We start from the raw sequence: 72,089 nt of genomic DNA, 5'->3' as shown, positions 1-72,089 counted from the left end.
TAATCTTCCAAGTAGTACACAGACATCCTGAGAAGATCTTTCAGAAATCAGTATTCTGCCCACCCTATTCTTTTTTCATTTTATTCATTGTATATTCATCAAAGCCTAAGTTCTCCATTCAAATTTGGAATCTCTTCCAACTTACATAGTAATTCTTATTTACTTTTTAGTTCTAACATTCCTTTTAGTCTCTTTCTAAATATTCATTGTCTTATATCCATATTAAATACACTACCTTTCCATCCCAACAGTTTCCTGTTCCCTCTCACTTCCCTTAGAGAATGATATCATTACCCACAAAGTCTCCACTGCTAGAAGCTTTGGCAGTATCTTCATTCTCTCCTTTGTTATTCCTCACCTGATAAGTACCATCCTCATTGACAGCCTTACCTCACACATTCTCATCTTCTTTTAGATCCTACTGTCACTTCTGGAGATATAGTATTTATAAAGTAAAGCTATGTGAGGGGAGTTCCAAAAGATTGAGGATGCTTGCAAAAAAAGGAGATTAGCATCTTGTTTCTTAGCTGGTCATGGCTGGGCAGCTGGCTTATTCATTTTCCCCGCATCTATATGGGCACAACAAAAGGACTACAGAGAAAGAGATGACAGAGAGTGGGCCCCTCTGTCACACAAAGTTGTGTGCATTCCCTGTAGACCAGTGGGCATCACAGAGGCCTGTGTCTCTCTGTCTAAGAACTCAAAAAGAGGCTCTGGGGGATTTTAATAGGAGCAGGATCTGGGAGATTTGGAAGAAATTGAGCTGGAGCTGCTTGATGCCTACATACACAGATCCGTAACAGGCAGAAGAACAGAGATAGGCAGCCCAAGCTGAAGCCTATAGAATTTGGCCTGGAAGATGGAGTGTTGCAGGGATATGTTTCAGGGTGGAGCATGTGTCTTGGAGCAGATCATGAACATCCTGCAGTCCCACAACAAGGTCAAGAAGGGAGAAGAAGAAGAAGAAAGAAAAACTTGCTCCTTCTTTCTTCACGTCCCTGCAGTCACAAACCCAGGTGAAGTAGGTAAATGAATATTTTTAAGTGTGGTGGAAAAGAAGTCTTAAAGTGAATAATAAATGGAAATTAAAAATTCAAATTTTAATAATTGGAAGTGCTCAAAAGATTTTGAAATCTGCCCAATATGTGATTTAACATTTATCCATCAGATAAGACTTGACATAGTGCAAAGGGTAGCAGTTTGAGAAAAAAATTATATAATGTCTTCACTCCATCAATCTGAGACAATAAACTTCTTAGTTATCACTTATGAAACGGCATGGTAATTTACATATCTATTTTCCCTTCCTAGGGCATCTGTACACTTACCACACCACACTTTATACATGCTCAAAGGTCTTTGTTAATGAGTGAAGGAATGCATGCATGAACAAAGCAGTGTACAAAGGCAGATGTGAGGTATTGAAAAAGAAAACGAATTAGGCAAAAACAAGAATCTGCTTTCCTAAGGTAACAGGTGCTTTATAAGTACTGAAACATGTATATTCATCACTAAAAATGAAATTCATAACAAGCTGCCTGTTTGTATTCCATCCTACTCTTCTCTCCATCTTGGCCTGTCTTTCTTTTAATTTAAATTCTCCAACCCCACAAAATGTATATGATTGCTTTTGTGCTTTATATTGCCCTTTAGAATGCCTCTTGTGTTTCTTGGTCATAGTCTATTGATTGGCTAGTTCTATATGTTAACTACTATTTAGATATTGTGAAGATAATTATGTAAAAACTTTGAATTAAAGGAGGCCATTGTTTTTTCTAGGTTGTCGTGTTTCCTCTCCACATTTCTTAATGCAAAACTCTGAAACCATCTGACATTAGTTGCCTTAATAGGCTTTGAAACTGCAAACACAAACTTTTCCTGGTGTTAGACCCATGTCCATGTGAGGCTCTTTCAGAAGATTGAGTATATGCTCCTTTTCTTTGTTAAAAAATAGTACTCTCTACTGCTTTCTGCTTTAGAGATGCAAACCAATACTGCCATCCACTGTTCCTTTGAATAATCTTTTTCCCACAGTTCTCACCAACACATTTTGAAGAAAAGCCTGACATCAAAATTAAGTTCTTTGAAAGGATGGGCAGTTTGTTACTTTCGAGCAAGTGTTGCACTGAAGATCATGAAAGAATCAAACATCATGACTTATCTTCTTTTTCCAAATGCCTTGATGGAGAAAACACTCTCTCAAAATGTGACCAAGTGAATGAGCAATCTATAGAGTCTACTTCTCCTGGACATCACAGGAAGGGAAAAATCACCTAGTTCTTCTGTGATCACTGTTCAACTTTGCTTCATTCAGCACCCCAGGCTCAGAGCCATTTCTCATCCCAGTCACATTCTAGTGTTTCAGAAGGAAAGCCAGTCTTCTGCTCTAAGCCAGTAACAGGGTATCTCTGTTTGTCTTATACTACCATCAGAGAAGTCCTCCAACTCACTGATTAAGGAGCACACATTCCTAATGTCTGACAGTAATGTTATTGTGTTCCTTTTTCTGTTCCACACTTACCTCACCTAAAATCTCCTTTTAGCCTTACTTTTCTGTTTTCAGTTTCCAACTAATAAGTTTGTAACTAAGATTATGAGGAATTCCTTATTTTTCCCTTGCATGAAAGGCCTTATGGTGAGCTGGTCTAATTTCCTGAGCCCGTGAGTGAAGAAACAGAGATTCAGAGAGAAGTAAACACCTAGAGGTGCGGAGTCAGTAAACGGCAAAACCAGTAGCTGAGCCCAGGTCTCTCCCCTGGTCAGAAACTTTTTCCTGAAAAATGCTCCTCCCAGAAGCACAATTCATCATTCTGTCCTCAGGTTATAGGACATCATAAATGGCTTAAAAAATCAAACAAACCATAAACTTCTTTGAAGGTTCCTCTGTATCTTTGTTCCTCTGTACCTTCATACTCTTGACTCCCACCTCCCGGAGAAGTAGCAGGATGTCTAGATTAAGAAAAAATTTGCGACAGTATTATCCTTCTTCACTTCAGCCAGGAAAAAAGAAGGTAAGTGAGTATGAAGGCCTGGAAAGGGGAACAGACAGGACATGGTCTCTCCTTTAGTCCTGTTCGGTAGAGGACAACTGAATGTTATTTTACTTATCTAGATTTATAGCTCTTATATTAGGAGATCACAGTTCCTTCTTTCTTTCAGGCACCATTTGTGTTTGAACTGTTCTTTGGATTTATGCAGGTCATATTTCCTTATCTCTTAAAATAGCCCTAAAGTAGGCCACATGATAATATTAGGAAGCTGAGTAGCTCTCTCAATGTTTGTTCAATACTATTCATTCAACAACCACAACCTGCTTGAGAAAACACCAATATGTTGTCCCTATTCTCATCAGATTCCAACCCAGCGGAGTGCTGACACTTTTTACTTTGTGGATTGACATTGTGTGGGTGTGAGGTTGAGCTGTACAGTTTTACTACAGAAGAAGATGGTGCTAGAATCCTATAAGGAAAATCATTCCTTACTCTAATATATATATTTTTCTGAATAAATGACTATGAAAGATAAAAGTAGTTTAGAGAAGTTATTGGGGGCTGGTAGGTATAAAGTACACTGTGAAAGGACCACAATAGACACAAAAGGACAGTAATTAGTTTGGTTACGAAGTGCAAGGTAGTGAGAAAATGGCTGTTCCCCAAATCATATCATGTACCAGGCATTGTGTTAGTAATTTTGCTTATATTACCTAATTCCTCAAAAGCTCTGGAAGTAATTGTGACTATACCAACTTCTCAGATGAATAAACTACAGGGAGAATGAGGACTTCCTTGAGATCACTTAGCAGAAAGGGCCACCATGAGGAATGAGTCCAGGTGTGTGTGAAGAGAGAGCTTAGAGAAGCAAATAATCTTAAGGCATACACTGGCAGCAGGAAGTTGATTTACTTGTCTGGAGTAGAAAATTTATAAGGAATATTGAGGCAGAGACCTAGAAAGATAGGAACTCTGAATGCTAGATGAAGTTACTTAGTTCTATTCTGTAGACAATGAGGACTCACTGGTGCTTTCAGAAATAGTAATAGTCATCAAATTATATCTTAGTAAAAGAAAGCTGGTGGTCATGTGCAAAGTGGACATTGCAAACAATAAAATCAATTTGAGACCTAGTCCAATTGCCCAGAAATGATGCCAATAGGAAGATGAGAAGAAATCGTTTTTATAGGATGACCTTAAAGCATAACACAAAATGATCTGACAATGTAATAACTAATTAATTTATTCACTCTATTAATATTTATCACTGTACTAAGTATTGGCATCTTATATCTCAATCAAGAGCCTATATTTTTTAATTGAACATTTTACTTGGAAATAATTATGGATTAATATACAATTATAAGAAATAATGTAGATATACCCAGTGTACCCTTTACCCAGTTCCCCCATTGGTATCATCTTGCAAATTGCTAGTATAATATCAGCACCAGGACATTGACATGCAATCCACTGATCTTATTCTGATTTCCCAAGGTTTCCTTACTCCATGGGTTTTTAAAAAATAATGATTTAAAATAATAATGAACACTGTTACTCTGTTCAGCTAATCAATCTATAGCATAAATACTCGCCAGTTCCCCAGTTCACCACAAGGAGAATCTAAGAACCTCGTTAAATACAGCACAGACTAACCCTTCCTTCACACAGGTTCCCAACTAACAGTTCTGCAACTGTGTTTAAATCTTGCTTCTTGCAGTCAAAACCTGCCTATGCTTTCTTTAGCTGGCTTTCATCCATTCTGCAAGTTACTAGGAACTCGTTAGGTATTTGTCTTCTATCATTGAAGTAAACACAGTCCATTAATATACTGCATGGTCCTCATTCTTAGAAAGCTGAGTATTGTGCTGCCCTCAGGATTCATATTCTTTAACCTGCATGGATCTACTTGGACACCACACATGGAACATACTAAACCCGGAGATGTTACTTCTGACTCAACACGAGTCCTGTGACTTTGGATGATGATCTTAACTTTTCTGGGCCTCAATATTCTTGTTCTTTCCTCTTCAAACTGTCCTGATGCTGTGGGAAGCTGGCACTGCACTTTCTGCACTTTAACCCTTGTTTTTTTTTTGGTTTTTTTTTGTTTTTTTGTAGATAATTATTTTTTTATTGAAGGGTAGTTGACACACAGTATTACATTACATTAGTTTCAGGTGTACAACATAGTGATTCAACATTTATATACATGACACTTCTAGGTACCAGCTATCACCGTACCAAGCTGTTACAATATCTTAACTATATTCATTACATCCTGGTTACTTATTATTTTACCATTGGAAGTGTATACTTTTTTTTTTTTTTTTGTGAGGGCATCTCTCATATTTATTGATCAAATGGTTGTTAACGACAATAAAATTCTGTATAGGGGAGTCAATGCTCAATGCACAATCATTAATCCACCCCAAGCCTAATTTTCGTCAGTCTCCAATCTTCTGAGGCATAACAAACAAGTTCTCACATGGTGAACAAATTCTTACATAATGAATAAGTTACATAGTGAACAGTACAAGGGCAGTCATCACAGAAACCTTTGGTTTTGCTCATGCATTATGAACTCTAAACAGTCAGTTCAAATATGAATACTCATTTGGTTTTTATACTTGATTTATATGTGGATACCACATTTCTCTATTTATTATTATTATTTTTAATAAAATGCTGAAGTGGGAGGTAGATACAAGATAAAGGTAGAAAACATAGTTTAGTGTTGTAAGAGAGCAAATGTAGATGATCAGGTGTGTGCCTGTAGACTATGTGTTAATCCAAGCTAGACAAGGGCAATAAAACATCCACGTATGCAGAAGATTTCTCTCAGAACAGGGGGGGTGAGGTTCTAAGCCTCATAACCCTTGTTTTGTACTTGTGTTTTATCCTCTCAGGCTCCTGGGCTCTTATTTTGCCTGCTGAATCCCCTGAAACCTTCCCTTAGGAGAGAATCTGAGAACTTGTTGCACACCATGTACATGGCTCGTGTAGCAAACAGAGGAAGAAATGTGTGGGTGTCAGCCAGTGCTTTGCGGGTGGCATTTGGGGAGATCAGGGTTTCCTGTCCATGGAAACAGGATAATGTTAAAAGCACTAGACCCTGAAAGACTGGATTCAAACCCAGGTTCTTCCACTTACTGCTTATGTAACCTTGGAAATTACCTACTACCTCTGAGCTTCAGTTTCTTCATTTATAGTATGTACTTTCTTCACATCATTGATTTAAGTATTAGATGAACTAATATAACTAAAACATATAACATAGTGCTTTGCACACAGTAAGAATTTAACTATTAGTGTTATAATTTCAAAAGTCGTAGATATGAAAGGCATACGGCATTCATGTACTACCTGTAGATCTCCTGAGAGCTAGGTTATTTTTCAAAACTGCCTATTCTTATTTCTCAGATCTCTTCTTCTCTCCCTTGTAGTGTTGTATTGCTAGATAATATTCCAAAATTTTTAAAGCATATGAATTTTCTAAAGATATCTAAAGAGAAATAAAACACATTTCTCATGGGGGCTTTCTTGTATCTATGCTGTGCTACAAAGTTATCTGAGTGTGTTTTTGGGATAGGGGAAGGAACAAGTATAATTGACATGTATTATGTGTAGTCTTGTACTAACACTTTAGGCTTGTTTAACTCAAATAATCTTTAAAATAACCCTTTGGAGTAGGAATCAAATTCTGCCTTATTGATAAAAGAATACTAAGACTCAGAGAGATTAAATAACTTGGCCAAGATCTGATATCTAATCCCTGGCAGGTCAACACAGTGATCTCTCCACTATAATATATCTCCTCCTCTGTTTATTTTGTGTGTTCTTGAAGAAGTTATAGAAAAAAAAATGATGGGTTAACAAATAATATAATAAAAAACATTAAGAATTTGGTGACCATTTTACAGGTAAATAGGTTTTGAAGGTCCATTTTGAAGTGAGACTTCCAAACCTATATTTGCATTGCCAATTCCAGAAAAAGCTCATTAAGGGCATTAAATGCAATCAACTTTACAAACACACTAAAAACATTTCTAAGGTTGAGCCATGGAATAGTGGACTGATGTTTTGTAGTTTATTTTCCTCCGGTTATTGTCGCAAACGGTGGGTATGAATAAGAAGCTGAGTCCCTGGGCTCTGCCCAGGCAGAGTAGCTGCTGCCAGTTAGAAGTCAATGCAGCATCTGGCACTCTTGCAGGGTTGCATCGACAAAATTGGAAACTTGAGAGACCTCAGATTCATGGTCGGTTTTCCCCTTAAGACATTTGCTGAATTCTGAAATTTTGGGTGTGAGAAGATAAATAGCTAAGCAGAAAATAGAAAAGCAGAACAGTGTTTTCTCTAATTGTATAGTAAGGAGATAAAGACTTTATATCCTTCCAGGGAAAGAAAGGGACTCTGGTAACACACCAAGTTCTTTCTGAAAGCCCTGGTGAGCTATGCCGTATAAAGAAGTGAACCAAAATTAGACTGAATTCGGTTCACTCCCTAACTGGACTGTGTTGATAAGCTTTCATATTGCCTAGCTGAGGAAAGGGTTAAATACCTCTGGAGAATGAGCTGATCCATAGCCTCTACAATGTCTTATGCAAATTTATGGCATTAAATCTAAAGTTATTAACCCTGCTGAAAGGCATAACCATGAGACAGAAACTCAAGAGATTAATTAGAATATAAGAGTGTAAGAAACAGACCCATAGCTAATCCATATATTGGAGTTAGCACACATCAACTTTAAAGTTGGCAAAGATAAATAGTATTTAGGACTAGATAAAAATGGAGAATTTTACCAAATAATTTAGAATCTATAAAACAAAATAAATGGACGTTATAAATCTGAAATCACAATATATGAAATCAATTGCTACATTTATCCACATATTCAACACAACAGAAGACAGAATTTGTAAACTGGAAGTCACCTTAATGAAAATATTCAAATTGAAGCACACAGAGAAAAATGAGAATTCAGAAAAGAGCATAAGAGATATGTAGGACAATTTCCAAAGCTACACACACATGTAACTGGAGTTTGTTAAGTAGAGAAATAATGAGGTAGAAGATGTATTTTAAGAGCTAATGATGGAGAATTTTCCAAAACTGATAAAAGATAATGACCCACAAATTCAAGAAGTTCAGTGAACTCGAAGTGAGACAACACAAAGAAAGCAGGACTTAGGAATATTATACTTAGATTGTTAAAAAACAAAAATAAAGAGAAAAATCTTAAAAGAATTCCAGAGGAAAAAGGCCCTACATGTAAATAACAAGCCTACAACTGACTTAATACAAACTATGACAGCTGATAGGAAATCGGAAATGCTGAAGGAAAAAAAGTGTCAAATTATCCAACAATAAATGTAAATTAAGTACTGAAAATTAAGTTAATAAAACCCCTTCTGGTCCTTAGTGAAAATGTTTTCTCAGGAAAACAAAAGCTGAAAGATTTTGTCACAGCAAACTTGCACCGAACAAATACTTAAAGAAGTTCTTCTGTCAGAACAAAACTATGCCCAGCATTATTGGAGAAGGGAAAAAAATAATTTTAGTAGTTGTCCTGGGTGAAGGACATATATTGTAATCTCTTCCATCACAAAAAGGACAATAAAAGAATGCATAACTAAGAAATCAATAGGGTGGGATAAGTGCTACAAATACTTTATTAATCCAAAGAAAGACAAAAGGAAAAAATAAGCAGAATAGGTAGGTTAAATAGAAAACATAGGATTGTGGAAATAAATATAAATATATCAGTGATTGCATGACACACAAAGAATATCCATAGAACTCACAGAAAAGGAAGACAACCCGGTAGAAAAATGGACAAAATATTTGACTGGACACTCACAAAAGAGGATTCTTGAATGACCAATAGATCTGAGAAGTTCTCAGTTTCATTAGGTGCCATGAAAATGTAAATTATATTGAGATACCATTACAATACATACTCTGGAATGGCTAAAACTTAAAAAAAGACAGGTAACATTAAGGATTGGTGACAATGTGGAGAAATTCCATTCTTATGCATTGCTGGTGTGAGTATAAATTGGCAAAAGCAATTTGAAAACCTAGTTTGGCAATGTCTTGTAAAGCTAAGCCTACTGAATTACATTACTTAGTAAATATGAATATAATAATTCAACAATTCCCCTCCTATTTTTATACTTAGTAAAAATGTATACCAAAGTTCACCACAGACAAGTCAATGATACTCAAAACAGTATGAGTCATAACAATCCACTTACTATAGAGTGAATAAATAAATTGTAGTATATTCATTGAGTAGAATAATGCAGTACTATAAGTGGAAAAAAAACCCAGCTACATGCAGTGGTATACATTGATCTCATAAGCACTAAGGTGAGTGAAAGAAGTCAGCCATGAAAAAATACATATTGTATGACTCCATTTATATAAAATTCAAAAACAGGCAAAATTCATCAATGCTATAATCAGGATGCAGGTTATACCTGATGGGGTACTGGGTAAACATGTAAGGGGTGCATGAGAGCAGCTTTTGGGGTGCTGAGGATGTGCTATTGCCTGAACTTTTTTCTGGTTTCACAGGTGTGTTCATTTTGGGAACATTCCTTTGGGCTGTGCACTGAAAGTGCTCGCGTGTTTCTGTATGTTCTTATTTTTCAATAGTTTACCTCTAAGTTATTAAGCATTTATTGAATGCATGGGACTGAGCTATGTGAATCTCCCATATAAATTGCTCTTTTAAATTCTCTGCTCATATTGTTACATGCCCTGAAAATTTGTAGAGTGGCAAATTAATAATGGTGATGATACAGTGTTTATTATGTGTCACCATGCCATGAAAATGTACATATATTTCTCCTAACCTCACAAAAATCCTGCTTTAATATTACATAAAAAGCAATTTGTTTCTTCCTGACATCACAATGATCCTTATTTCATAATTCTACACAAAAGCCAGTTTGTTTCTTCAGAAAATTAATGGCAATGAAAAAGACAAAACGTTTCATGACAAAATAATAAACCATACCATCAACACATACGTGATTTTCCAAAAAATTGAAATCTGCTAAACCAAGTAGCCCAGCATCTAAAAATCTGTGAATTGCATCTGTATGCTTGGCAAGTAAACAAGTCAATTAGTACATATTGAAAATTTACTATGTGCTTAACATTGCTAAGTACTGTGGAAGTTCTACAAGAACCATATATCATGGTTCCATTCCTTGAGAATCCAATGATCTATTCAGGGACACAGGAGTTAAATATGCAAAACAATGAAAAGAACACAAAAAGAAATGTAATTTTAACTATTGAATTGTGTCAGGTATTCCATGGGTAGTCTAAAAATGAAAGATGGATGTAGGATAGAGTGACTGGAAGGCTTAATGGAGGAGAGGAAGCCAGAGCTGGGCTTTAAGAAGGTGATTGACTAGCAAAGTTTCTTGGAGATCTAATTAACACATGTTGTGTTGGACAGTTGAAGATTACCTGTTTTATAATAGTATGAATTGATATCATGAATGGTTCTGCTGCCATTATGATGTATCATGTGTGAATAATTCATGCATAGACTAATGGAGCCATACAATGCAGCTGCAGGGGTGTTACAAATTAGAATTTATGTACATTGACATAGCAGTGGGTACAAACTGGTTTAGTGTTTGCCCCCCTCATGATTCACTATGCCTCACTCTTACCAGGGCTTGTGTATGTATGTATATGTATGTGTGTGTGTGTGTGTGTGTGTGTGTGTGTGTATGCATGCACACATGTTTGATTGTTGGGGAAACAAAATCCAGCTGTGCATTGAATTCACAAAAATCTTTCTAAAATCATTTGTACAAAAAAGTCTTACAATGTATGTCCAGAGGAAAACTGGAGGAAAGAGGCAAAATCACTGGAGGAATAGTTTTGTAAGGGGCCCAATCTTCTGAACATTAATTTAAACTGCTCTTCAGTTGGAATTTTAGTTGAAAATAAAATGTGGTTAAATTATCTTGAAAGGCTGTGTTTTTAGAAAATTTCCTGGGTAAGCCCAAGGGTCATCCATATTGCCATTCTAGTTTTCTTTTTGCCTCTGAAATTATCAAGACTAGCGTATTAGTTTACTAAGCCTTTTCTGGGGGTAGGGATTGAGAAGCATAATTTAACCTGTAACAAATAGTTAGTGTGTACTATTATTTATCAACTTAAGTGTTTTGTATTTTAGTTTCATTACCACAGGGATAGCAAGACACACTTTTAAAAGCTATGCTTTGTTCATGATGTAGCATGTTGCCACTTGTGTGTATGTAAATGAAGTCATTTGGAATAATAAGGTCACCAGGCAGAGCATTTGGGGGTAACCTTTATCTTTGTTAAAGTACTACTATGTGCCTGGAAGAAGGACTCAACTCATACTTTAGCATTGTCAAGTACACTCAAAAGTCCAGAGTCTCAGAATTGGAGGGGACATTAAAGGTTCAGTAATTCCCAGATGATGGTCAAGGAAGTCATACCAATCCATGGCAAGGGTTTTGCTTTTCTCTACGAAAGCGAGGAAGAGAAACCCATCATCTCTTCAGCTAGCTAAATTTTTATCTGATGAAATTAGAAACAATCCTTATAAAAATTTTGGTTCATTTATTTCAGTCTGCTTTTAATTTTAATCAGTTTTCTTATATTTTGCTTAAAACATAGTTAATTTTATGCAGTGATACTGGTTATTGGTTTGTGTTTGAAAGTCCTTACTTGGCATTATAGTTAGTAAGCATTTTTTTTTCAGTTTCCCCTTTAAAAAAAAGATCCCCAGTCTGTGAAATTTATGTCTGAGAATCATTGACATAATCAAATGACACACCTGATTTTTATATTCCTTCTGTAATTTTCCCACCGCACTATGTAAACACCTCTAAAAAGAAGAAATTCCACCACTTTCAACATAGTGCTTTCCCTCCTCAGTTTTCTTTCAGTTACAAAACTCAAAAATTTAACTGCATTTCTTTCTGGTTTGGTTTTTACTTCTGAAATCATACTGAGGAAATGTACTCTCTATTCTAAATGCAACCCTCAAAATAAATGAGGAGAAGTATTATTTTCTCTCCATCTTCTCTTCTCTTGAGTGAGAAACCCCATTTTGTTGTTGTTGTTGTTGCTGTTCCTCATGCAACATGATTGCAAGTTACTCAACTTTTACTCTCTTCCAAACCTGTTTTAGTTTGGCAATAATACTCCAACTCTTGACACCCAGGACTGAATTAAGACTGAATAGATATAATGGACAGTAATCAGACGACAGGGACAAGATGAAAGGGGCTACTGCTTCCCAGTCTCTGGATCCTATATTTTAGTGCCATTTGCTATTTTAGTAGCCATCTTGTCACTTGCAATTCAACTCCAGTTTTAACTGAATAAGTCCTCACAATTTTTTCTGCCTCTAGATTACTGTCCTCACCTGAAAACTAGATGGTATCGCACTAAGAAATGGCAACCAAATATTTGCTTATGGGCATTTCATGTCAGGCAAATTAAAGATCTTTACTTAAAAGAAAAGTTAAGAACAAACTCTTCCCTCAGTTGTCTAGCACCTCCTGGATGGCCATCTCCTTGTTAAAATCAGTTCTTGGTAAAGAGAATAAAGGTGGTTAGTAGTGAAAGAAAATTCTTCCATGGCCTCTTCATTTTAGCCAGGTTCAGAGCTGTAAACTAAAGCAGGAGTCACCACACTACAGCCCAGGGGTCAAATCCACCTTGTCTGCCTATTTCTGCAAATCAGGTCTCACTGGCACCCAGCCGCATCCACTTATTTTATATTGTCTATGGCTGTTTTTGCACTACAGTGGCAGAATAGAGTAGTTGCTAACAGAGGCTATTATTACCCACAAAGCCTAAAATACTTATTATCTGGCCCTTTAAAGAAAAATGTGGTTGATCCCTGAGCTACAGGAACATTCCTGTTATGGCAATTTTGGAATAACAAACAGGTTAGAGGAATAAGAAAGAGTGAGAGAGACTTTTATGCACACCTAAAAATTAGGGCTTGTTCTCAATCTACCCAGCAAGGGGTCAGGATAGGTTGGGATAATAAAGGAACAGCACTGACCTAATTAATATAGATTTGGCATTTTGTTTGAGAAGTGCTCATTCCATATGGTAGAGCTGAAAAATTAGATGCCACAGTGCTGCACTGCTGCAGAGACCAGAATGTCCTGGACTACTATAGGTGCCATCATTTATGCCACAAATTGCTTTAAAATTCTGTTTGTCACAATGCTCAGGCCCCCTTCAGTTTGAGAAGAAAGCAAGCCAAACAATCCTATGCTTTACAAGGTAGTATTCCCCAAAGAAAACTTTTAAGAGCTGCTAAAAGAAATCAACTTAACATTCATACATATTGTGCTGCTTTGAAGAGTGGAGAACCTGCATCTGAAGAGACACCAACATTCACAATGTAGTCAGTTTCTGTTTTTCCAACTACATAGCAACAGGAGGCTGATTCAGCAGATGTCATTTATATCTGGATAGTGGTTTTAAAAAGTTCCAAATTTTATATTATAAGAGTTTGTGTTTTATTTACAATCTGGTAAATAAACGAGAAACCAATTTATTCTTAATTTCTATGAGATGCATCCCAGCTTCCACAAAAGAAATGTAAAGAAGAAAAAAGACAAAATTTGAAATGATGTAGAAAATGTCTGTGTAGGAATTTTCAATTTCTGAATTGACAAAGCAACTAACAAAGGAAAAACCATCTTTGCAGAGGATGGAATGAGCACAAAGACCACATGCAAAGCTACGACGTAGAAAAAATTGTTTGCCACACTCACCTCCCTCCTCCATGTTGGGTGTTACCCTGTACCCCTGCATAGGAATTTAATACACCTGTGCTGCCCAGGGTGGTCCAGGGTGTCTAGAGTTCTGCTGACTGTGCTTGGTCTCTTTCGTGGCCCTGGATGTTTCCTTGTCATCAGAACTTGTCCGGTGCACCATTCTCTTAGGGCCTCTGGATGATTCATGAATCCAGAAGTAAATACCCATGTATGGCACCAAGTTCAGGAGAAACTCCAGTTCCTACAGAATGTGTAGCACCTGCATGATATGATGTCCCTTGACTGGTGGGGTTGCTGATTTGCAGCACCTTGCTGAGCCGTATTGGAGCCTGAGGCAAAAGGTGAAATCCGTATCAAAATATCACATACCTTTGCACATATCAAAATATCTTTGTGCAATCTTAACCAAGTGGAAAGGTTAATAAAAACTCTACAGTTAAAAAAAAAAACCTGTATGTAGAACCCTACATTGCCCAATCTCTTTGCACACTGTTAACCCTTATAGGCCTGCTGGGGGGAAGCGTGATCACCATTGATTGGAAATTACTATGTTCTTTTCACAATAATGTAGGACCAACAAACAAGTACCTGTCTTTACTTAAAATTTTGACATTTTGTTCACCATGGGTGTTTATGTATTGACTTTTATTTTTAAATTGTTATATTAAAATTATTTGTTTTGAATATTGAGTTTTTTGTCTTTAAAATTTTCCCCTGAGACAGTTATCTCACTTTCTCACCCTAATCCTGGTCCTGTTAATCTGCTTGAATCTGTTACTCAGTTTTTGCCTAAAATGTTATGTTTCTCTTTAAGAAGCAAAAAAATGTTCTGGGCATCTTCTGTAATGTATGCTTCAAGCATCCTAAGAACACTAGAATTCCAGAGATATTACTGGGTGTTCCAAAGAAGAGAGGCCTTTTTATTGTCAAGAAGTTTGGGAAATTGTAACAATATCTGTTTTTGTTTGTCTCTGTAAATTCAGTTAGCATATTAAGGTTTGGAGAAGTCCCACAGCAAAGATAGCTGTTGTCATGTTTGACCACACTTATTCGACCTCATGTTTCATAGAGCATCTATTATGATCTTAGTATACACATATTATTTAATTATTGTTAATAATAACAAATGACCCCTGCACAGTAAACAATAAAAATAAACATTTACCATTCTCACCGTTTCTGTGGGTCAGGATTTTGGCACAGTTTAGCTGGGTGTTTCTAACATGGGGTCTCTCAGGAGGTTCAGTCACTATGTCCACCAGGACTGCAGGCATCTGAGAGTTTGATTGGGGCTGTTGGATCAGCTTCCAAGGTAGGTTCCCAGCTGGCTGGCCAGTTGGTGTTGGCTCCTGGCAGAGGCCCCAATGCAGAAAGGTTCCACAGGGTGTCTGAGTCCTCAGACCCAATAACCCAAGCAAGAGCCACACAGAAGCTATCCTTTTTTATGACCTAACGTCAGAGGTCAACTATCATCACCTTCTTGATTTCATGATATTATCCATTAAACTAAGTCATGAAGTCCAGCTCACACTTAAGAGGAAGGGATTAGATATTACCTTTTGAGGGGAAGTGTGTTAAAGAAATTATGAACCTATTTTAAAAATTATCACAGAACATAAGATGGGCAATTTTGTTACAATCATTTCTCCTATATCCCATCCAGGTATTTCTGCTCACTGAGGGCAGAGATTGAAGCTTATCCCTAGACCCACACTGCCTAGCTCTCCAACCACCCTAATAAACAGCAGTAAACTTGGGTGATTGGAAGAGACATTTGTTGTTTTTGCTCAGCTTCCTCCCTTTTTATAGCAATCCACTTTTCTTTTGGGTAACCACTTCTCTGCAACCCTATGTGGGGTTGGTGGGAATGCCAGTCACAGTGTCACCAGCTCCACCATCATCCTGGAGGTGGGCACAGGACCAGGTAGCCAATCAGAAACTTCCAGTGTCCTGTTCCTAGTGATTGCATTAGTGATAGGCATATGGCTCAAGAAAATTCTCTAATGTTTGATATTTATTGCTAAGAGAGTAGCAGATGCAGTGTGGTGCAGAGGAAGCCACCTGCAGTAGATGAGAAGAGGCAGTGATGAAAAACAGAGCAAGAGTCCTGGTGATTCACTTGAGCCCCCGGATCCAGATCTAAATGAAGCCATTTCAGTGATGTGGACCATCCTCCTATTTTGAAGTCTAGTTCGAAGTGTATGTCTTTTGGAATGCAAGGAGTCCTAATTATTCAGGTACAATGATGCAGCATGACAAATGATTTTTTAAAATGATTTTCAGTGCCTTTTAAGCATTAGGCAAAGTTAAGAAATAAATTAACAACAAATTTGTGGAGCAAACTGATTTATTAGAAATTATGAAAATGTTTTCTTTTTCTACATCATTCAGGATTATGTTTATTCATTTTTTTTCTATCTATGGACCTTCTGCAGATCCTCTAGCTTTTCTGGCCACTCTTGGATATTAACCAAGTCACATTTTTTAGCTAACAGGAAATATAGTCGACTCTAATATTAAATACAGAAACTCTCCTGCAAATTATGATTCTTTTTTAATCTTCCTACATCCTCAGCTCAGGTTAGACAAAGTCAGCTTTTAACTATACCCCCCCTCACCTTTCCTTACTTTGCTCCCAACATCCTTTGCTGCTGTTGATTTCTCCAAGATTTGAAAATGGGAACAGAGAGAAGTCAGAAACTGAAAGTGTCCAGTTTGACTGGTATAGTTGGTTAGCTGGCATAGGTGCCCTTTGGGTTTCTTTGAATGCTCAAATTCTTACCTTCTTCCATGAGTCTTTTGTGGATCCCCTTGGAGATTCACTCACACACAGGCATATATGGGCACACATTTTCACACACTCGGATGTCTCTCTAGGTTTTCCCAGCATGCTGTGTCCTTTTCTGGCTGCTTATGACTTGGTACCAGACTTCTGGAATTCTACTCCCACAGATTTTATTTGCTGAGTTCATTTTTTCCTGTTGACATTCCTCTCAGGCAGTTACAGGACAATCCAAGTCTCCTCTGAGGGCACATCTTACCATGGGAATCATCCATTGTCTCATCCCACCCAATTCTGGAGGTGCAGGCTTTTCTCAGGGTGATGCTGAGCAAGAACCACCAGGCCAGCTCTCTCCTCTGTGAATGCCTACAGAGGCCCAGCATGTCATTTTACATGTGGGGGTGCTTAGATTTCTCAACTCTGGGGTTTCAGGCAAATACCCACTTTCATATTCACGACAATGTAACCAGCTTTTAGAATGGATTTTGGGCCGGGAGCTTTTGCCACCATTTTCCTCTGACACTCCTTTTCTATTAACCCAACAGCATCTGCTTATTTCAACACCATCCCAGTAGTGGCCTAAATCTATGAGTCAGGAGAGTGTATTCTAAACATGCTGCATGAGAAACGGGGAAGAAAATGGTTCCTGTTCTTGACTTGTTTATTGTCAGATGGATGTGGTGGTGCTATCACAAATGGGTTCCTAGTGACATGACTGAGAGAGACATATGTACAACCATCCACGGCTCACTTCTAAAACACATTCTTTATTTGGAAGGGGGAAATGCAGGATCACAATCAGGAAGTCTGAGATCTAAAAAACTTCTTGGGCTCAACTCAAAATATGCATTTCTAGCCTGCTTTGTACAAGGGATATGATATTAAATTTTGAATTTATGTTTTACAGAGGTCCCGTAAGAAATTTATAATTTGATAGAAGATATGAGATATGTAATAAAATAAATATAATGAAAGGATATTATAATTTTCACATTAATACAGATACTATGTTTCTTGACTATGCCTTGCTTCTTTTAAAAAAAGTTGACTAGAGCAGATCATTAACACTTGATTTTAGATTCTGAACTTACCGTTATTTGGTTCTTCTGAAATGGAGATGAACCGCCTTCTTCACTTGTTGGGACAGAGGCTTCTAATCTTTGAACTGAATCAAATGGTCTTTCCTAAGGTTCCTGAAAGCTACTTGGTGCTGAGTGTTTTTTTATTGATTTAAAAAATGCTTTAATCAATAGGGTAAACCATTCATACCTAATTTTAAGTGCTCCCCTTGTAATTCCTATTTCTTTTTTTCTTCTTACAAAATTCACCTCTAATGTATCCATTTTTATCTGTGGTTATAATTCTGTTTTCCATCCATGAAAGTTATTTAACAATATAACTTTAATCTAGTCAGTGAGCCAGTTTTATAACTCAACAAATGTTACCTTGAGAAAGGTAATGTTCTCTGAATGTATTGTCATTTTATATGTATGTGTGTGTGTGTTTGTGTGTGTGTGTAGTTTCATTTTCTAGTGCCACTAATGCATAAAATATTGATCAAGCAGCTGATAAGACTGAGTCAGTAAATTTCCAAATTTGTATAAAATCAAAATTTCTTTAAAAAGCTTAAAATTTTTTTAAATTAAAAAATTTTATTTAAAAAAATCAAGATTTCTTATATATATATTTTAAATTTATGATCTGACTTCATGATGTAAGTACAAACTTAAAATTCCAGGAATTTCACTGGAATAATGTACAAAATCTTGAATGTGGCCTACCAGGTCTTGAATAAAAGATCATAATTCTTTTGTGGCAGCAGAAGAATGTCTATGGCAAAAAAGATTCAAACATAAGCCTGGAAGAGCAGTTCTCCCACTTCAGAGCCTTCACTTAGAGGGCAGGGCTTTTTAAGAACATGCCGAGCAGGTGTGAAGGGAGCCTACCACAGGAGGGCAACGTGGCAAATAAGGCTCCATGGAGACAGCCAAAGCTCGTCGGGGTGGATCGCATCGGCATTCAGAGAAATGCGTAGGTGTTTGGTCTTTATCGTGCAGACAGTAAGACAGCTTCAGGAATTCTAAGTGATGGTTTGCCTGATCAAATCTGTGGCCAACTTCAATGTGGAGAAAAGATTTGAAAAGTGAAAGGTTAGAGGCAAATAAGCTAGCTAAGAGGCTGTTATAATGACTTTAGTTATGTATGACACATTATTTAGTAGAATGTTACTCTGAATTATTACCATTAATAATTAGCCTAGAATTTAAAAAGTAGATCGAAAGCATCACTGGTAATTGTTATGTCAAATGTGTTTAGGGACATCAGAGAAGCTTTGCCACTGTGTGCTAATAGCCAATGATAATGCAGATATGAGTCAAAGATTGTGATGCTGAATCTGAAGAATTTTGCTTCTAGCCAGACTTTCTCTGTGTTCTGCCCTTGGCCTTCAAATTCCATCGTCAGAGAGGTCTAGGCAATGAGAGAGTTGAGAGTTAGGAAAGATTAGAGTTTAAAATATTACAGCTATTTGTCTTTCACCTAAAAGCTGATATATTTTATAGCAAGAGTTTCTCCTTTTAAGGAATATTTAGGGTTTCAAGGTTAGGGGTAAGAAAAATCTGAAAGCTTGGATGATGTGTATCAAGTATGTTATTGATAGATGAACACAATGTTTAAGTGGTTTAAAGAAGGCCTATCGGGGCATATATTCCTTTCTACTTCAGTTATTTAGCAGATAATGATCTGCTCTTATTCAGTTTTATGCAATGATCACCGAACGGAGTATTAAGAGAAACATGATTTAGAGAATGATAGAACAATGTGTTGGAACAGACAATGGATATGGCTTTGATAGTGCAAAGATTATGGATCTAGATAAGGCACTTAAATAATAATGACGGCTTTAGATTCTCATGTTGAACAATTCAGTTAAACACTATAAAATCCCAGGATATTCTGGCTCTTACTTGAAGTTAGTAGAAATGGAAAGATCCAGGCTTTGCATTTATACTTAAAAATCATTGAAATTCAACGAAGAATGAAGAGATTTAGATTCAAGTGTTTAGAAGGACTAGGGTGTATGTGTGTGAGAAACACTAGCTTTTAGTTGGCAAAATACTGACCTTTGATGAAGGAAACCAAAATTGTTTCAAATTATGTCACAAACCTCAGTTGCTCCGCAGAACTATTTTCCAGTTTGGTGAGTTGTTTTACTCCTTGATTCTTGTTTATACTTTTCCAATCCAGCTAGGGAAAATGAAATGGATCCTTTTAAGCCAGAATCCTCTCCTTAAGTCTTATGAGCCCAGTGGCTTGTTAACAGTGCATTGGCACAAAACAAATCAGTCTTTCTGTTGGAAAATTTCTAAGCAGGTTTCATCTCAACTGTGTTTCATTGAATGGACCCATAAGCATTTTCAAGGCGCATGGATTTTATGACTGCAGCTTGAATGCAGCTGTGTCTTTTCCAATCCAGGGCCAAGAGACAAAATGCAACATGAGATTTTTAAACATTCCAAGGCCCATCTGCCATGTAAACCACTTATCTTTGTGGCTGCAAGTTCTTTATTGATCCAAAATGGTTAAGAAAAAAAAAAAAAGAAGAAGAAGGCAACAAAGGGGGAAAATGTAGGGGGAGAGAAAAGCCATAAATCCATTCTTTTGTTGTTCTTCCAGCAGCATCTGTGAGCAATTGTCACAATTACTAGTCAAACTGTATTTGACTTGTTGCCAACATGAATTTTCCAAAAACCCAATGTAAACAAACTCTGCAAGTACTTCCTCATTTGCCAAGCCAGTAATTATTTACTTTGTTTGGGCCTAGCATTAATGTCAGTTCAGCTTTACAGCCTGTAATGTGTTTGTTAATGAAACCGTGAGGTCTAAAGCTACATATTAACCTTGCCACCCTTCAATTTTGAGCTCAATAAAGTTGCACCACGGTTTTGTAAACTAGTGTTGGGGGACAGGCAAATGATTAATTATATTTTTCCCTTTTCCTTTATCCAAGCAAATTGTTAATCTTTAAACCTGCCTCTCATTTTAAAGTTAACAAACTGAAATCCAGCCGCTGGGAGATATGATATCATTTAGACAAGTCGCCGTGACCGTTTTGATACCATATTTGGAAGTTGTCAGCCCCAATGGTGCTTTCATTCGTGTTTAGTAACCTTGCAAGCACTGTGTGAGTCTTGAAGGGAAATTCCTTAGGGAATTAGGGAATACCAATTTGGTAGGGAAGTGATGGAATGCATAGTTGGGACCTAGTATTCATTTTGTGGAGACTAAATGAAAGTCAGGTGGTTTGAGGATGTCTGAGCAATTCAGCTAGTAAAAGAGACAGAAAGTCCTGATCTGGATGAGGAAGCAAAGAGGTTAGGGAGAAGCAGACTTAGGAGCCTAAGAAAATGATATTTTTCTCCCAGACGTAACAACAACAGGATCCACTTCTCTCTGGCCTACTAAACATACATTGTGTACTGATGGTGAGTGAGCTAGAACACAACAGAGGGCAGGTAATAGCCCTGTTCTCACAGAATTTATATCCCAGTGGAAAATGGGGAGGCCCTAAAATAAAGAAAAAAATAGGTAAATTAGTTTCAGATCATGATGAATGTTAGTAAGTCAATGAAACAAAAGGATGAGACATGAAATCCCTGATGAGGGATGAGGCCACTTGTGATGCGCCGTCTGAGAAGGCCTTTCTGGGAGGGGGACATCTGAGCTGAGACTTGGACAATATGAAAAGCCCCTACTAGAGTATATGGGGACAAACCTTTTCAGAAAGCAGGAACAACAGCAAGCCTCAAAGTTTGATACTTTGATGTGTACCAAGACGTGAGGTGGGAAGGCAGTATGGGTGTGCTTAGCTGGGGGGCAGGGGCGAAGGTGATGAGCCTGTGTATTGCTCCCCAAAGCAACTTTGGGTGTGAAAGGAAGGAAGTAATAGGGTTTGAGGATCACACCTTCTAAGAAAGGAAGTTCTTCAGAAGGTTAATGTGGCAGTCTTGATTTGCTTTGGGAGGGACAAACATGAAGGGGAAACTATCTAGCTAATATTAGATAAAAATTATCTGGAAAAAACATCACTTTTCATAAGCTCTTTCATGACCATCCCCTTCTCTAACTATCTGAAGGTTTAAAAGCCTCAGGAACTGTCTAGAAATTTGACTTACAGATGAAATTAAGTTCTTTGCTGTGGAGCTATGACTATTTGATTTACCTGACATGAAAATTGACTACAGGTAGAGGTGTCTATTTTGCCTAATGTGAAGCTATAATATTTCAGGAAGTTAAATGATTATTTTCCCCTTTATCTCCAGAGAAGGTGTGGATAAATCCTCCCAAAGGGATAATTTTGTTTAGCATCAGAAACTGATGGTTGTGTGTTTGATTTTGTAGTTCTGAGCTTAGAATAGGCATTTTATGCAAAAATCAATATGAATTATGGAAAGAATCTAGCATTTTAGTTACACAGTGTAAGGATTTTATAGTTAGCTACAGTGAGGAAGGAAACTACAGAAGGCAATTCCAAGAATCTTTCAGGAATCCTTTTTCTGGGGAAACACTTTACACTTAGTGTTAGTTGATGAAAAATGCACAAATTGGACATTCTCAAAATACATGGTGAGAGAGAATGTAAAGAATCTTATGAATAATGTCAATTACTTATGAAAAATTACATTCTAACTTTCTTGAATGCCAAGAATGCTTGCATTCATATCTTGTGGATTTTATTTAACATATTTATTTTGAGGTAATCTTAGCTTATGAGCTAAAATTTTCAACTTGTCACACCAAAAATATTTTTAAAACAACAACCCTCCAACCCTAGTATACATAAATCAGGAACAGAACCTAAATTTGTGGATAATTGGATTGAGCTCTGAGCTTAAAGATGAAGGACACAAAAGCATGTCACAAAGCAGTGTTTGATAGTCTTAGTCTTATCTCTGGATGTTTTACACCAGGCGTGGAGGCAGTATTTGTTTACGGTGATTTGTGCTATTTGCAGTGACATTTTATTTGAGCTAGTATCCTGTATCCAAGCCAAAACATCCATGCATAAGGGCTTGTTTTGCTCTTTCCCTTTGGTTCAGATGTGGTACTAAAGCAACATCGTCTCTTCTGACGGCCACGTTGGCAAGCAGAAGAGCTGGTTTGTGATACAGGGGCATAGGCTGTAGAGCAAGGATGATAATGGAAGACAGTGACATGTCATGGGAGCTTTATGACATCTGTAGCCTTCACAGGGACAAAAATAGTGCTGCAAGCAACCTTTGTAGATACAGAGTACAGAATTCAATAAACTGAAACTCACTGGACTTGGGAGGAATCACAAACTGATGACCCGCCTGCTTATGCTTCTCAAATAAATCTTGAAAATCCCCAGTGGTTCCTCAGTTTTTGAAAAGTATCATCATTTGTAGTAATGACCACTGGAAGATATACAGAGAGGCTCTTCCATACTGTTTATGGCTAGAATCTTAAAAAGCACTGCTTTCCTGCTAATGATTTCTATGACCCACACACGTTGTCATGCATATATTTGAGCCACACTATACAGATGGGCACTGAGGAATGCTGAAGGCATTTTCCACTTTTTTCTTGTTCACAGTCCTTCATATTGTTTTGTCCTCCCTCCCTTGCTTCTAGCCATTGTTTCTGGAAAGTTCTAAGTCACTAGTGACAATCAAGTTGAAACTAACTTCAGTAGACATTATTGAGCTAAATGGTCAATAAATTAGTGCTTTTAAAGAAATTAATTTATACTGATAATAAAAATTGTTTTGATTTATTTTTACAAATATATTTAAAATTTTTCTGCCCACCTCTGCAAAGTTAGGCATATATATATATAAAAGAGAAAGTTTCAAAAGTATGGAAGAGAGAAACCAATGGTCAAAGATGAAATCTATTCAGCAAAAATGCTTGCTTGTTTTCAAAATGTACTTGGGGAAACCAGTGATGGTATTTATATTTAAACTAAAGTAAAGGTCATCTTAGAAAAGTTAAGGGCTTGCTTTAATCATTGTGAACTTGAAGAAACTCCTGGAAGCAACATAGATAGTTCAGACTTGTTTTTCTCTCTCTTTCTCTTTGCCTATGGCTTTTACCAAGAAACTCACATGTGGTTTAATTGTTTCATGTTTATTTTAATATCAAAGTTATGGAGCACTGTGTCTTACTTGCAACACACTCCAGCTGTATATTTGCCTTTCATCTATCTGTTTGCCAATCTACTGAATCACTTTTAGTAAGTGCCTACTATGAGAGAAATATGAGGATATGAAGAAAAATAAGACCCATCCTCTGCCCTCAACATGGACTCACATTTGCATGGACTCACACACACGTGCCTACACGCATACTTGCTCACACATGTATTACCAAAGTGTTTCATCTGCCAAACTACAGCCTTGCTTATCTACTTGTAATCTGGTAGTCCAAGTGTGAAGGAAAACTTATTTTCAACCTTAGGCCCAGAACGTAACAGATTTCTCTAATCAGATACAACATCATCATGAGGATTTGAGAAAGAATTACCTTTTCCCTTTGAAGCAAACTGTTTTTAACCTATTGAGTTGAAAAAAAAATCTTAGATTTATGTACCTTCAACTATTCAGGTCTCAAAATAAACTTGCACTGTAGATGTTAAGTATGTTATAGTGTCTCACTCTGAATGGCAGACAGTCATGGCAGACAGAATCTCTCCCAATTCTGCTTCTCTAAAACCTTAGAAAGCTGAAGGAAGCACGTTTCTCAAATCCCACAAATATGCATGTTGGTATTTATGATTTTTCATAGTATTTCTATGTATAATCTTCTGAATTGCAATTTTGAATGAAAAACCTAGCTGTTCTCAATACTGGTGACCCAAAAGCCTGGAGAAAAATTTCTTTTGCTTTTTTGGGAGGTAAATTTGTTTAAGATGAAATGTTGGAGAAGTACATTTGTTCATACCTTGGGTTCTTCCGAATGAAGGTGCTGGGCTAAGTACAGTCTTTAGCTCACATTATGTCTATGCCTACTTACACAGACACAATGGCTTCTCTGTGTATGTGTGGGGGATTCATTTGATTTTAAAAGCTTTAGCATCAGTTCATGACTGTAAGATGAATAACTTTGTCATCACACTTCTTATGCTGCATTATAACTGCTTTTACCATCAATATGACAGTGAGTTCACTGAGGACAAGGATTGTCTATTATTTATCTCTAAGGTCCAGTACCTAACTCTGCTGGAACAGGAAAGCCTTCAATAACTAAGATGTAAAACTAAACATGAAGGGGTCATTCATGAATGTGGCAACAAAGTGTGATTCCCAGTGTGAAACATAGTTTGAAATACAAACACACATTTTCAGAAAAGCAAATTCATCCTGGGTAAAAGCATCTACTGAACATACAGAATTTGGATAGTTGCTACCACCCACTTACTGAGCTCTTAGTTTAAATGACAGTCTGTATGCCAAATGTTTTATATACATTATCGCATTTAATGCTCACAACAACAGGAGAGATAGGTAAGGGCAGTAACAGCATAACAGAAGAGCTGTTGTGATAGCTGAATACAAACTCCATGGGAGCAAGGATGCTTTCTGTTTCTTATTCTGTTGCTGATTTGTATCTCTGGGAACTTGAACGGTGCCTGGCGCCAGAGGTGGATTTATGACCATCAAAAAGTCTGTGCTTGGGGCTTGAGGGGAATTGAAATGTTTAAGAGAAGGTCTCTACCCTGGAGGCCTCGAAAGAGCTTTTCCAACGTATTTGGCATTTAGAAGAGCATTTCTAAGCTTGGTGACAAAGTTGCATCAGAATATTTGGGACTAAAGCCAGACTGCAATGGGCTGAGAATGAATACAAGCTGTAGAAGTCAGCAGAATGTATGGCACATTCTTCCAAGAAGTTTGACGAAAAGAACAAGAGGGGGGGGGAGTCATCTAAAGGGAATCAGGGTTGAAAGAAGATTTTCTTTTTATCGGCTTTCTTGGTGAGGAAATTGAATCTGTCATTGGAAAATTGAGGGCAAAAAATGGTGTGAAGAGGAATAGAGTAAAAATTCAAGGAAGATAGAAAGCCAATTACAGAAAGAAGCAAAGAGATGGGAACAAGATCACTGATATTCTATGTAACCCTTCTTGAAAATGTAAATGAATCTCCCTTTTTTTTATAGAACTGTTTGTACCCTATAGATATCTAGTGGAAGGCTTTGCCTAGATTTCTAATCCAACTTTCAATAAATTTATGGTTTATTATGATTCCAACCTCTAATCTGATAGTTAATATATTTCTAAATAATAATTTATTAAAATGATAATTATTGGTAAGAGTAATATGTGTTTCTTATAGAAAATGTGGATGAGCCAGATAATTTGATATTTTAAATTCATTCCAAATATATTCATTATCCTTCCATCCATAAGAATTAATGATGATCATAATCACCATTGACTCAGTCTCTCTCTACCATCTGTATCTGTATTTTGAAGTTTTATTCCTTTTTCTAAAACAAAAAATGGGATCATACAGCAAAATCTATTCTAAAATCTACTTTAAAAAAATATTTTTAAATAACTTTTCATGTTATTGCACACAGTTTAGTCTCATTTTACTGGCTGAAGATAATTATTCTATTATTATATACTAATATATTCTATGCAATATATTGTGTTATATATTATATTTTATAATTATATATCATATTATAATTTATTGAGTAATCTCTTACTATTAGAGATTCTAGTGCTTTTAGATGTTTCTACTTATAAACAACTATCCATGTATAGCTTTTGGGAAGTTTTTCCTGATTGTTCTCAATAGAGGTTATAAAAATGTATGCTATCACCAAGAGAATTTGAGAGTTATTGTTACCTGGCTAATTCTAGTGATTAGCACTAAGTAATCTTTTCTAATATCTAATATTATTTGATACATACTTCATGATAGTCCTTCTAGCACATAAAAAGGTTGAACTTATTTCTACTGGCTTTTCTTTGTCACTTCTTGTTCTTTTATTTTCATGGTTATTTGATAAATTTTGCATTGGGCTCAAATTTCTCAGTGTGTTACAAATACTTTCAAAATGTTATATATAGAATATGAACCATTTATTAGGCATTTAAATTCTGTAAATATTTCCCCCTTTTGTCATTTGTGATTTATTTTATATGATTTAGGTAGTACATAAACTTCAAAAATTTGATACAGTAAGCTTTTTTATGTTTTCTACCTTTCCTGTAAAGCAAAACATTGTATAAATATTCACTTCATATGTTTATAATTTCATTTTTTCATTTTAATCTTTAAACCATTTGGGATTAATTTCATTGTATGGTGTCAGATGTACAGTTAGAATTTAAGATTATTTTTATGTTTGGTATGTTTGGCCAGTTGTCTAAATACCACTTATTGAGTAATGAACTCTTTTCTTCACTGATCTGAAATGTCATATATTAAATTCAATACTGCATTTTATGTTTAAGAAAATATCAACATTTTCTTCCTTGGTATGTCTGTCATTTCCTGTAATATTATCACATTGTTTATTTTATTATAGATTACTAATGTCATTTGAATAAGATTTTTTCATCTTTTAGAATTTCAAAAAATGTTTGCCTTTTAACATATTCATTCCAACAATAATCTCAGTTATTTTGGCTGCTATATCTATAAAATGGAATACTTTTTAGCAATAAAAAGAAACAGACTATTGGCACATGATATACCAAGGATGAACCTCAAAACATTATGCTAAATGAAAGAGCCATACACAAAAGAGATCTCCTAATGCATGATTCCAGCTTTATGAAATGTGTCATTAGTGACACTTCCTAGTTGTAACATTCTGGAATGTACAGAAAGTTGTGTTACACGAACAATCTAACTGACCTCTAGTCCAGAGAATTTAGAATGACAGGTTATAGAATTAGCCACAAGTTTGGTAAGTTCACTGTGAGTTTTTTCCCAAGGTTGTTAGATGGAAGTCATTTATCCTGGTGATTTATTAACATCTAGTTTGTCAATTTGGTTTAAATTTAGAATATCTACTATAATATCAGGCCTTAAACCTATGACTTACCAACTTCAAAATACTGTTTTAGAAGGGAAATTTTATAACAGCATGCTTAGTTAATTAACTGTCTAATGTATAACAGTGATTAGAATGTCAGTGAATTCAAGCATATGTCAAGAGATCATAATCAGGAACACTGGCCATCGGGTAAATTAACAAACCATTTGGCTGGGAATAGAATGATTTGCAAAGGGATAATCTACTCTGTTGCCAATAATTATTGGGCATGAGATAGTTATCTGATATCTACATGTTTCAGTAAATACTGCTCATACCTTCACCAGTAAGAAATAAGATGCAGATTTTAGTTGCTCATATTTGGTTGCTGACATATTTTCCATTTAAATACCCTCTAAGGCACTAATGTATATTCTAATTACCAGATAAGGTACAGTGGAAGAAATTAGAAAGGTCAAGTGGTTGCAAATTTACAAAAATAATTTTAAAATGAGGGTGATGTTATCTTGGAATTCACATAGAAATGTTAGGCAGTGTGAGGATACAAGTGAATTTGAACAAATGGGCGCGCACCTCTGGGAGTGTGGTTGTCTAGTGATAAATTATGTTAAATAGGGTTATAATGGTGATCTTACCCTCAGCATTTCTGACACATTTGACATATTTAAACTAAAGATTTGTATTCTATGAGTTAAGTAGGAAAATTTTAACTTATTTTCATATTGCGAGCCCAGTCAGTCATCATATTATCCTCTTAATATATACATTTCTGTATTGCTCAAAGTTTTCATTTCAATCAATGAAAAGTGATTCTGGAATATTTGAGCAGCAAAACTATTTATTTAAAGGATATTTCAGCATGGTAGTCCTCCTTATTTAGAGTTGTAGTAACTTCCACTAAGTTTTTATCACTAGATGTTGCCATGTGAAGAGGCATTTCAGAAATCTGTTGGTTCCATCTAAACGCTTCCCATTGTATGGCAGTTACAAAAATGTTTCCCTTGACATTTAGGATTATCCCCGTAGCCAATATGGTAATCCTTTGGTTTTTTGTTTGCCTTTTGGCACAAAGACTCCAAAACTGCTAGATTACTTTTCAAGTTGCGGATGCCCCATGGTGGAAGCATATATCTCAGAGGTACTAAACCTCTAAACAGGTGGACCAAAAAATAGAAAGGTGGGATGAGTCATTACATGAAGAAGCAAGGACTCCTTGTCTCTTGCTTGGTTTCCAGATGTTTGCCATATGGCCATTAAAAACATCCATTGTTTCTAGTTTAGAGAACACATTTCCATTCTCTGTAAGCAGTTTCTGTTCAATGAGATAGATGATAAAGTTAGATGGAATGTAGCCCATTGTACATTTTATTTTGCTGCCAACCTTGTTCAGGAGCGATTTTTGTAGGCTTTCCTAATGGAGTATAAAGTGTTCAGAAACCCCACAGATTTTAGAGTTAGATATAGCATGACAGGCTGAGAAAAAATATTAAAACCAGATCTGTGTCACAGACTGGATTATCTGTGTAGTAAAGTCTGAGACAGATTTGTATGTAGGATGTTTATTGAGGCCTGCTCTTGGCATCCTTACCTGTGGAGAGTAAAAGAATGGGGATCGGGAGGGAGGAGTTGAACGTGGGGCGGCCACAGCAAAGCCCTTGGCCAAGCTCTACAGGGAGTTCTAGAGCTGGGATGGTCCCCCAGGGCTGCCTTGAATTGGGACATAGAGACTGAAGCTTTCATATAGACCCATCAAATGTACCTGAATTTTATTGAATGTAATCTCAATTATATCCCAGGAGGATTTTAGTACTTGCCAGCTAATTCTAAAAATATGTGGAAATATAAAGGGTTAAGAGTAGCTAAGAAGTTGAAGAAGGGAAACAAGGTAGAGGAACATGGTATTCCAGATAACAAGATTTAAAATAAAGCTATACTAACTAAGACAGTATGAATTGGCATAGAGATAGAAAAAGAAAGGCCAAATATAGAGGGATTTTGTGTCTATATAGACCTGTGGTATATGATAGCTATGACATGGTAGATCAGTGAAGAAATAAAGGGCTTTCTATAAATGCAACATTGGGAATTGTGCACATAAAAAATAAAATCAGACCCTTTCTCATATAATATACAAAGAAATTCCCAGTGGATTAGAGAGCTAAGTATGAATGATAAAACTACACAGCCTTTGAAAGGTGCTTGCTATAAGGGAACAAGTTGCGGCCTTAAGTTCAGTTAAAATTTTTAAAGTCCAGCAATAACAATGTTGGTGAACATATGAAGCAGTTGGAACACTCAATCTGCTTATCAGAGTGTAAATTTAATTCCATTAGTTTGGAATAAAGTCTGATAATATATGTTAAAGTTGACTGTAATTATACCCTATAACCCAAAAATTCCACTATTAAAAACAACATTTGTAAGAGCCAGACAATCAGAAGCACCTGAAATGTCCATCAGTAGTAGAATGGCTAAATAAATTCATATAATGGAATACTATACAGCAATGAAAGTAAGCAAACTAGTTCCACATGCAATAACATCAATTAATTTTTAAAATACAGTATTAAACAAAAGTAGCAAATGCAAAAGGAAACATATAGTATGGCCCCATTCTTATGGGTATTTCTGGAAGAAGAAACAGGTTTTGAATGTGAAGGACATAATGGGGAGAAGATGTTTCTATGTATTTTTAATGTTCTATCTCAACCCAAGTGGACTTTGCAGATGTTTGCTTTACAGTTACTTGTTAACTTATACAAATATTTTTGCACTTTCTCTCTAGTAGGTTTATATTTCACACAAAAAATATGAAAAGCAAAGTAAAAAAAATTAAATAAAATAAATGTTTGGGTACTTCTCTCATGACCTACATGTTTCCTTGTACTTTTCTGAGCTGTGAGATGAAAGATTAAATATATAGCTGTGGTCTTTGACTATGGAATCTCTCTAGGAAGTTGGCATCATGGGCAGTTATTCAGTCGGAATTGTCAAAGCAGACACACACTGGAAATGGAGTTTATGGTGCCATGATTGTAGTAATTATGCATATTTATATCCCCATCATTTAGCTCAGTGATTAGCATGTAAAAACTGGTCAATATGTGTTTCCTGAATAGATATGTTTTCTAAATAAAGGAATGATTTAATGAATGAACATGCTTCTCCCTGAAGCCTGCTGACTCATTGCAGAGCCTCATTGCAGATTAATCCCTTATTAGAAAACTATAAATGCATATGAAGGAATAATAACCTCCAACTCTTTGGGCTTTGAAGTCACTTTCAGGATCCTATATGGATCTTTAAGAAATAGGAGAAAACTAAGTCCCAGCCAGGAACTACTGAATCAGTCTGTCAAGGTAAAACCCTACCTGGTGTTTAAAGAAGCATCAGAGATTATTTTGATATATCTTGCTGGTAAAACATGTGGCAAAAGAATATGGAATAACCAAGTCTACTAAACTAAAATTATCTAAGCTTATCTGAAAATTTAGTAGTGTTTTCTTTTTCCTTTTCATGTGAATTTTCTGAGAGGTTCTGTAAAACACACACACCAACCCACTTAACCACCTTTTGTCAGTTACAGACTCCTATTCAGAAACAAAATGGCTCTCCATGGTAAGCAAATATGTAATTGAGATTTACTTTAGTTCAGTGAAAATATGCCTTCTTTACCAAGAAAGCTGTAGGCTAGGTTCAGAGTAGTCAAGGTTAGATATGGTGGATTTTTTAGCAAATTTAGCCCAATTTAAGAGGCGTGCCTGCAAACCTATTAAAGACATTGCATATGTGATATTCTGTGATGCCTTCCACCTAAGGATTTGGGCACTTCATGCAGTTTACTTCATCCTTGAAAGTGGATTTATATGAGAAAAGGAAAGTGCTGAGAATTTTTTTCATCTAACATCCTCCCTTTGACCACATAATAGTCCAAAAACTCACACAAGCAATTCCATATGGAGATGAGGAATGTCTAGCCAAAACAAGTCGTTCAGCTTATTAGCCTTGGGCTGAATAAATTACTCAGAATATCTGGCATGGTTACCCCTTTTAAAAAGGAGGGGTGGGATGGCTATGTTTGCCTTTTCTTTCTCCCCCTAGAGTTCTAGATGAGAAAACAAATGGTTAGTGAGAGGCAGTGCTGCAGGCCAGAAGCCCTGCGCTCAACTGTTTTCTCTGAATATTTGAAAAGCCTCACAAGTACAGCAACGCAGATTTCTTTGCACTTGACTGGCTGCAGAGAAGGGCACATTGCACAATTTCACTGTCGCCTAGTTTCACATTCGATCCTTCTTGGGCAAGACTATCAAGTTGTTTTGGTGTGAATCTTGGCAGAAAAAACTCTTCTCTCCAAGAATTTGAAATACTGTGAAAGGCAAAATAAATTGGCTCCAACTGTAAGCTCTATTGTGCAGGAGAAGTAAGATGGCAGGATAATTAGAATACATTTTAAGATCTAGAGATTTAATTTAATTTTTTTTTGTAAGGGGTAGGGAGTATAAAGTTGCATTCAAATTTACTTGTAATGAGATTTGAGGATATTCTTTTTTCTTGCAATCACGTGAGTAGGAAACTCACTTGATCCATTTGTCTCTAGTTCAGCTATTAATTGGCATGTCATGCAATTATTTTGCCTGCCCATTTTGGCATCCTTCAGATGCACAGAATAAAGGACAAGACTCTTAGTATTGGTTTTTCTACCAACTCTTACTATCATGCACAAATGTTCAGTTTTTCTTTCTAGCTGGTTCCTTCCTTCCCTCCCTCCCTCTCTTCTTCCTTTCTTTTAAAAAAGCACACATATTCACTTGCACATGTTCTTTAAGAGAATCTTTGAAACTCATTCTGAAAAATGTGGAAGGTGTGTAATATATTCACTCCTTCATAAACACAGCTTGTGAAAGAGTGAATTAGAAAAGAAAAACCTCTAGACCGCCACAAATTTCCAGATTCCCTGCCATTTTTGTTTGTTTATTTAAGTTATTGACTGTCTTTTGAGGGAGACCATCTAGTAAATAATTCTGATTTCTTCAGCTTGTTAACTAGGCTAACCCAGCATGACACCCAAATGGAAGACCCTGGTGGTAAAGTGTGATAAGGTAAACTACATGATCTCTTGGCCTGCAGTGTAATTTTATGTCACATCAATCCAATCCCGCAAAACCCAAGAGACTGAGAGATACTTCCAGGCAGCAGTTAAGAGCAATTGTGGCAAACACCCACAATAGGGCTCATTTTGCATGGCTGCAAAGCATTTGCATGGTATACAATTTGCCAATAATTACCCTGATATTTTGACGGGGTCTGACTTGCTTATTTGTAAATATTTGTGGTTGCTAAGTTACCAGCTATACTTACTTGAGTTTGTGTACCATGTCATTTTGTTTCAAAAAGGGATGTTTTTGACTTCACAGCAAGGGACTCCTACCTTCTAATGGATGCCTTCTTAGGATTTTCCAATAGAAACCTTTATACCACATAGTATACTGAAAATTTCCAGTGCTTTAATGACCAAGCATTTTTGGTTTATTATGTTGTTTTTTTCTAAGACACAGGCCATTTATATGGAACAAGATCAGATAACCTCTCATTCTTTCATTCATTTTTAAATTTACATTTAATTCCTTAATTTTTGCAAGACCCTATTTTAGGTCCTTTGGGCAATTTGAAGATGTGTCCCAACTTCTCCTAAGAGCCTAAGGAGAAAGATAAGATCCATAAAAATAATTCAAGTACACACATAACCTAATTGCTCCCAGGCCCCTCTAGCCTATGGGGGGACTGAAGTCTCCCATCTGTTCCCATGGGGACTCCAGACATGGTATCCCCTCAGGCATTTCTAGGAGAGCTGGAGGAGTGCTTCCCAGTCTTCCCAAATTCCATTGTCAGGTTTAGTTACTGGTGAGGCCTTTAGCCTGCTCCCCTCTTCTACATTAGCTTCCTTTTATCATTGTCTCCATTCTGTGAAGCTCTTTAAGAAGCATCACATTCATTCACTCCCTCCTCAGATACGTATTCAGTGTCTCCTGTAAGCCAGGTACCTGCTTTCTTCTGGGTACAAGTAATGAACAGAACAGGAAATGCCTCTGACTCAGCATTTGTATGTCTGCATGTGTGCATACATGTATGTGTGTGTGAGTGTGTGTGTGCACGCGTGTGTGGGGTGGGGGTAAGGAAAGGCAAATAAGATGATTTCAGATATTGACAAGTGCTTCAAATAAGAGTAGATAGAGACTAAGGCTTGTGTTGGACAGGGTGGTATGAGAAGGCCTCTCTGAATAGCAGTGCTTGACTTGATGGGAAGTTGCTACTGGTGTCAGTGTCTATCAGAATACCCACTGCCCTGTGGGTACCTGCTTCCATCACTGCTAATCCTCACGTTTCCAGAGGAGTCATGGATTATGGACACACTCCCAACTTTTGCCACACTTTGGTATCCAGCCCCCCAAACGACTTACTTGTTCCCAGTCTTAAGATGCCCTTCGTCCGCAGCAGCTCCAGTCTCATGATCTCTTTCATCCACAGCAGCTCCCTCAGCTTTGGGCCCTCTGCTGTCCTCATCTTCCTTCTTCTCCCTAGGTATTAATCATGCTTTGTGGGGACTGACACCTATACAATCCAGGGAGCTCTTCAAAAAAAGAACAGAGGAATGCAAAATTAGGTACAGAGAATTAAAAAGCGTTTGAGGTTATTCTTACTTCTTTCCAAAGCAGGATCCCCCATGCAGAGGAACCCATGAACACAGACCCCCATGGGAGTCCTCTGCCCTTTATTTCTATACATGTTACAATATGAAGCTCAGTATGAGGCCCTGAACTACACAAATAAAAAATGCTTTCACCATATGATAGGGTCAAAGTGAGATGGGAGTTTAGAAGAGGGGAAGATTGTATCTGAGTGGAGGCAATCAGTGAACACTGTGAAAAAGGTGCTGAGCTGCATCTTGAAGGATGGGTAAGGTTTGCATACTCAGAAAAGATGCAGTGACTTTACCGAGTGTCCTGTCTGTGTACTGTCCCTCCACATCCTTCATTACTCCTTTTAGAATATTGCACAGTGGGAAGCTTCATTTTATAGATAATTAAGCTTAAGGCTCAAAACTTTTGTTGCATAAGTCCCTAAACTTATTTAAGCCACTTTTCCCACTTAGGCCTATCTGAGTTAAGTCTCTTTCCATTATGCCAGGCTGATTCATTTTGAGCACATTTCAATCCCGGATCAAGCACAGGGAATAAACAGCTGAGGAATTGGCTGAATCACAGGGTGTAGCAGTAAATACACTTGGAAAATAGTCCAGGGTCAGGTTATTAAGGGTTTAAATGTCATTAAGTGAGTAGCATTTTATTTTATGTTAATACATATAACTAAATATCAAAATAATGAGTTCCATCAGCAGAACCTCTTGCTATGTGTGAATATAGTAAAGGCAAATTGCAGTGAAAACACAGTTTGCATTGACTTTCCATCAGGGCTGCTCATATACTGTGATACCAAGAGTGCTAAAAAATAACCTCCACCATTTTATCAATGTAACCTTCACCCTTTGCCCTGCTATTCAATTCCTGCCTCAGACAGAGGTAAATAATGAACGTCATTGAGGTGGTCTCCTTCCTGGAGAGCAGAAGCTGGGAGCATAAAGGTAGAGGGTGAGGGAAACCAAACATCACAGAAGTGAGAAAGCGTCACAACTTTTTGTTGTATCTTTACTTCCAATCATGTGGATCATTCACACTCTTGCTCTACTCAGAACACAAAGACTTTGGTCCAAAGCCAAAGCCACGGGACAAATGGGCTGAACTTTGAGTAAGGAACTGTTCTGTTGAAGCCATCTCCAAAGCCTCTTTTCATTTAGGACAAACCCTCGAGTAGGGAAACCCTTTGTGGAAAGCAGAGAGGAGGGAGAAGTCTGGTAACTGGAGAGTGACAGCACAGCCGTCCCAGCGGCCCAACCTGTGGGCTCATTGCTGCTGGGCTGTCAACATCTTCCCAGATGCTTGCTTCCTAGTGGCTCTGGCTGGGTGTGTCTGGGAAACTTCACACACTTTGATTCAAATTACATTATGTTATTCTCCTTGAGAGGTTTCTCATCTAGAATCCTATGGGAGGACTGACTGGCAGAGGCATATATTTCTATTTTTAAGACTACAGTAGATGTTGAAAAAAATGTGAAAGGAAATGCAAGACCAAAGAAATTTTGGTCTACTTGGCACCTTTACATGGTGCAAACTCCATTAGGCAGCTCAGCCTCAGTTTTGCTGATGTGACTGGTACAAAATGTGGTTCCTGCCCTCAGAAGTTCACATTGCAGAGTAACTTAAATACAGTTATGCACACCTTTATGGTCCCTCCCCAACAATCTTAGTGCTTCTATAAAGTCCAATCGATTTCCCTGTCTCAAAAGAGATTGCACAACTCTACGAAATGCTATTTATCCTTTATTGGGATTTGATTTTGAAAGGTTTCCCATGAAACAGCCTGCAAGTAAAGAATCCATGCAACTCATAAACCTCAAAACTCATATCATAACCAATATCAACTGTGTTCATTTGGCTATGGGTTGTACTATAGTTATTCTTCAATACTAATAGCAAATAAAAATTTCTGCTATTGACTGAGGTATGTAGTGGGATAGTTACAAGTCCTGGACTCTAGGTCTGCTGTTTACTGTTTTGTATAAATGTATTTTTACTATTCCATTGTCTTACCAGTGGGTTTCAGCCCCACGGAAGTTTGCTATGGATTAACTGTGACCCAAGAAAATGACAGTAAAATGTTTTTTTGGGGAAGAGGTTATACCCAACTTTATTCCCATGGTGGCAGGTCAATCACTAAAATCCCATTCACTCAGAGAGAGTCTTCATGCAGCAAGCCAATCTCTGCCTCTGGGCCCCTCTGCCTGCACAGCTGTCCTGCACAGCTGTCCTCTGGGCCTCTCTGCCTGCACAGTCGTCCCACACAGCCATCCTCTGGGCCTCTGTCCTCAGCGCTGCCACAACTCCAGCTTCTACTCTGCTCTCCTGCAGCCTGTAGGCCTGTCACTGTGTCACCCAGACCATTGGGTGGAACTCTTTATATAGAGTCAATAGCAGTATTGCCCACACATGTGTAGTGAGCTAGTCAACCAGAACAGGTGAGAATCCTGGCCACAGGAACTTTCATTTTATCCACATCCATGTATTGGTTCCTTCACTGACAAAATGAGGTTTAAAAATATAATGGTTGTTTTAGTTCATGAAAAGTGCTTAGCACATAGGAAAGGTTCAATAAATGTTAGCTATTATTATCACATGCTTCCTATACATCAGGTATTGCATACCTTATCTCATTTAACATCACAACAACCCAATGAAGTGGGCATTGCTATGACCATTTGAATGTTTAAAACAAAGTAAAACTGTAATTTACAGATGTTAAGAAACTTATCCAATGACACTATTGCTAAATAGTGTAACCAGGGCTCAAGCCCAAATGTATATGATTTCAGTGCCCTAAGTCATACCTCCAGACTCTTAATTTTGTTGGTCTGGGATACGGCCTAAGCATTGACATATTTGGAGTGTTCTTCTGGTGATTCTATGCACATATAGCTGGTGTGGAAAACATTACGATTTTCAGCTCCTGCTTCCCAGCTCCACCCCAGCCAAAGTACTTAATTAGACTCTTCAAGAATAGAACCTGGTAAACTGTATTTTAAACAGCCAACCCAGGTGATTCTAATGATCAGGTGGTTTTGGTTATAATTTCCTTGGGTCTGTTTTTCTCCTCTACCAGATGATCAGTTGTTTAAGAGTACATGTTTTTCTTACCTTGTCTCTTTAGCATTTAGTTCAGTGCGTTATAATATAGGCTTAGTAATATAAGTTCTCATTGGTTGTTGAATGGCTGGGAACACGGTATGATCTAGGTGCTGAGAAAGGCTTCGATTTGGATTATGTTTCAGAGGACGATCCAGGTATAGTCTGCTGGTAAATAATACTGAATGGTTTTAAGACAACTGGGTAAACAGCCCTCTTTTCACTATGTCCTCACGTGTTTTGCTTGATGTGTTTGGGTGGAAAGAGAGAAGTAAGCTCTCTAGTGTCTCTTCTTATGAGGGCACTAATTCCATCATGAAGGCTCCACCTAAATTACCTAATTTATTTAAATATTAAACCTGATTATCTCCTAAAGGACCAATCTCCAAATGCTATCACATTGTGTTGTCAGGCTCCAGTATGTGAATTTTGCAGAGACACAATTCAGTCCAGAGCAGAAATATTATATATCTTGCTGTCATGAATTTTTCAAAACTCATCATATACTTAATATCTATGCATTTAGTCACATGAATTAAACTTCAATATAATAAAATTATACATATTCAACATTCATATGTATACCTTAATAATTACATATATATGCAAATATCTATATGCTCAAAATTATATACATCAACCTTATACATGAAATATGTATGTATATATAAATTATACATAAATAAAAAAATTTTTTGCCTTTCAAACTAGTAAAACTTTAAATATAGTATTTAAATATATATGTAGACTTGCATACATATAGTTGACATGAATATAAGATATAGTTAATGAATAAACAGAATAAAATTCTGGAGCTGAAAAACTCACTCATCTTTAGGTTGAAAGGGCCCACCAAATGTAAAACAGAATTAGTTAAACTGATGTATGCATTCATTCATATTTTGACAACAGTTCAAAATTTCAAAGAGAAGTAGAAAATGTAAAAGTCCCCAAAGATCTTTCACATCTCAAAGGAATAAAAATCAAATTAACATCAGACATCACACTGGCAATGCTAGTTGCTGGTAAACTTAGAATTCTTTACCTAGATAGTCTAGTGTGTATGCAGAATGAATACACTTTTAGTGTCCAAGGACTTAGAAGTTTTATAATCCACAAAGTAATTCTAGAAGAATTATTCAGGATGGTCTGCACACAAAAAAAGCAACCATATTAACAAAAACAAAGCACTTTTAAGCCAAGATATAGATGTAGGTTACTAGAAAGTATAAAGAAAAAGGAAAGTAAAACACAGAATTAATGTGGAATATTTGCTAATGCAGGTCGGTATGATTGTGTATCTGGAAAGTGTAAGAAAGTCCATGAGAGTTCAACATGAGACCGGTAACAATGTCAAAGTACACCCCAAAATCCCTCCTCCAATAAGTTTTTGTATACCAGCAATAACTGCCTAGAAAACAAAATGAAAAAACCTGGCCAGTTTGTGGTACTTTGTTATGGCAGCTCCACCAAACTAATGGAGTTGAAAAAGGATAGACTGTCAATAAATGATGTTCAGAGAACTAACCGGCAAGTTGGAGATGTATTTTGAATATGTGCCTCTTTCCTCACACTGAATTCATTACAGCTGTTATCAGTGTTTAATGGTAAATAAGTGTTGGAAGAAAATATTTATAATACTTTTATGTTATATAATACTTATGCTATGTTACATATCATACTTGTATTTATAATCTTAGAGCAAATAATTTTTTTAGCATTGTAAGAGCTCCTGTAACTGTAAGAAACTAGTAGCTATAACTTTTTTACCTTTCAAACTAGTAAAAATTTAAAATATTTGTAATATAAAGCATTGGCTGAAGTTTTAACAAATGGCATCTTACTATACTGGAGATGTTTTCTATCTAACAGAATATAAATTCTATATAAAATAGACTAGTAATATAAATATGTAATTATATATATCCTTTAGCTCAGGAAACATACACACAAACACACAAAATCACACACATACATCTATGTGTGTATATATATTCTTTTTTTAAAAAGGCCTTTGTTTAAACCTATTTAGCAAGATGAAGCCTCAGAAAACAGTAAGCTTAGATTTAAACAAGTACTTTGTCAAAAAAGCCAAATCTGAGTTGTCAACAAAAGGAAGTTGTTCTTTATTCTAGAAATGGAACTTAGAAAGTGACCAGCTTGGTGCTAATTACAGAGAAACAGGCAGGCTTGGTCACATACGGCTCTTTAAAGCACTACCCACCCTGACTGAACCATTTTAAAACTGGGAGGTATTTTCAAAGAACCCTTTTAAAATGCTATTCAGAATTGAACTTTGTACTTCTCTGTAACCCAAAGGTGCTGCTGCACAACAACACATCACTGGGAGTCTTAAATAATCCACTGGAAAAAAATTTACACTTTGAGCACCAAAGCAAGAGCCCTATTCTCAAACAGTTAGTAGATCATGTCTCAAGAACACAATGCTCAAGACAGGCCTGGCACACCGTCCAGCCATCAGGAGCATTTAGGCTGAATGTACTGGGGTCCCACAGTGTTTGCGCTGTAAGTCGATGGACTTGCTTATGATCACGTCTGAGTTGTCCTGGGGCATATTTTCCAGAAACTCAGTTATCTTCTCTGCACTGTTCAGTGACATTACTTTTGTTTTAAAGGTTAATAAAATTTCCACAGCTACAAAAACTAGGATCTTAGAGGATCCATTTACAACTTTATCCCAAGCCCTCTGTAAAGTAGATACAGGCAAGCACCCCACAAAGCACCTCCTGAACTGGAGATCATAAGGTAGTTTGGACCTTGCAGAACACTTCTTCAGATGACTCAGCAATCTGTTATCTTCCAGATTCAAGTACTGTTCAAAAGCCTTTGGAAGCTGGGATAAAAAAAAATCTTGGTACTTGTTATTAAATTGGTTCCCAAAGCATCAGATTATCCAATAGCAATAGACTCTATCTTCCACCATCTCTTTAATGGCTTTTGAAATGGCAAGAAATACTCCATCTTCTGGCTCCAGCAGAAAGGAGGGACTTGGAGGTAACTTTCCAGACTCCAGCTGATACATGTGGAGACAGACTTCAGCCTGAGGTGTGGTGTCACTGACGTATATATTCTTTAGTTCAGTAAAACTATAAAGAATGTATTCCAAAGACAAAGACAAAGTTCTATGTATTTAAGTGTCCATTTAGCCCTATTTTAAGAGAGAATAACTAGAAATAAACTAAAAGTTCATCTGTTGAGGTTGATTAAATAAATTAGTCTCCATTCATAAAATGGAATTGTCTTCATCCATTAAACATGTGATACATCTGTATTTAACAATAGGGAAAGATCTCCATGACAAATTGTGGAGTGAAAAAAGCGGGTTAAGAAGGGCATGTAAAGTATGATCTCATGTGCACTCCCCATACACACACATACACATAAAAAAATCTAGAAAAGTATTGAACACAATTACAGTAGTGTTGGAATTTAGGGTAACTTTCAATTTAATTTTTAGATTCTTCTATTTATTTGAAATTCCAACATGACTGTTCATTAATAATAATTTAAAATTATTTTTATTATGAACTTTATGAATAAATGCATGTTTAAAATATTCTGTTTTCCTGGGGGATTCTATTCTATCAGAAATGCATAACATAGATTTACATGAAAGGATATTTGCTTATCATTTGGAAAATTAGAAAACACCAGAATATGTAACAACATAGAATTGTTACATGAATTATGCCATATCCAAGTGACAAAATACTATACAGCCATACAGTATAATGTATAAAATAGTATGTACTGTATGGTCATAACTTATAGAAAATATGTATGTATATATATATACAAATACTAAGAAAATCGGAAGACATAACAAAATGTATTATTTCTGAATAATAGAATTATATTACTGACATTTCTTTTTTTAATTCTTTATAATTATTACATAAGATAATAAAAATTTTTAGAATGGACAGACTTCTGTTGTTGTTCCCAGTGCTGTGTGGGTGTATTCCAACTAAGCAACAATATATCTACATATATTATGGAAAACACAAGTTTGAGATAAAATTTTCCTTTTCTCTCCTTTCTCAAATCTGTCTTCCTTTTGCCGCGTGTTGCTTATCCAGAGGTTTTCTAGTACTCCTTTATCCAGAGCTCAGTAAGAGTGCTGTGTACTCACCAGGAATCAAAGTGCACCGTCCAGGGGCCACATAGCCCTTCCAAGAAAAGCTCTGTTTTTGTCCTTCCTTGCTCCACCTCCTTCTCTTATTTTGGTACTTTTGGAGATTAGAGATTTTAATTGTATGACTTGTAAAATGCCTTTTTTCTTCCAACAGCTGTGTTTATGGTATATAATCTATTAGCTGCCTATATGCCAACATTTAAAAGCATTCTGATGGATAATGCTCAGCAAGGGATTAATCTTTTCCAGCATCACCCTCTTGACCTGCAAATGTACATTAGTTGAAGGGGGAGGTAATGCCTGCTCTGACATTTGTTTGCAATGTATCCAAATATATTCTGGAATGCAAGCATATTCAGGTTTCCTGGCATTGAGACAGACAGGCGAGTCAGCACTAAGACATATAGTTCCCATATGCCAGGGGTAAGGGAAGTAGGACTTGTGGAGCCTTTCCACTGAGCTGTGCACTGTGTACTTTCATGTCGTCCCTCCCTCCAGGTTTATTCTGCTGCACATCAAGCATGCCACCTAAAGTACAATGAAGTCACACTGTAAACAAGATGTCGTAAGACCAGTTTTGAGTCTCCTCTTGTGTGTTCTCTGCATATCATTTGGTCAGGATCAACCTAAAATATAGGCCAGTAAATGATTGCCTTTAGGGACCTTCCCTATTTTTCCACCGTCCAGCTGCTCTCATGACTTTTGAAATTTCAGTTTAAAATCCTGGCTTTGTCCTCTGCTATCTGTGTGATCTTGGTTAACTACTTAATGTTTTAGGCACTGTAATGGGCATAATATTACTTATATCACAGGGGTTGGGGGAAATAAAATAAATCAAGTCAGCGAACCAGTGTAGACCTGAAAAATAAGAATTACACTGTGTTTGTAGAAACAAAAAACATTTTATGTTTTAGACTGATTGTTTTGAGTTGTAAAGGAGTGTTTTATTGGTATTGTTTATGATTTTTCTGGTAAGATAAAACTATTCTTGGAGAAGCAATACTATAAACTGGATTAATCAGGTTAGTTGCCAGCTTCTTAAAACTAGTCAGACCTACTGGAGAGTATCATAAAATAAATGTATGAAGAGAACAAAGAAGCAAAGTCTTTCATTAGTCAGTGGATCTGATCCTCTGCCATCAGTAATTATGTGTAAGGTTGGGTAACTTTTTCACTAATGTTTCTACTAAATATAAGCAGTAGATATTCTCTGAAAAAACTGTTCATATTCTACTTTAGTCACAGCTACTTAGTATTGTGTATCTTAAGCAATTTTCATCTATTTTTATTAAACAATTCAAAATAAGAATATAGTATAAGTAATACTAAAAATTCAGATCCAAATGTAATAGTTTTTCCTACTCTTAGTGAGTTTTGGAGTTTGAGCTTGACCTTCCTAGCTTTGAGACAGAAAGAGGGAATGGAACAAGCATAAACCTTGAGGTTTTTCAGATTTTAGATCAAATCTTGCTCTGCTACCTTACTGGGTGAGTAATTTGGAGCAAATCACTTAATCTTCTCAGCCTCAGTTTCCTTGTCTGTTAAATGGGAACAGAGGATTGTAATAAGGATTTAGATGAGACAAAATTTGGGAAAATGCATCTATCATAAAATTGGCAGGCAAAAATGATAGTCATTGTTATTGTTATTATAGTTATTTTATTATTTGCTAGCTCCTGTCACATCACTCATATTCTTAATGGGAGTGCCTTAAGAGGGGAGAAGGGACAAAATGGGTGAGTCGGAGTGTGCGGTCCACTCTGAAGTAGTGGCCTGAAGTAGTTAGTCATCAGTTCATCAGAGGGACTAAAAGGAGATTGCAATTATAAAAAATTATAAATGCTAAATACTATCTTTTTAATTAGAGATTATTTCAAATACGAATTCATTTTTGAGGACTAGTTTTTCAGCACTGAGTCATTAAACATGATTACTGCAATACATCAATGCTCTCTAGTTAAAGAATGCTCAGAATATACCTCTTGTTAAACCAAGTTTGCTTTTTTAGCTCATTGCACTGAGGGAGCACACACCATGGACCCTAAGAATGATGGTGTTAGAAAAGACTTCTGGGATTTGAGCTTGTGATAGGTGATTTGTTGGGGGAGGTTCAAGGAAGTAGGTCTTTGCCCTGGATTTGGTGCTGTCAGGAAGCAAGAGTAATTCTCTGATTGGGCATCTTTATAAATCTTATACAGAAGGTAGGAGGACTAAAACAAGCCTAAAGGAGCAGTCATTCCTATCAGACAGAGAATAGGGATTCTTGGTTATTTTTATGGTTTAGTCTTTTGCGATATGTCCTCTTTTTGTCTTGATCCACTGTGGCCACACAGTGTCTTGTCCAATGTTGGTGTGCCGTGAAATTGTTTATGTTCAAAAGAAGAACATCTTAACCTGGCTTTGAGTGCCAGGCCAGCAGCTCCTGGTGACACTAAATCCGCAGTGATAATGCCAGGCCAGTTCCCAGCTGCCAGGGGCTGCTCTCCTCTCTCCGTTTCTCATTCTCAAAGAACCCCACTTAGGGGTCAAGAAGGCATTCCTAACCAGTTATTTTAGTTTAACTTTTGACAAAAATGTACCAATACCAGCATTTCCCAAACTTTGTTCAATGCCATGTTATATCATTATTTAATATTTCAACCAGTTCCATTTTAAATTAAATGAATATTAAAGGAAATTTCATGTCATTACTGTAAATGGACACTTAATATCACTCATTCAAAATAGGAGACAGATATAATATGGAGGTAGATAAGTAGGAGGTAGATACAATATATATAATATAATGCAATATTATATAACTTAATATAATACAATAAATTATAGCTTGGTGAATTTGCCTGCTGAAAGTTCTGAGTCTGGAGCCTAATCTCTCTTTGTTTTAAATGGAATCTTGAACATGTGGAGAGATTTAAAAACTATAATCAAACTGAGATTTTGTACTTGATAAAATTTGAAAGATTGAAAAATAAGCAAAATTAAAATTAATTTATTACTATGAAAACCATCAATATTTAATACCAAGTCTGCATGCTATCTAGAACAATACACTCACTACCTATTTTACCATGATCATATACCTCTAACATTTTGAGAAACACTAACCTGTGTGTTCTGGACATATGACTAACTCTCTTAGTCTAAAACACACAGAAAAAAAAAAGTGCTTTTAATGGTTCGTTTGAGCTGTCTCATCGAAAACAGAGTGTCTATGTGACTTGAAATTATAAGAAAGAGAGTTGCTCTAATTTGTTTCATTAACTGTTTAGGAGAGGTTGTTTTGCCCATAAAGGAGAGGGCCTTGTATACTGAGTGGGGATTTAACATAAAACCTAGTTTCTAATATATACCACATTGTAAGTGCTCTTCCTTTGTTTACAAGTATCCATGCTTTCTGTGATTTCTAAAGCAGCAAGAACAAATAGTGAAATAGAAAGAAAATTAAGCCAAGAAACAGGACATGTAGGGCACCCTCTTCCATTAACTATCTGTGTGACATTGGGCACATCACTTGCCTTCATTTTTCTCATCACAGGTAAATAGCAAAGCCCTAACCCAGCTCATGAAATTGTTGCAAGGATGAAATGAAGTGATAGGCTGAATAATAGTAACATATTTACTAATAAGAATCAAAACTCATCTACTGTAGGCAGCTGATGGTGTACTCACAAAGGTACAGCCCTAGAACTCTTTGAATCAAAGACTCCACAGAGCAGTGTCGATCACACAACAGTTAATTTTAAGCATGTAACTTTTAATGATCACCTAAACTTTCATTGTAGATTGAATGCTAAGTTGTTTTCCTTTCTTTTGAACTTGGAAGGCCTTTTTTCCAGATGGTGTCCTGCGGCACACTGTTTGTGTTGTAGTTCCTGATGATTTTGAAAACTCATTCTGTCAGAGATGCCTCCCCACCCCACCAGCCTTCCCATATGTTTCTCCATCCCTGCACTCTGAGTTCTTTTGCTGCCTTGCCTGCATAACAAATACAAAGATGGTTCTGGACCTGGATTTCTCCCCGACAAGCAGACTTCAAAGTAAGTGTGAAATCTCTAGGAGAAGACTTTCCTCGTCCGTCTGTGTGCCCACTGTCTGGTTTTCTTAGCTATACTGTGATGAAAGGGGATGGCAAAAGTAGGAAAAAGTGGAGCACCCAAAGAGGTTTGTGATTATCTAGAGCTGGAATGACTAGAGGAAGCAAGACAAAATTAAATTTTCCATCTGGAACAACAAATTAGGTTTGAGAATGACAAATTTAGTGCAAGCAGCAGGTTAGCAGTGACATGGCATCAGCACATATACTATAACTTTGCATGTCATTATTTAACATGCTAATATATCACTATTATATGCTCATTACTGGCAGCAGCACTGCACTGAACAAGAGAGCAATATTTACTTGAGGGCCATGTCAGTGACTGATGATGACTGTATAATGCAGAGCTACCCTAGGTTTTTCATGAAGGAAATGAAGTCAGACTTGTTCTTTTATGCTCGTGCGTTAAGTCAAACTTGAGATTTGATGGAGTGAGAGAGAATGGTCTTCCAGTTCTTTTGTGGTGGCTTTAGTATCATTCCCAGTATTAATATACAAAATTCATCTGCATTATTCTTCCTCTCATACTTTTTCACTTTGTCTCCTCCCATCTTTTCTTCTCTTTTTCAAGTCTTTTCTTTTTCTTTCTTTCTTTCTTTCTTTTTTTTTGCCTTCTTGCCCCTCTTTCTTTATAGTCTATTCCTCTTGGGCAACCTGAACTCTCTCACAGCATTGCATGTAATGAAATCATGAGATGGATGGCTTGCATTGACGTAATGGTGCCTCTTGGTAGGAGGGATGACAAAGGACAAAAAATACGAGCCAACAAAACAGAAAGTTCATCAGACTGTGACCCTGTAAGCAGAGCATTGTAGCTTTTTGGTTGTGTGCTGTTTTGTAGCAAGGTGCCTGGCATATAGAAAATCCTCAATAAATAATAAATAATCCTTATAGAAAGAGAGCCATTCATATTCCATAGAAAATGTTCACTAACATTTTGTAGAATAAATAGATGGATGAATGGAGTGAATAAATGAATGTAGTTTCTTCACTTTATTTTCCTACCCTTTTTAAACATCCACACTTTTTTCATTACATTAGAGAAATGTGAGAAGAGTTGAGGAAAAGTTGTTACTAATGACTTCAAATCAGTCTTTCTCTTATTGCTAGCCATAACTGAAGGTGATATGAAGTTATTTATTATATTGCTTTGGGGAATGAATGATTAAATATTACATTTGAGTATTAACAGCTTAGTTTTTACCATAGACTTAGGGAATCTCATCATTTTCTTTTTCACTCTTAACTTATTGACCATACTAACCTACAAGAAAGCTTTCTCTAGAAAACATATTTTCTAAGACAATATTTCCTTTTACAGTTTTCACATTATCTCCTTTCATAAGCACACAGGTCACAGGTTTGCTATTAGGACTAAAGGTCTAGTAGAGTTGGATATAGGTCAGTCAGGATCATTTAGGGCTATAAGGTCAAAATGAAAGTCCAGGAAGTCCCTTGTTAACCTGATGGATCTGTCTAATAATTCCTGTTATGTCATTTAATTTGGGAATTTGCTTTAAGAAATTAAAGTAGGAAAATTCAGTATGGCATATAAAGTTAACTTATATTTGGAATATTAACTGATTCACATTTTTCCTTTTGTTGGTCATTTTACTTCAACATATTTACAATGTAATGTTGGTATGTAATCATTTCCATATTTATTTTTCTGGCTTCATTACCAAGATCATCCCCATAGTAAAATTTTTCAATATTTATTTATCTAAATGTTTATTGATTATTATTATTCCATCAAATCTTAATGGAAATACTTATGATTTTATTTGAAAAAAACAATATGTCAAAAAGCAGATGATTAATAGCTTATAAAAAGGTTAAATAAATATATTGTTTATTTAGAAAAATGTAAATCTTATATTGCCCTTCATGGATTTACTGACAAAATTTCCTGCCAAATTTATAGTACTGTAATAAAAATTATTTTTGTTATATTTAGGAATCTAATAAACATTTAGCCATATTTGGAAAAAACATAATTCTTACTTATTAAAACTTTAAAATATTAATGCTATTTTTCATGACAAGGAGGTAATATGAATTTTTTTTTACTTACCTTGCCAAACACTATTGAGGCATGTTACTTTATTTCACAGTATATGGACAAACCAAGGACAAAGCTGACTGTAAAACCTGCCTGTAGAATGCTTGTCCTGCTGGTGAGGTAGATCAGCGGCAAACATCTGCTCCGTGCTTCTGCTATGGAAGCCTTGCCAACAGACCATATCTAATAGATGACCTAAACTGCTCTTTATTTATTTTATTCTTTTGAAGGATGATAGAAAGAATAGGTCTAACATAGCCATTAGAGAAATTTAGGCTCATTTGTGATTTGTTTTCACATAACATCTTCAGTGAACCCAACCCATCACCCCTACATTCCCCCAATTGTTTTGATGTTGGGAAAACCTAAAACACATTTCGGCAGTGGCACTTTTTATTCTTTTATTTTAAGCCCAGACATCATCTGTCATACCAATCAAAGTAAATGGGAGATATATATATATATATATATATATATATATATATATATATATATATACACACACACACACACATGATGTATAAATAGGTTAACAACTGTCATCCAAAAGCTATGTTTATTTTTGAGATGGAACAAACCTAACATGGGATTTCTGGATAGTTTTCTTTAATATATCGAATTTAGGTAGAGGAAAGTCTCTTTAAAATCCACTAAGGATGTATAGCTGTCAGTGTCTAATCAGAAAAATGGAAACCACACTAGATATTTCACTAGACGGGAAATATGGGGCTCAGTTCTACAGATTTGGGAAGGTAGCAGAAGGTCAGAGATAATGACTGCAGGAAGCACCCCTGACCCCAGGGTGGGGCACTCAGCGAGAGGTGGGGTTTCCAGAGCCCTGAGGAGGAACTGTGGAGGAAAGAAACTGCCGGAGGAGTTTCTGCTCTAAAGAGGAAGTGCTGCACAACTCAGTTGCTTGTAGGAGGGGCTGGGGAGCTGGCTCAGCGGTGCAGTAGGGTTACTCCTGAGAGGTGGTGCCCCTGAAGTGTACAGTACAGCCGGCCCTGAGGCATGGTGCTGGAATGACGGGCCACTGCTCAGGCAACTCAGGCAGGCCTAACAAGTGAAACAGGATGAAGTCTCTTCTCCCATTGTCCTGTCTGCAAACCTTCTTCTAGTGCCCCTTATTAATAAAAGTCAACGCTGAGAGATACAGTTTGTAGAATGCCAGCACGGCATCACAAAGCAGAGGAGAATTGAGGCTGACAATAACAGAGAAACTGAGACTGGGGCAAGTAGCTAAAGAACCTTACCTCTAGATCTGCTTTGTAATGTAAATACCTACTCTTCATAAATGTCTTCTGATGAAATATGATGTTTACTTAGATTCACGTAAAATTTTATATATTAGGGCTATGTTCTATACCCCAAACCATGTAACTGCCCTTTGTTCCCTTGTCACATCATGCCTTCTTATTCTCATGTAGCTCTTAGTGTGGCCACAGAAATAAAGGCACGGCATTCCTCCTAACAACTGATCGTTCTCAGTATGGTCCACATTTATTTTCAGCATTGGGTAGCTGAAGCATAGGTTAAAAAATGCAAAGTATGGGCTTCCCGATAGCACCTGGTCCTCTAGGATTATCAGTCACTTAAAAGCCCAGTTTCCTGCCCTAGTGTTGAATTCAGCCAAGGAGCAAGCAGCACTCAATACCTGAGTGCCCCATGGAGTCAGCTGGGGCATTTTACATCACTTCCTCCTTCCTCAGGCTCTAAGTAATTTGAAAATTGCTTTATTTGTTATTAAAGAAATTCCTTACTACTTTTCTCCTATACATTTGCATGGTATTTTATATATAGTTAATCCATTTGATTTATTTAGCTACCTAAAAATATTTGAATGAATGGCTCCTCAAGATAAAATAAATTTTGGTTTTGTAAATTTATGTTCTTTAGATAGTGAAGATTTACAGATATAAGGACAAAATGAAGTTAAAATGTTAGGCTAAAAATTGAAATACAGTGACAATGTACCGAATGCTACAAGTGAACAGTAAGGGTAGTTGGTGTGGATTGAAGAACAGGCATTTTAAAATAATATTTTTAAGCAGAGATCCCAATTCTGCCACTTACTGGCCATAAGCTGTTGGCCAAGATTCTTGACCTAACTGAGCCTCAGTTTTCTCAGTAATACTGTTAGTACCCACTGCATTGAATTATTGTGAAGATTGGATGAGACTGTGTATGCAAGGAACAGTGTCTAGTACATGGCACACAACAAATGCTCACAAAACACTAGAGAGTGAAAAAAATCCTAGGCCCATGTAAACATTATAGTTCTTTGATTAAATATGATGAAATGCTGTTTCTTCCTTTCAGCCTATGTAAAACATATAAGCACTAAAATTCAGTTTTCTCTCTGCTAGAAGCTCACAAAATAGTTGCTGTTGTTCTTTGCAGTTTTTACTTTTTAAAGTACCATTGAATTATTTCAAAGGTATTTGGAGAATATTACTATCTAGGTATTTTTCCCCTTTAAGAGAAATTTAGGACAGATTGATGCTGGGGAGAAGGACACTGAAAGACAGTGGACTAAGACCCCAGAAGTCCTTTCGACTTAACGTCAGTCTGTATCACACAGTGTCCCATGCACACTCTCTGATAGTGAGCAGTGAGATAGTGGACAAAAACAAAGACAATTTACCTTAGGGAGCCTCATTCAATTTAGGTTAACCTACCCCCTCCATTGCTTGTTCATGATATGCTTGACAGGCTGTTTTGGGTACTCAAGAAGCTGGTGAAAATGCACCATGGCCATTAATATTATTTTGCTTTTTCTCTCTTTTTTGTTCCTTTGGGAACCTGAAGGATACTTTTTGGTTAGGAAGATTTACAAGTTGAGATATAATTTAAAAGTTCACTAGTTTGGAATTTTGTCCTGATCTTTGTTCCCATCCTGTTTGCTCTGGGTAGAAGCAAACAATTAGAGGCTAATGGACAAGGGCCTAGTCCTGCTCCCAGGGCCTGTTGAGCACCCCCAGTTTCTGCAGCTCCAGCATTTTTTAAGCCATCCTTTTAAACTCAGCTCAAAAGTTTTCTCCTGCTGTAACTCAGCTTTGTAACCCAGATGCTTCTTCCCATGTGTACTCTGTCTCACTCTAATAGGATCACTTCTCTCGTGTCTGCTTCCCCACTAGACTCTCAGCTACTTGAAGGCAGGACTGTGTCTTAGTGAATTTCGGACTTCAGAACCACACAGTGGGTGCTTGATTAAGGACATACGAATAAACAGTTCAAGCAGGTGAGTGTGGAGTAAAGTCACCAGAAGAATTGGGAAATAGGAATAATAAGTAACTTTGGAATTGAAAATAATGTTACTTGTCTGGATAAATGGAGCCATAAAACTAAGTTGGGTTTAAATGGAGAAAGAGATCAGAACATTTATGAGGATAAAGTAATAGAATCTGTTTTTACTTACACATTTTTCTGACTCTAATAGCATTTGGTGCTCAACTATAGGTCAAGGTGATTACAGAATTATTCTAATAGGTCATGAAGGAAATGGAATGTTATTCAGAGTAGTAGTTAAATGACTTGCAAGTTTGACCACACTTTGACAATTAAAATCTCGTAAAAGATAACAATGGAGTAAATAAAAGGATAAGCAACTTTAAAAAAAATACTCATTTATACTATTTGCAATTTGTGAAGTACTTATAGAATCTGAAGAATGAGTATGGTGCATATGGTGATAGAATTATCACAGTTTTGTGTATAGAAAAAAGCAGTTTCAAAAAATATATAATAGATTTCTTATAAAATTCAAATTTTCTTGGCTAGGCATACAAAGCCCCTTACAATGTGCCTGCCCACCCTGAACCCTATCCATTTCTAGAACCTTCTTTCTATTTTCTTCCAGGTCTTACTGAAGGTGTTACCATTCCCTACCCATCTTTTACTTACATGTCCCTCTGCTTGTGCCTTCCTTCAGCCTCTGCTTAAATGCCAGCCCTTCATGGAGTCTTTCCTGACTTCCCCAATGTAAGCAGTTCCATCTTCTGTGCTCTCGTGGTTAGCCATGTCATTTAAGTTATCTCTCTAGACAGTGTGTCCTAGAAATTAGAGGCCATGCTATAGTTGTATTTATATTTTTGCTACCTTGCACCATATCTGTTACAGAATATGTATCCAGAGAATAAATTAGTCCTAACTGAGATTTTTGGAACTTTAAAAAATAATTGAATAAGCTAATTGAATTGAGGAAATGCAAGTTTTAAAGATTTGGATGTGAATGTACTATATTCACTGTGAAGAGGGGTAATCTGGGTAAAAAGAAATACTAGGAAGAAAATAGGTCCCAGCAAACAGCTGAAGCCTCAGAATCAGAGGGCCAGCCTGAGCTGCACTGTAATTTTTGCCACAAAATAAATCACACTTGGTGATAAACCCAAGAAGATGTACAACAGAGCTTTCACAAATCAGCATTTTCTAGGTGTATGAAAGGTCCATTTGGAGTTCAGGCCTACCAGTTCAATACCTTTTCCCTCAATAACCATAGCAAGCAAAAGGTATTTAACTTCATGAATTATACAATGACAAGAAATATTTCTATATTGGTTGTGGATCCAATCCCACAACAGGTTCAAAAGTTCAGAAGCAGCTAATACCCAAATTTATCATAGTAAAGGTTAGTACACAAGCAGCATTTTTAAATAATATATACTTTAAATTATTGAAGGTAAGCATCAACAGGTAAGAACATGGTATTTTTGAGTAGCCTTTTGTTTTCTAAAATACTTCAGCACTTTTCATATATTCCTCAGAGTAATAAATAATAAAACCATATATATATAATATTAGCAGATAGCTGCTTGGTACATTTTACTGTAAATACACATTTTAGGTAGTGTTTCCTCCAAGCATAATAATTATAATAGAACACTTAATGAATGCTCATTCTGTGCCTGGCACAACAGAAACATTTTATAAATAGTAACTCATTTAACCATCTTCTAAAGTGATTTATATTACCAATCCTATTGTATAGATGAGAAAATCATAGAAGACAAAGCACCAAATACAGCCTATTTTTGTTTTTGCTCCAAAGCTTTACTTACTCTGTTGCGTTTGCCCAGAAAATTTCCTCTCTCAATTCACTTCTCTATTGTATTGTCTCTTTAAGACCAATTTAAATCCTTTTCACACACTTTCCTGTATTCTTCCCTAAATTTTCCAGTATTAATCTGGCTCCTTCTTTGCAGTTACTCACTAATTTATTCATCTATCCATCCATCCGTCCATCCTTTATTAGCTATTATGTTAAAGGTTATGGGAGCTCTCTGGAGGCATTGCATCAGTTTATATACTAACTTGTGTTTTTGCTTCACATAGACTTGTGTCCCTTATTAAATTGCCAACCCTTGAGGGCAAGCACTGTGTCTAAAGGTCCTTTGTAAAGGAAATCAGAGCCTGTATGGGTTAATAGCTGACAAGGACAAAGCTATAAAAGATACTTTGGTCAGGAAGTCCCAAAGAAACAAAAATAGGAGAAAGGAATGATCAGAGAATTTGGAGAACCAGGAGGATTTTCAACACTATTCAGCACTTCCAAGTGGTCTATAAAGATGAGTAAGAAAAGACAGTTGAGTTTGGGTAGAGTTACATTGGGACCAAAGTCTTATCCATGACGAGCAGTGCTTCCTTTGCCTGCAAAGATCACTGGTGCCTAGAAACTGGTGTCGGTCATGACAATGAAAGGTAGATTGTAGAGGGTTTAGGAAGTTGATGAGGAAGTTAAGGCAGTAGCATTAGATCTCTCATTTGAGTCTTTAGCAGCAGAAAACAGAAGAGAAGTAAGATGCTAAGTATAAAAGGTCAAAGAATGAGAGTTTTAATCTAAGAAAAACTAAAAAAAGTTGTGGAGAAAAGGTCTGAAGAATTTCCATGGTTAGCAAGAAACTGTTGAGAGATAGGATTAAAGATGGCAGCGTGAGAGGTGAGACAGAGGCTTCCTCCTAAAACTTCATATAATGTGAAAATATAATTAATACAACTAATCCTGAGAGAGCAACAGGAAAGAAGATTGCGCCACACTGCATACACCTGGAGAAAAGAGCAGACCTCATGGAACAGGGTAATGTACCAAAGCTGTGTCCCAGCGGGACCCAAGCCCATCCCCCACCTCAGCTCATGGGCAGGAGGAAGAGAAAATGAGCAAGGAGGGAGTGGAGGCCTGGGACTGCTGAATATCTAACTCAGGAGATCTGCTCTGGGGGCACAAACCTACATTTCATGGTGCTTTCATGACACTCTCATGATTACAGGGTTGGAAAGCTAAGACAGGCAAAATACCTGGAGAGACTGAGATTCCAGCTGCTTGTGGAAAGCAGGGATCCATATCCAGCTGCTCTGGGACAAAAGCTTATACCTGTGTTCTTGGCCCACTGGTTCAGGCAGTGGAGACAGGCATTGCAGCCAGGAAGCAGAAACAGCTCTTTCCTCTCCCCAGGCACCAATCCCACTGCCCTGTGATGCCCAACATTGCTTCAGGGGCTGAGCAGCTCCAGAGAGCAGAGCTTCTGGACACTAGAGGGTGCCATACACAAATATGAAATGCCAAAGGAACCTGGCACCGAGTAAAATTAATATAACCCTGTAGATGACATAGACCTCATGACTCTTCCTGAAAGGGTGTACAAAATAAAAATCATTAACATGCTAATGGAGGTACAGAAAGATATTCAAGAACTCAGGAATGAATTCCAGTCGGAGATCCAATTGTTGAAGAGCACAATGGAGGGTATTAAAAGCAGATTGGATATGGTGGAGGAGATGATAAATGACATAGAATCTAGAGAAGAGGAATACAAAGAAGCTGAGGCACAGAGAGAAAAACGGATCTCTAAGAATGAAAGAATATTGAGAGAACGGTGTAACCAATCCAAACGGAACAATATTTGTATTGTGGGGTACCAGAAGAAGAAGAAGAAGAGAGAGAGAGAAAGGGATAGAAAGTGTCTTTGAGGAAGTAATTGATGAAAACTTCCCCAGTCTGGGAAAGGAGATAGTCTCTGAGGCCATGGAGATCCACAGATCTCCCAACACAAGAGACCAAGGAAGACAACACAAAGACATGAAGTAATTAAAATGGTAAAGATCAAGGAAAAGGATAGACTGTTAAAAGCAGTCAGAGAGACAGAAATAAGATCACATACAAAGGAGAGTCAATAAGGCTAACATCAGACTTCTCAGAAGAAACCTTACAGGCCAGAAGGGAGTGGCATGATGTATTTAATGCCGTGAAGCAGAAGGGCTTGGAACCAAGATTATTTTATCCAGCAAGATTATCATTTAAATTTGAAGGAGGGATTAAACAATTTCCAGATAAGCAAAAGCTGGGAGAGTTTACCTCCCACAAACCATCTCTGCAGTCTATTTTGGAGGGACTGCTATAGATGGAAGTGTTCCTAAGGTTGGATAGCTGTCACCAGAGGTAGTAAAATCATGGTAGGGAGGGTGGAGCAGCTGATTGCAAGGCAAATGCAAAATTAAATTGACTATCCCCAAAGCCAATCAAGGGATAGAGAAAAAGTATAGAATCTGATACCTAATATATAAGGAATGAAGGAGGAAGAAAAAGGAGGAGAAATAGAAAAGAACCTGTGTTTGTAATAGCATATTAAGTGAGTTAAGCTAGACTCTTAGACAGTAAGGAAGTTAACATTGAACATTTGGAAACCATGGATCTAAAGTCTGCAATGGCAATAAGTGCATACCTATTGATAATCACCCTAAATGTAAATGGACTGAATGCACCAATCAAAAGACATAGTGTCACTGAATGGATAAAAGAACAAGACCCATCTATATGCTGCCTACAAGAGACTCACTTTAAACCCAAAGACATACACAAACTAAAAGTGAACGGATGGAAAAAGATATTTCATGCAACTAATAGGGAGAAAAAAGCAGGAATTGCAGTACTTGTATCATACAAAATAGACTTCAAAACAAAGAAAGTCACAAATGACAAAGAAGGACATTATATAATGATAAAGGGGTCAATCCAACAAGAAGATATAACCATTATAAATATATATGCTCCAAACACAGGAGCACCTGCATATGTGAAACAAATACTGACTGAATTAAAAGGGGAAATAGAATGCAATGCATTCATTCTCGGAGACTTCAGCACTTCACTCACTCTGAAGGAAAGATCAACCAGACAGAAAATAAGTAAGGACACAGAGGCACTGAACAACACACTAGAACAGATGGACCTAATAGACATCTATAGAACTCTACATCCAAAAGAAACAGCATACACATTCTTCTCAAGTGCACATGTAACGTTTTCAAGAATAGATAATATACTAGGCCACAAAAAGAGCCTCAGTAAATTCAAAAAGATTGAAATCATACCAACCAGTTTCTCAGACCACAAATGTATCAAACTAGAAATAAATTATGTAAAGAAAATGAAAAATCCCACAAACGCATGGAGGCTTCAAAACATGCTCCTAAATAACCAATGGATCAATGACCAAATGAAAACAGGTATCAAGCAATATATGCAGACAGATGACAACAATAATTCACCATAAATTCTGTGGGAAGCAGCAAAGGCTGTGCTAAGAGGAGAGTATATTGCAATACCGGCCTGCCTCAGGCAAGAAGAACAATCCCATATAAGCAGTCTAAACTCACAATTAATGAAACTAGAAAAAGAAGAACAAATGAGGCCCAAAGTCAGTAGAAGGAGGGACATAATAAAGATTAGAGCAGAAATAAATAAAATTGAGAAGAATGAAACAATAGAAAGAATCAATGAAAGCAAGAGCTGGTTCTTCAAGAAAATAAACAAGATAGATAAACCCCTAGCCAGACTTACCAAGAAAAAAAGGAAGTCTACACACATAAACAGAATCAGAAATGAGAAAGGAAAAATCACAGTGGACACCACAGACATACAAAGAATTATGTGAGAATACTATAAAAAATTATATGCCAACAAACTGGATAACCTAGAAGAAATGGACAACTTTCTAGAAAAATACAACCTTCCAAGGATGACCAAGGAAGAAACAGAAAAACTGAACAGACCAATTACCAGCAACAAAATTGAACTGGTATTCAAAAACTACCTAAGAACAAAATCTTTGGACCAGATGGCTTCACTGCTGAATTTTATCAAACATTTCATGAAAACCTAATACCCATCCTCATTAAAATTTTCCAAAGAGTAGAAGAAAAGGGAATACTCCCAAACTCATTCTATGAGGCCAGCATCACTCTAATACCAAAATCAAGCAAAGACACCACAAAAAAGAAAATTACAGACCAATATCCCTGATGGATGTAGATGCAAAAATACTCAAAATGTTAGCAAACCAAATTCAAAAATACATCAAAAAGATCCTCCATTATGATCAAGTAGGATTTACTCCAGGGCTGCAAGAATGGTACAACATTCGAAAATCTATCAATATCATCCACCACATCAACAAAAAGAAGGACAAAAACCACATGATCATCTCCATAGATGCTGAAAAAGCATTTGACAAAACTCAACATCCATTCATGATAAAAACTCTCAACAAAATGGGTATAGAGGGCAAGCACCTCAACATAATAAACGCCATGTATGACAAACCCACAGCCAACATCATACTTAACAGCGAGAAGCTGAAAGCTTTTCCTTTAAGATCAGGAACAAGACAAGGATGCCCACTTTCCCCACTTCTATTCAACACAGTTCTGGAGGTCCTAGTCATGGCAATCAGACAACAGAAAGAAATAAAAGGCATCCAGATTGGCAAGGAAGAAGTCAAACTGTCACTGTTTGCAGATGACATGGTATTGTACATAAAAACCCTAAAGAATCCACTCCAAAACTATTAGATCTAAAATATGAATTCAGCAACATTGCAGGATACAAAATTAATACACAGAAATCTGCATTCCTATACACTAACAATGAACTAGCAGAGAGTGAAACCAGGAAAACAATTCCATACACAGTTGCATCAAAAATAATAAAATACCTAGGAATAAACCTAACAAAGGAAGTGAAAGACCTATACTCTGAACACTACAAGACACTCTTAAGATAAATTAAAGAATGTATCAATAAATGGAAACTCATCCCATGCTCATGGGTAGGAAGAATTAATATTGTCAAAATGGCCATCCTGCCTAAAGCAATCTATAGATTCAATGCAATTCCTCTCAAAATACCAACAGCATTCTTCAACGAACTAGAGAAAATTGTTTTAAAATTCCTATGGAACCACAAAGGACCTTAAATAACCAAAGCAATCCTGAGAAGGAAGAATAAAGCTGGGAGCATTTTGCTCCCCAACTTCAAGCTCTACTACAAAGCCACAGTAATCAAGACAATTTGGTACTGGCACAAGAACAGACCCATAGACCAATGGAACAGACTAGAGAGCCCTGATACAAACCCAACCATATATGGTCAATTAATATACAATAAAGGAGCCATGGATATACAATGGGGAAATGACAGCCTCTTCAACAGCTGGTGTTGGCAAAACTAGACAGCTGCATGCAAGAGAATGAAACTGGATTATTGTCTAACCCCATACACAAAAGTAAACTCAAAATGGATTAAAGACTTGAATGTAAGTCATCAAACCATAAAACTCTTAAAAGACAACATAGGCAAACATCTTCTGAAAATAAGCATGAGCACCTTCTTCCTGCATGCATCTCCTCAAGCCCCCAGGGAAACAAAAGCAAAAATGAACTCATGGGACTACATCAAACTAAAAAGTTTCTGTACAGCAAAGGACACCATCAACAAAACAAAAAGGCATCCTACAGTATGGGAGAATATATTTGTAAATTACGCATCCAACAAGGAGTTAGCATGCAAAATATATGAAGAACTTACACGCCTCTACACCCAAAAAGCAAATAACCTGATTAACAAATGGGCAGAGGTTATGAAGAGACAGTTCTCCTAAGAAGAAATTCAGATGGCCAACAGACACATGAAAAGATGTTCCACATCACTAATTATCACAGAAATGCAAATTAAAACCACAATGAGATAGCACCTCACACCAGTAAGGATGGCCAACATCGAAAACACTAAGAACAACAAATGCTGGAGAGGATGCAGAGAAAGGGGAACCCTCCTTCACTGCTGGTGGGAATGTAAGCTAGTTCAACCATTGTGGAAAGCAATATGGAGGTTCCTCAAAAAACTAAAAATAGAAATACCATTTGACCCGGGAATTTACCCAAAGTATACAAGTTCTCAGATTCAAAAAGACATATGCACCCCATGTTCATTGCAGCACTTTTTACAATAGCCAAGATATGGAAGCAACCTAAGTGTCCATCGGTAGATGAATGGATAAAGAAGATGTGGTACATATACACAATGGAATACTATTTGGCCATAAGAAAGAAAGAAATCCTACCATTTGCAACAACATGGATGGAGCTGGAGGACATTATGCTCAGTGAAATAAGCCAGGCAGAGAAAGACAAATGCCAAATGATTTCCCTCATTTGTGGAGTATAACAATGAAGCAAAACTGAAGGAACAAAATAGCAGCACACTCAGAGACTCCAGGAATGAACCAGTGGTTACCAAAGGGCAGGGTGTGGGAGGGCGGGTGGGGAGGGAGGTAGAAGGTTATTGAGGGGTATTATGTTTAGTACACATGGTGTGGGATATCATGGGGAGAACAGTGTAGCACAGAGAAGGCACATATGGACCTGTGGCATCTTACTACACTGATGGACAGTGACTGCACTGGGGTATGGGTGGGGACTTGATAATATGGGTAAATGTAGTAACCACATTGTTTTTTCATGTGAAACCTTCATAAGATTGTATACCAATCATACCTTAATACAAATAAATTAAAAAAACAAAAAAGAGAGAAACTGTCCCCCTTCTCTGGGAAAGGAGAAAATAATCCAATTAATTCCTCTGACCTTTAGGCAAATGCCGGGTCACCCTCTGGGCTATTTAAATCTATACGTTTTCATTCCTACTCTACCAGACAGAGCATTTCCTTGCTTTGCTTATGAACAAGGCTCTCTGAGAGATATTGACCAAATATAGTTGCTTTTTTCTTTCATCACCATTCAATTTGCTTAAATAAAAAGTCCAATGAAAAATGACTTCCTCGAATATATCTATGCAGCATCTATCCTCTCCCGTTATTTTTGGATGTCCCCCTGGAGTGATTTGGTTATATACATGTAACTCCCCATTCACCAAGTGTAATATGCAAGTCTTAAATTTTTTAAATTGCCTGGGCAGTCTATGGCCAGTACAGAAACAGTGCAGGCTGTCCATTTGTGACTTGAAATCCTGTACTCTGCATCCAAAGGAATTACCCACCATATCCATCTCTATTGCATTTCGTGTCTCCTTTTCCTCCCTGTCGTTCACCAGACAGTAATGTTCTCAGATCAAATATTCTCTATAAATTGAGAGAACGTTTAGCTGATTTATGGGGCTTTTAGCTATTATATACTTACCTATTCAATAAAAGTAAGTACTTACATCACATGACACATATGCTACCTTCACAATATAAGATCTTTCCTTCAAGGGATTCAGGCATCAAATTGTAATGAGATTTCTTGTAGCTAATACATCACTTAAGGGCAAACTGACATTCTGAATCTATTTCTTTCTTGTTTTTTTTTTTTTTTCCTTTTCATCAGTGGAATTGAGGGCACAGCATTCTTTGCAAGATTTTTAAAATTATTAAGAGTTTTGTTTCCTTTTTTAAAAAATGTAAACCTGTTGAAATTAGGAGCATGAATATTGGTTTAGCACTTAAGGGTGAAAAAGTCATAGTGCCTTGGTCTTTATTCAACATCAGTAATTTTCCAGAAAAAGAAGCAGAATAAATGGTGCCGTGGCATCCATGCCATGGGGAAAGTCTTGGGGGCAAATACAGCTCATGCTCATTTTATTTGGGGGTCAAAGTACTTTGGGCATAGAAAGATGTGTAAGACATAACCTAAGAGAGTAAATTGCTTGAAAGTCACTCTAATTCAGGCTTTCTCAGCATCAGGACTCTTGGCATTTGGGGTCAGATGGTACTCTGTTGGACGTGGGTGGCTATCCTATGTGTTGTAGACAGTTTAGCAGATCCCTGACCTCTACCAGGTAGAGGCTAGTACCACCTCTCCTCCAGTTGTGACAACTAGAAAATGTCTCCAGATATTGCCAACAGGGTAGGGGCAGGGATCACCCTCAATTGAGAACCGCTTCTGTAATTGGCCTTCATCTATTGACTTCAGCCTAATTGTGGATAAGATTAGAGCAAGATTACAGGGTGCTTGGACCTAAGGGCAGAAATTTACTCTACAACAAAGCCACTTTATGACTCCGGGAATGTGGGAAATATTACTTTTGTTCCCCATTACTATGCTACGTGGTACAGTAACTATTAATGAATTAGTAAATGTGATGATAAGTACTTTTGGAGAGGGGATTTAGCAAAACTACTTCCTATATTATGGTTTAGGAAGGTTCAAAAGTAAAAGCAGATCTGAATCCGAATTGTGGAGTAAGCAAAGCTAGTTGTTGGTACTCAGCTCACAATACTTGTTGCTTTTGGAGTGACCCAAAACCCAGCTCTGGCTAGAGATATCTCTATTTCATACCTAAGCAATATTCATTATATCCATCTTCTCATTGTAACTCAAATTGATACTATCTAAAATTGAACTCAGTATCCTGCTATATACTGAATATTGGTGTTACCCCCAAATTCATAAGACACTGTAAGAAGATGGCCGTCTGTGACCCAGAGCAGCTCTCACAGACACCAAAATCTGCTGGTGCTTTGCTCGTGGTCTTCCTAACCTCCAGAACTGTGAGAAATAAATTTTTGCTCTTTATAAGCCACTTAGTCTATTGTATTCAATTACAATATTCCAAATAGACTAAGGTGTATCTCATTGCAAAAATAATGCTGTTTCCCAATTTTCCAATTTCTATTTATGTAGTCACCATTCTCTAAAAGTCTTATTTGACCTGTCCATATCCTTCCCCATAGTCCAGAAATTTCCAAGTCTTTTGGTTCTACCTTGTCGGTGTCACTTCAATACCCCCCCTCTCTCTTTTCTCAAGGTCAATGCTCTTGCCACCCAACTGAATTATTACCACATTTCTAAGAGCTCCTAGCCTCACTCTCTCTCTCTCTACGTTGAACTCTCCTGAATGCCGCTCTCAGAATGCTACTTCTAACATACGACTTTTCATACTGTCTGCCACCCTCTTCAGGGACGTATAGCATGTACCACTTACTTGTTGAAACAAGTACAAATTTCCTAGCCTGATATTCTGAGTTGTCCCTTTATTTATTTTATTCTTTCTATCTCAACATGGTTCTTTTTTCAAGTCAGACTAGGTCCTTCCAATACTTATTCATATTTTGATCCTCAACCTCTCTCCTTTATGGTTCCTAATCTGGAACGTTCATGCCTCCTTGCTGCAAACCCAACTTTATACTTATAATAACAATCATTACTATTTATTGAAAACCTACTCAGAGCTAAGTGTTTTACACATATTACCTCAGATAGTCTTTGCCCCACTTGTGGTGCTCTGTGAAGTTAAATAATGTGTCTAAATTCATGTAGTCAGGATGTGGCAGGGTCAGTATTTGAATCTTATTCCATCTTTCTACAGCACCTGAGTTCCTAACAGTAAGTGTGCATGCTACACAATCACTCATGGGCTTATATATTTGGTGTGAAGTGGAAAATGGGTAAACATCATGGAAGAAGGGGAGTTTGCTCCCTGGAATGACCTGCTTTCCAAATGTGCTCTCTGGAAATTAACTCTTCTTAAGAGTAAGCTTAACAACCCATGAGTTGTTCAATTGTAAGAAGAAATAGCCGGAGACTGAGGTAAAAGAGAATCCACAGATTTGCATGTTAATGGAATCAAAAATATATACTCCATGCCCAATAGCTGTCAGCTGTTAAGTAAACCCAGGGATCTCCTGAAAGACCCAGCACTGCTCACTTACAGAGTGTAACTCAAGAAGAGGACCAAAAAAATTAAAAAAAAAAAAAAAAAAAAGAAGAAGAAGAGGACAAGGAGGTAGATTAGACCCTGATTCTAAGAGTGATGACAAGAAGGCCATCTCTTTCCAACACGGAACAATTAATAATAAAAGAAGATCTTTATTTGTATTAAAAGAATTAATTGGATCTAGATATTTTCTTAAGTTGGGTTTAATATATTTTATATGGAAAACTATTTGTTATTTTGGTTCATTCAATATTTGTTTAATGGTTTCATAAAGGGCTTTAAGGAATTGTAACATTGTAATATGAAAAAATATAAACATTTGAAGGGTACTATCTAAGTCTACAAAATAGAATTTCTTTTCATTGATTTGATTTTACTAGGTTATCTGTTACATAATGAGCCTCTTACATGACTAGTCTCAAAATGGGACAGTGTTTGTTTATTGCCTGATTAATACTATTATATAAGGCATTATAGTGCCTAAATAAAAAGGATTATACCATTTCCCAAAGGAATTTACAATCTAATAGGGTAATTAAAGCAAACTGACAAATAGGTACAACATCATGCAGAATGTAACATGTGACATAAATATTCTAAAAGGAACTTCAGAGAAGAGGGCAAATTCAGTCTTCAAAAGAGAGAATATTCCTAGAAACAGAAACATTTGAGGTGGGGCTTACAGGAGTGGGTTGGAAGATGCAAAGAGGATATGGAAGAAGGCATTTTAGGTAAGAGGAACACTGTAAAGATATGAGTGTGGGAATGGGATTTTCTTCAATCAACAATATAGGTAGTGTACAAAACTTCAACAAATTTTCCTGAGCATGAACTGTGTTCCAGGCAAGCTGGATGAAAGCTGGTTATGCCCTTAAGGACCCAGGAGCAGCTTTTTGAGGCCAGACCATGGGGAACTTTGAATGTGACCTCAAGACTGAGAGATTTGCACAATACACAATCTTTTAGTGTTTTATACAGGAACTCATGTTGCAATAGAAATATATTTTACACATGAATCTCAAAGGTGTATGAATACAGGAACCTAGTTAGGGAGAATTATCTAGGAGGTCATTACACTGGTCCAGGAAAAAAGATGATGCAAGAATGGAAAATAGATTCACAAATGAGCATTGTAGCAGCAGAGATCAGAATTTGGTGGCTGATTTGTTGATACGTGTATGGGCCGTGGTTTATCCCTTGTAGTCTCACAGGCTAAATTCATTTGCTTTTCAAAACATGGGAGAAATATGATTAAATAGTTGTCTTCCCCACTGTCTATAAACACAATTATACTGGAAGAGACTTGCTGAGACCTGTGATGGATGTGTTTCAGGATCAGGGTGGCTGGGTTTGATCTTTGGCTTGAGAAGAAACCTGGAGGATTAAAATAAACATTCTCTGGCAATTCACAAATGGCTTTGGAGATGATAGATTTTTTTTAAGTCACAAATAAAGTAACCAAACAAAACTAAACAGAAAAGCCTGGATCACCTAGTCTAGTTATAGTCCAGAAGTTGAGTTGGTAAAGTTGATGTAAATTCTGTCACCTCCCTCTCTTTATTTTGAACAGGACATAACGCAAACAGTGAAGAACAATAACTTTTAAAAATTAAAACTAAAATATTTTTAAAGGAAAATTAGCTAAAGGAATTTACACTGGCAAAAAACAATCCTGTAGATTGTTAAGTATCAAGACGTTTTTATTCTTTTCTTCTAACAAGGAAAAATAAACAAACATTTGCACTCAGTGCAACATTTAAAAAACGAGAAGGCTAGCAGTCATGATGCCAATGCAAATACTGTATCAATACAATGCAAGCACACCAAATGCCAGCCAGCTTGACGCAAACATCCTTTCAATAGCGTTCTCAAGCCCAGCGCCAGCACAACCCCCATCAGCGCCAAGGGTGAAACTATAAAAACACACCCTCATCTGTAGTCCTGTCTGCTGGGGTCTAAGGGCACAAGGATTGAATTAACATTCTGCAAACTTTCCTTGAGAGGTATCTTCTTCTATGACAGGTGATAGAACCAGAGGGCACTCATAAAATCACTACAAAGGGGGACTCTATTGTCACTTGTATTGCCTGGCGATACAAATGGGAAAACTAAGATATAGCTAGTTTCCAAATTATATCTCTTTGCAGATGGAGAGATCCCGCCAAACTGATCAGTCAATCCAATGAAGCAATTGATCCTACCTGAACCTGGCATCATGTAGATCAAACGGGGGGGGGGTAGAATTTTCCCCATAATTTTCATCTGGTTGGTATAGTGTGCTCAAGTCTTTGTCAAAAATCACTGAGGCACAAATTATATTCAGCATTCAAATTGAGGTCTATGAGAATGTTACAGGTGTTTACCCATACAAAACCAGTTCTCCTGAGTACAGTAGAGGAAAACTTGAATTTAACACAGAAGCCCTTCGTTTGATGAGTCTGGATTTGGGCAGCAAAAGAATATTACCTGAATATTAGTTTTGATTCAAAGTAACACTTGGATTACCGCTAACAGGAATCAAGACAAATCTTTTTTTTTTCTTGGCCGAGTGGTGATTAAAAACCTAGTGTCTTACTATTTTTAATAGAAAATCATCTAAGGGAAATTTCTAGAACCACAATATGACATATCAACATTAAATCTATATTACAGAATTACAAGGCAGTTCTAAATTTATAATATAAAAAAAGCAGAAAATTTTGTATTTTAAGAAACATCATGTGTTGGAATAAAAGGATCCATAGTGGTCCTTTTCTGGAATTGCTTGGTTAAAAGCATACAAGTGAAAAACATGACAATAATCATTTTTAGAGACCTGGAAATAATTTTTGATAAGCCAACCTGTTTTTCTCTCCTCTGGAGACAGAAAAAGATGAAATGTTTTTACTTGTATTGAGAGAAAAAATTTTAAAAAGATGTAATACACTTCTGGACCAGAACTGTCCAATTTAATTTTATGCACTGAAATAGAACTGTATCTTCACTGTCCAATATGTAAACACCAGCCATATGTTGCTATTGAATACTTGAAATGTGGCTAAGGAACTAAATTTTTAAGTTGATTTAATTTTATCTAATTTAAATTTAAATTTAAATCCCCATATGTGGCTAGTGGCTACTGTGGTAGACAATGCAGTTCCATGCAATGCCTGTTGTTAAACATTGGACATGTGGTCCTCAATGAAGTAGGAGAATGTAGCCAATCTCTCAAAGCCCTTTGCTGACATCTTTTGTGTCTGGCTGGGCCTTCTTTTCCATAGCCATATACTTCCCTTAATTATCTAAAGAGGATTCCGTAAGTTAGAATGAATTCTGGAATTTGAAATAGCTACATATAGGCTTCATTTTTAAAGCTTAAGAAGCAGAAGTTACATTTAAAAGGCTATGTAAACACTCAGTTCCATTTGGCTAGGTGAAGAGCTTGAGAAATATTAATATTATTTTCCAAAATGTATCATTTGTGAATACTGCAGATGGTAATATTATATAATATCACCATTACAGATGGTGTCCAATATAAAAGCAGTTTGTGTTTTAGAAGTCATTTGTACATGGTAAAATAAAATTTGTAAATAGCAAATAGAACTCAGATTGCATTTTCCCATGGAAAACTTAAAATTAGATTCCAGATTCACCAAGTTAAAAATGGAATCAATCTCTCAATAATACCAGGGCTGACATTCAGTGGTATGAACTGATACAGCTATTAATAGCTAAAATATTGAAATATTTTTATATATTTACTAAACAGCCCCTGCTTTCCCCTATCTCCTCATAGCCACTTTCCCTTAAGACTCTTAGACTCATAACTATTTCCCCTTAGGACTCTTATACCTCTCACATATGGACAGGTTGAAGCTTGGACTAGCAAGGGGCCTCCTGGGTCCTTCTCCAGCTGGCGTTTGCTGTAACCGGTCAGTCAGTGCCTATGCTGGACTGCTTGATAAACTGTTTCCCCATTATCCTCAGTATGCTGTTCCTATTATACTATACAGTGCTATAGTACTATAATATATGACACTGAAACTTCTGAAAAGTCCCAAGTTTTTAAAACTGGGTAGAGAGGGTATAGATATATATAGAAATTATGTGTCTATCCCAGATTCTAAGTCCTGTGCAGAAATGTTATCTAACTGCCATGTTATGTATTCAAAAAAGGTCTATGTCCTCTAAATTCCTTCATGTAGCTCTCACCCAACAGTAAGTCTCTTTGCCCAACATCTGTGGGTGAGGTGGCTGCCCTCCCAGCTAGGTGCCTTCTGAGTAGAGCTCACTATGGGAAAGTTGTTAATAACTCAATTTATAATGAATTATGAAGAGCAATTTAAAAATGGGAAAAGGTATTTTCTAGGGTCCTGTTTTCTAAGAAGCACTTTTGGTAGGATTAAGTAGCTTGGATGAGTTATTTAACATATGAAAATGCTTTTGAAAATTTCAGTCCTGAAGAACTAGGGGCAGGCTAATCATTGAGAAGAAAACTGATACATTTGAACTATTTTCTTCTTTTAGCATCAGTGTCCTTACAGTTTTCTAAGGTTTTTGAGTTCCACCAAATTCTAAAATTCTTAGTACTGGATGAAGAAGCCTGTTTTAGCATTACTTTTGATAAATCTCTGATGGCTGATTTGAACAAGTCATGAAAACTTTCTGTCTTCTGATAGTTATAAATTAGGAACTATAGTCTCTGATCTCATTTAATTATCAAGGTTATTCTTATGAAGAAAATATAACTAAAATGTTTGGATACTGTAAGCTATTCTTTGATCTTCTGCTCCCTTGAAACTATAAAAAAGCTCTACTTTATAATGTCAGTTCAACATTGTGTTTATTTATTATACTTATATATAAATATATATATTTACTTACTAACAACTTTTTCTCTAGACTTTCACCACCATAGATGTTATGGTGGTTAATATAGCTTATACATTAAGTAGCAATTTTTTCAAGAAATGAACTGTGCTTCACATTTTCCATTTTAGTTAATGCTTTTATGTGTCTCACACATGATTCCATGTAGATTCTGGGACTCTTACACAAAACTAATTAATATGATTCAAATAAAGGCTTTGAAAAGAGAAAAATGAATACCACCATAAACACCCCAAACCATTGTTAAATGGAATTTTCCACTGAGATACTATGGAATTTTTTCTCTTGGCCCCAAAAAGATGTTTTTTTAATTCAAAAGACAGCCAGAGTCCCAAGTAACCAAGGAGGATACTAGATACAATATTTATCTTTTTCTTGTCTTTCATTTTCCTTTCAAGTATTACTTTGCTTTATGCCCTTGCCAGCTGGACCAGAACCAGGGTTTTTACACAGAATCAGTTGAAACTAATCCATCTTCCCTATTGGAAAGGGTTGTGGACTGCCCCCAACCGCTACTCTTTCAGGAGGCAAGCACATTTGGGAAAACCTCTTTCAAAAGACCACCATCAGTTAGGAAGAACTGGCATCTCTCAAAGACTGTTCCATTTAATACCAGTCATCTAACAGAGTAGGGCCAATTTTCATCCCCTGTTGTCAACAACCTATAACATAGCCACTGGAACACAAAAGAGAGAGATTATTCCTTTGCTTATGGATTTGTGAACAAAATCGTAGACAGCCAATATATGGCAAAGCAGAACTTCACAGCCCACCAAATCCCTAACATACTGTATGTTGGCTATCGTCTATCAGAGACAAACACAATTTGAAAATTAATCAGCATGAACAAAATTGTCCCTGTTTTGATAACTCTCATCACCAAGGTTTGGAAAATTACATACAGTTATAATGGCATTCACAGAAAGTATGAACTAAAGGTTCATAGAAGCTGAATTTGAAGGTTCCACATGAGAAAAAGTCATGAAATTGAAGGACCTGGATTTTAGGACCAGTGTCATCACTATCTGGTAGTGGGTGTTAAGCATTTCATTTCCTTAAACCTAACTTTCTATATTTGCTAAAGGAAAATGAGAATAGCCCTTCATCATCTTCCACATAAAAGCTATTATGAGTTTTGGAAGAATTTATGCAGTTGCCTGTCTCTCAAATGGGCAACACATACTCCTGGAAGGTACTTAGGAGAGCTGACAGGTCCTTGAAACCCCAGGATGAAAACATTGCATTTTCTTAGAGCATCAGTGTCATTATATGAGTTTATAGGATAGTTGAAATTGTTTCGAATTTGGCTCTTTTATTAACACAAACACAACAATGTTAGGGGTTTTGCATGAACTTTTAAGATAAAATATAAGTTTTCAAAGAATTTTCTTACTTTAGGGGAACTTCATCAGCCTTTACTCCAAGAACTCCCATGTTAACCATTAATTCTTGTCTGCTGTTTGTGATTCTTTCCAGGAAAAGTTTTCTGAGCACTGTAAAGGAAGACATTTCTAAAAACCTTAAAGCTCTGTACTACTAATGCATGCTTTCGGCAATGCTCTCAGTAGTCATTTTGTCAAGCAAGGGAGCATTCTCAAACATGTTTTTTATCTAACTTCTAACTCTTTTATACAGAACTGCCAGTTTTTTCTTCTTTTTAGAGTGTTGACTTTATCATCATCTTCCATATCTACTTATGTATTTTTTTATTAGGCCCATTGCCCAGTAGATAAGTAGACTTGAGAGGCTGAACTAAGTTACCCCCAGAAATGGAAGAACTGACTGACAAATGCTGGCCCCGCTGGGCTGCACTCCCGCAGGGCAGGAGAGGCTCAGCTGAACAGCAAATGGGGGTTGTTTCTCCAGTTGTCCAGGCTCGGTTCTCTCCCGAGTCTCCCTTCTACCTCTGACAAGCCTCTGAACATGCATCCCAGCCTAAATGCAGGCTCACTTTTCTAATGGATACAGACTATTTTTAGCTAAGCATTATGAAGATTTCAACCAAATGAACAGAAATTCTGTATTCAGTATTGGGAAGGTGATATTTGCTTTGGAGCTTCCAATATAAAAACAAAGTCTTATGATACCAACCATGTGAGAGGTGAGAATGACTCTAAGCAGCTAAAATCTAGCTGCCTTACTCCATTATCTTGCAAGCTCAGGATAAAACCTGTGGTCTCCCAGACCTGTGCAGAAAACTTTACTAAGTGCATTCCATAATTTAATTTCACTTTTGGTTTTGTCTTTTTTTTTTTCCCTACTCTAACTTTCCTTCATCCTGACTTTTCACCATTTTTTATATTTACCTTATAGTGTATGTGTGTGCATGTGTGTGTGTGTGTGTGTGCACGTCGTTGGTAACAACCTTGAATACCGTCAGTAAATATCCTTTTCTTTTTCAGAATTTTGCCTATATAGACTATAATATGATCCGAGAAGATGAAGAGCAATAGTATTGTGAAATTCTTCATAGCAAGGTTCTCCATTCCATGATTTTACACAAACTGTAACCGAGTTCTTATGGTTTTAGCCTTTTTCTCATGCCTACATGACACATTCATGCTTGCATAAACGTTACCTTTCAGAAACCTTGATGTGATACTTACATCTGTTTTCTACATACTCCTATGAGACAAGAATTGAACTTGGTCTTTTTGTATAATTATTTTGTGTAATCATTATGTAACTCTTGGTGCCTGGGTGTTGCTTGGTTAGATTAGCCCCTCAATTCTGATGCCCCACCCCTCAGCCCATCCTACCAGGGTCCTGCCCCCACACCTGACCCAGCCCACCCATTTGAAATCTCCTTTGGCTGCCAAAGGTGGTCATGGTGCCAGGCACTGAGAGAGTGAGAAACACTGTTGGAAAGTGAGAGGAGAGGGAGGTCAGGGGTGAGGGGTGGGAGAAATAGGGGTGAATGTGCCAGCAGTCTTTTTTTGTTTTGTTTTGTGCAATGTTTATTTTTACTATAGTCATTATATGTGAATTTCCTTCAAGTTGTTACCTTTTGTTAACAAGGGGCATGAGGAGGGGTGGGGGTTGGGGGAGGAGGCACCTGACTCCGGGAACCTGCAGGGTAGAGCAGTGCCCTCTAAGGACGTTTTTGGCCTTGTTCAACCTTTCCACAAAGAACAAATGGTGTTTCACATGAACACACACAAACACACAGTGTAATCCTTTTCCTTTTTTGTGAAGATGTTTAATCCTCAGCTTTACAATAGCAACATCTTCAAAGATGTGTGAAGAGAGTTGGAAAACAGTGATATAAGCACAGATTCTAAATAAAGCAAAGAATTTTTAATGGTTTCAGGTGGAGAAAATGATAAGCAGAGGCAGCTGGAAGCGGAGCCATGCAGGTTCCCAGATGTAGAGAGTTGGTTTGTCAGCGGCATCTTAAAACCCTTACACAGTGTGCCTTTCTCTGCCTCTCCCACCTCTCCGATCAGTGGTCCCTTCTCTCTGCCTCTACACCTCTCCTGTGGAAGGGGTGCTGAGGATGGACATGGACCCCAGCGGCAAAGTCTGCATCAACTGGACTCCCACCAAGGTGAGTGTGGTCTACTTCTTAACCAGGGGCTGGGGTGGGGGCCGTCCTCACACCTGCGCTGGGGAAGCCCAACGGGGGCCCTCTCACCAGCTTAGAGCTGAGGAAACTATGACTTGCTTTCATTTTCAGGCCTCTTAATTACAGACAAATTTATTTCCTGCTCTGTATTGTCACCAGAAAGCAAAGAAATGCCATTTGAAGGTTAACATCACCAAGACTTACTCCTTTTGGAGCACCTGCTACATGCCAGCTGCAGGTGTAATGCTGACGCAGCCGCATCAGTTATTTCACCTCCTTAGAGCAAACATTAAGATGGTGCTTATTCATTTTATAGCTGAAGATCCTTGGGTAAAATAAAATCCCGTGATTTGCATGAGACTACCTAACTACCGAGTGTTAGAACCAAAATTAAGATCAGGTCTGCCAGTTAGTGTCGGTTATAACATTTTTTTAGTTAGAGCAACTAGTTCTTCATTGTCTATAAACTGTGGGCAGGGTGTCACTCCGATAATTTGAGTTATTTTCCTGATAGCAAATATATTTCCTAACATATTCCCACCCCCAATTTTAAAAAATGTAATCCAAAACAAGAAAGAAGGAATAATGGACAGAGAGCATAAAAGAATTTAAAGGAAGAAATCTGGCTGGGAACCATTTGGCTGGGATTCCCGCTTGTTTGTTGGTAACTCACCTTTGTTAAGTGACCATATGTTCTATCCCTGCGAGCTGGCAAGAACAAGAAGAACGTGCTGCTCCTGGCCCTGTTGGCCAGGCTGCTTCTCATTGCAGTCCTCTTCTGTCTAGCGGCATCACTTTCTGAACAGCTGTAATCAGGATATTAAAAGCAGTACACATAGTTTAAAAAAATAAAATCCCATACGTATGTGTCTACTGTCATTGCCGGCTCACCTAGCTCACTGTTGTGCTGAGAGGAGCTATAGTGGCTGGAAAAAACATTGCTTTC

General features: G+C 37.0%; 1 protein-coding gene across 1 annotated transcript; it reads right to left on the bottom strand.

Moving 5' to 3' along the window:
* Window positions 1–39,894: 39,894 nt before the first annotated feature.
* On the bottom strand, window positions 39,895–69,012 carry LOC118913494 (TBC1 domain family member 7-like). Its single transcript, XM_057489049.1, has 3 exons — window positions 68,972–69,012; window positions 40,384–40,513; window positions 39,895–40,260 (listed from the first exon to the last, which is right to left on the bottom strand). Exons 1-3 carry the CDS (start codon window positions 69,010–69,012, stop codon window positions 39,895–39,897), a joined length of 537 nt encoding a protein of 178 aa, XP_057345032.1.
* Window positions 69,013–72,089: the final 3,077 nt, after the last annotated feature.

Source organism: Manis pentadactyla, chromosome 11 (assembly GCF_030020395.1).
Source record: "Manis pentadactyla isolate mManPen7 chromosome 11, mManPen7.hap1, whole genome shotgun sequence".
NCBI lineage: Eukaryota > Metazoa > Chordata > Mammalia > Pholidota > Manidae > Manis > Manis pentadactyla.
This window is presented reverse-complemented; position numbering and strand designations above follow the sequence as displayed.

Coding starts and splice junctions, on each gene's coding strand:
- LOC118913494 (XM_057489049.1), bottom strand. CDS start 69,012: ATGGGAGTTCTTGGAGTAAAGGCTGATGAAGTTCCCCTAAA. Junction 40,514..68,971: donor GCTGATGAAGTTCCCCTAAA/GTAAGAAAATTC, acceptor CATTCTTTATAG/TTTTACTGAACTAAAGAATA. Junction 40,261..40,383: donor TGCTGGAGCCAGAAGATGGA/GTATTTCTTGCC, acceptor TTTTTATCCCAG/CTTCCAAAGGCTTTTGAACA.